At 30.9% G+C, this 72,089-nt stretch overlaps 2 protein-coding genes across 4 annotated transcripts; both read left to right on the forward strand.

Moving 5' to 3' along the window:
- Positions 1 to 13,585: 13,585 nt before the first annotated feature.
- Positions 13,586 to 15,258, forward strand: LOC123302902 (THAP domain-containing protein 1-like). The gene is made up of 4 exons (XM_044885997.1): positions 13,586 to 13,653; positions 14,095 to 14,275; positions 14,360 to 14,503; positions 14,653 to 15,258. Exons 1-4 carry the CDS (start codon positions 13,586 to 13,588, stop codon positions 15,256 to 15,258), a joined length of 999 nt encoding a protein of 332 aa, XP_044741932.1.
- Positions 15,259 to 25,623: 10,365 nt separating this feature from the next.
- Positions 25,624 to 36,716, forward strand: LOC123302341 (MFS-type transporter clz9-like). 3 transcript variants are annotated; one of them, XM_044885232.1, is made up of 4 exons: positions 26,046 to 26,678; positions 26,770 to 28,708; positions 28,957 to 31,276; positions 36,705 to 36,716. In XM_044885232.1, the coding sequence occupies exons 2-3, from the start codon at positions 28,612 to 28,614 to the stop codon at positions 30,810 to 30,812; spliced, it is 1,953 nt and encodes a 650-aa protein (XP_044741167.1). In that variant the 5' UTR covers positions 26,046 to 26,678; positions 26,770 to 28,611; the 3' UTR covers positions 30,813 to 31,276; positions 36,705 to 36,716. The 3 variants fall into 3 exon arrangements, with proteins under 3 accessions (XP_044741168.1, XP_044741167.1, XP_044741169.1); XM_044885234.1 differs by having other exon boundaries at positions 26,046 to 28,708; XM_044885233.1 differs by lacking the exons at positions 28,957 to 31,276; positions 36,705 to 36,716 and adding an exon at positions 25,624 to 25,861 and having other exon boundaries at positions 26,110 to 28,722.
- Positions 36,717 to 72,089: the final 35,373 nt, after the last annotated feature.

Below are 72,089 nucleotides of genomic sequence, written 5' to 3' on the forward strand. Positions count from 1 at the left end.
ACCAATATTTAATAGACCACCCCAACAATCGAATAACAATAATCAAAATCGACCCACACCTATGGACATAAGTTCAGGAAATACAAGACAAGTAATACATAGACAGCTAAATAATCAAGAAACAAACAATGTAGACAATCACGATAACTATAACGAATACGAATATGAAGAGAATTACGAAGACGAAACTTATAATGAATTACACTTAGAACAGGACGAAAATTTTTCGGAAACAGCCTCGACCTACGATCCTCCGGATTTGTCGAATTAAATTTTTCAAAAACTAATAATACATTACCCTACATAAAAATTAACAATTTAAAATTACTAATAGATACAGGAGCCGATGAAAACTTCTTAGATCCAAAATATTTACCCAACTTTTCAAAATTTTACCCAACCAATGTTAAACTAAAAACCGCCTTAAAAACTTATAACATAACGCAAAAAGTCAAAATAGATCATTTAGAAAATTTAAATAACACACAACCAATTTATTTCTTAATATTCAAATTTCATCATTTCTTCGATGGACTAATCGGTACAAAAACGTTACAAGATCTTAACGCCCAAATCGATTATACAAATCAAATTATTCAACTTAACGGAATAAAAAATAAATTACATTTTAAAAAATTAAATGAAACGCAAATTCATAACATAGAACCTAACAAAACTAAATTAATAAAAATTACAACTAATGTAAAAAATGGCGACATTTTTATACCAGATATAAAATTAAATAATCATGTTAATATCTTATCAGGAATTTATAAAACAAAAGATCATATTACAAATGCACTCATTCAAAATGACTCGTGCATTCAACAAAAAGTAATAATACCAAAACAAATAAGAGCGGAAGTAATCAACCAAACTAAGTAGTTAAATAATATACAACGCGACTACTCAAATTACGACTATGATTTTGCAGTACAACATCTACGTACAAGCCACTTGAACGTAGAAGAAAAACAAGCATTACTAACTTTATGTGCTGAATATAGAGATATATTCTACACACCCGATCAAAATATGACATTTACCTCCGACTTAAAATATTCCATTAAAACAACTGACGACGTACCGATATACGCTAAATCATATAGATACCCCCATATACATAAAGAAGAGGTCACGCGACAAATAAATGAAATGTTAGAGAAAAATATTATTAGACCATCCAATTCTCCCTGGTCTTCACCAATATGGATCGTCAGCAAAAAGGCCGATGCCTCTGGCAAAAAGAAGTGGAGACTAGTAATCGACTATAGAAAATTAAATGAGAAAACAGTAGATGACAAATACCCTCTACCTAATATCTCAGACATATTGGATAAACTCGGTAAATGCCAATACTTTACCACTCTCGACCTCGCTTCGGGGTTCCACCAAATTGAAATGGATCCCAAAGATATACCTAAGACAGCCTTCTCAGTAGACCACGGACACTATGAGTTCACTAGAATGACTTTTGGACTCAAGAACGCCCCTGCAACGTTCCAACGCGTAATGGATAATATGCTTCGCGAACACATAGGAAAAAACGTTCTCGTATACATGGACGATATTATAATTTACTCTTCATCACTTCAGGAACACATTCAAACACTCAAGTTAGTATTTGAAAAACTTAGATCATCTAACTTTAAAACACAATTAGACAAGTGCGAGTTTTTAAGAAAAGAAATCGAATTTCTAGGGCATATAGTTACAACAGACGGTATCAAACCCAACCCTAGAAAAATCGAAGCCATCAAAAATTTTCCAATCCCGAAAACAGTAACCGAAATAAAATCATTTTTGGGACTAATAGGTTACTACCGAAAATTTATTAATAACTTTGCCAAAATCACCAAACCAATGACTGAAAAATTGAAAAAGGATTCAGTAATAAACATTAAAGAACCTCGATATGTAGATTGTTTTGAGTATTGTAAACAATTGCTAACCAATGACCCTATACTGCAATATCCAGATTTTACCAAACCATTCGTCCTAACAACCGATGCCAGTAACTTTGCGATAGGCGCCGTGCTATCACAAGGACCTATTGGGCAAGATAAACCGATATGTTACGCCTCACGTACATTAAACAAAGCAGAGTGTAACTATTCAACCATCGAAAAAGAACTTCTCGCTATTGTTTGGGCTTGCCAACAATTTAGGCCCTATCTTTTCTGGCAAAAGTTTAATATCCTTACGGACCACAAGCCTGTAAAATGGATATTCTCACTAAAGGACTGTAACTCCCGCCTTTTACGCTGGAGAATAAAACTAGCAGATTATAACTTCAACATAGACTATAAACCAGGAAAACAAAACGTAAACGCCGATGCACTCTCTAGAGTACAATTAAACAACAACGAATCACAACAAGTAGAAATACACACACAACACTCAGCTGATGAAAATCTTTCCGACGGCATTAGAATAGCCGAAAGACCCTTAAACGAATTTCATAACCAAATAATCTTAGAACGAACCATAGGAAAAAAATACGAAAATTTGACACTATTTAAAACTAAGAAAAGACAAATATTTGAACTAGTAACATTTAACGAAAACGACTTAATAAAAATAATTAAAGAGTATTTTTCTCCTAACAAACTTAATGCAGTGCTCACTAACGACGAAAAAACATTCAAAACATTATCAGACGTACATGAACAATACTTCCAAAACTATAAAATTATACGATGTACAAAAGTATTAGAAGACATAGAAAATACAGACGAGCAATCAAATTTAATAAAACAGTATCACGAACTGACTATACATAGAGGTATAGAAGAGACGTGGCAACACTTAAAACGAAAATATTACTTTGATAATATGAAACCAAAAATAACTTCATTCATAAACTCATGTGATATTTGCAATCAAGGCAAATACGAACGACACCCATTAAACATTAAACAAACACAAACAGAACAAGGTACCAGACCTTTTGAAATACTTCACATAGACGTACTCTTAATAGAAAAATCAAATTTCTTAACTATAGTAGATAAATTCTCAAAATACGCCGAAATAATACCTATGAATTCAAGGAACGGCTTAGATATACTTAAGGGCTTACGACAATACTTATCACGACATGGGCTACCTACAAAAATATATCACGATCAAGGTACGGAATTCAATAACTACCAATTCAGAGAATATTTACATTTGTATAATATCAAAAACCATGAGACTTGCGCCCGTTCGTCTCAAGGAAATTCCCCCGTCGAACGATTACATTCAACAATATTAGAAACTTTAAGAATATTACGAGTAAAGAAATTACAAGCACCAGTGGACGAACTAATTGATATGGCTACCCTAGTCTATAATAATTCGATTCATACAAGCACTAAATTGACACCTTTCGAAATCATAAACGGTATACGTGAAAACCAAATTATCAAAAACGAAACTAATAATGCAATCAACAACTATAACTTGCATAGACTTTCAGAAAATAAAATTATTAAGGATATTATAGAACAAAATAACAAAAAACTATCTAACAAAATACAAAATTTAAATGAAAACCGCAACAACCCACCCGTATTAGAACCAAACCAAGATGTTTACATCAAAAATACACAAAGAAATACTAAATTATTACCCGCTTTCGACAAAGCCAATGTCCAGAGTAACAATAATATAACATTCAAAACTATCAAAAATCGTAAATATCATAAAAACAAAATAAAAATAAGGAAACACCCTGTTTCAGATTCGCGCTCACCTACAGCCAGCACGTCGAATACCACGACTTAACCCACACTAGAGGATTACTGGCACTTAATTTAGGAAAAACGTTAATCACAGAACATTATATTAACCTTATTCATATAATTAACGTAACTAGTTTAGAAAACACCTATTTAGAAATAGTTCATACTTTTAATACACTAGAAACGAATAATACTTACTTTTATAACCCTAGAATAATTACTAAAACATTAAACTCATTAGGAGACAAAGTAGATTCACTGAAATTCAATAAAAGAAATAAAAGAGGAGCTATCAACGCATTAGGTTCAATAAAAAAAGCAATATCAGGAAATATGGATAACGACGATGCAAAAGAAATAAATGAACAAATAAAAAACCTTCAGGATAATACACTACTCATTAACGATTCATTGAAAAATCAACATACTCTTAACAACCAAATGATTGAACGATTTGACAATATCACAAACTTTATTAATGCTGAACAAGAACACTTGCAAGTAGTCACTCTTTCATTAAAAAATTATGAAAATGTAGAAAAACAATTACTTACTACACAAGTATTCTTTTCTCTTCAAATGCAAATAAACTTACTAAATGATCACGTAGATAGCATTATAGAATCAATACAATTAGCCAAACTTGGATTACTATCAAAACATATTTTAACAAAAAAGGAACTCAATTTAATCCGCGATAAAGTACATTCAATGTTTAGAAACTTCAATGATGAACAAATTTATGAAATACTCGAGTTAAAAGCATATTTTAACGATACGAACATAATATTCACGGTACAAATCCCTCAGATACATACCAATGAAACATTCGTGACGTACAGACTAAGACCCTTACCTATCAACAATACTATAATCCTACCGAAAACAAATTATATCCTCTACAACCCCAAGCAAAATGCATTCATTGAGAAACCCTGCAAAAGAATAGATAACCTTTCATTATGTTCACGCATTCAACTGCAAAACAACGATGTAAATAACTGTGAAGTAAAAATAATCCAAAACGAACCAGCTAAATGTTTATTACACCACACAATGGAAAAGAACTTTATAGAAGAAATCGAAAATAATCACATCATAGCCTACACAGATAATGCAATTAACATCAACACGACCTGCGGAAAGAACATAACAAATTTTATTGGAAAATTATACATCACTTACAGTCAATGTAAAATCATCATTAATGGAATTACTTATGGAGAAATATCATCAACATTAAACAATTATAAGTTAGAACAAATTATTTACAACGAAATGAAGATCGAACAACTATCTAACGATACGACATTCGACACTCTCAAACTAGACAGCATACGAAACACAGAAGAAATCAACTTATTGAAGATTCAACATTTTTCACATATTGGAATAAATATTATCATCATTGTCGTAATAATCAAACCATAATAACCATTTTCATTTTTAGTAAACGGTACAGAAATAAAAGGGATCAACCGCTACCAACAGCCCCAGAAATGATTGCATTACAACCTGCAGCTAACCCTTTCATGGTTAGGCTTCCGTCTTAAGGAGGGAGGAGTTACGGAACCTGGAATATAGTAACACATGTAAAATATAAATTACTCAAGTCAACAGGATGTCCATTGACGACATCAAACTATCCACGTTTTGCATACGATGCTAAAATACTTTTCTATTATTTCCCAAATTGTATAAATAGCGATGTAAATGAAATGGCGTCATCTTTTAATTACCAACTTTTGACATACGTTCGATTTGTGTAATTACTGGTGGACAAAGTTTCATAATTAGTTAATTTCATAATTATTGTACTTAGAATAATCAAATTCAATACTAATACAACCGACCACGTCATCTTACACTCTGGAGTAAATGACAAAAAACTTACGTTTGATTCTAATCAATCAAAAGTAAAAAGTTTTAAATTTTTAATAGATACAGGAGCATCGACTTCTATCATTAAATTAAATGAAGAGTACAGGTGCAAAACTAGGAATGTCACCAAAAATCCAAAAGTTCTTTTATGGTGGCAACATTCTCGTTTTCCCGCGTATTTTTGAATAGCACTTTACAAAAAGTGTAAAAACTAACATTGTCAGATGTATTAATAAGAATTCTAAACTGCGTACAGGAACATAACGTGGAAGGTCCACAGTGTAACGGAACGTAACAAGGAATGTCCAACTGTCAAAATGTTTTATGTCAACTTTGAGGTTATCTCAAGTGTTTACGTTTGGAGCTGCTGCTTGTGTTACAAAAACTTATTAGTTTTTTTAATTTAAATACTGTAAAATGAGTACTAGTGAGGAAGAAATCAATAACAATATCGTGCGTAACACGAAAAAGCGGAAGAAAACAGGAAGAATGCGTGAAGTTATGAAGAAAATGAGAGTTTCTACGCACGAAGCAGGGGATGATTGCAAGTGTAAAAGATTAAAATGTTTTGATAGAATAACACCAGAGCAACGTTCTAAATTACTTAGAGACTTCAACAGCATGAAGTGTACTGATGAACAAAATATTTACTTATGCGGCTTGATTAATGTGTGTTCAATAAAAAGGCGACGAAGTAGAAAAGCAGATGAAATGGATGCTAATTTCCATCAAACCCATTTCACTTACAAAGTGAGAGTGATGGAAAATGAAGAAACGAAAGAAGAACCTGTATGCTACAAGGCATTTATATCCATCTTTGGTATTAGTAAAGGAAAACTTGAACATCTTCAAAAGTCATTAAAAATTTCAGGAACTGCACCAAGTGACAAGAGAGGCAAATCAAGTTCAAATAAAAGATTGGACAGCAGTGTTAGAGATTTGATATGTAATCATATAAAATCCTTCAAGGGACGGCTAAGTCATTACAGTTTGAATGATACAAAAAAAGAATATCTACCTGAGGACCTTAACATTAAGAAAATGTATAAGTTATACTTGGAGGCATATGAGTCAAAAAATCATGTTTCTTATGAAACTTACAGAACCATCTTTAACACAGAGTTTAATATTTCATTCGGCTATCCGAGAACTGATACCTGCAGTGCTTGTGATGAATTTACAATAAAAGCAAAGGCATTGAAAGCTGAAGAAAATGTTGAGGAACTGAATCGGTTAACTGTTCTGAATAATCTGCATAAGAAAAAGGCTCAAACATTTTATGATCGTAAGAAGAATGCAAGAATTAAGAGCAAAACAAATGTGGAATTTCAGGCCATTGCCATGGACTACCAAAAAAATGTGTCATTGCCAAACATTACAACAAATGATGTTTATTACAAGCGGCAATTATCAATGTATTCTTTTAACATCCATGCATTAGGTGATGCAAGCTCTTATTTTTATACATATCCAGAAACATGTGGACGAAAGGGTTCAGATGAAGTAGTTTCATTTCTACTTCATTATATAACACACTACATGGATAATCGTGTGAAGCATTTAGAAATATTTTGCGACTCCGCAGGCGGCCAAAATAAGAATTACACTGTAATAAGATTTATCCATTTCGTTGTTCATAGAATGAAACTTTTGGATTCAATCAAAATAACATATCCAATACGAGGACATTCTTACTTAGAGTGTGATAAAAATATGGGCCTGATTAATTTAAAAGCTCACATGGAAGTGCCATATCAATGGTATGATTTGCTGAGAGCTAGTCGCCAAAGACCCAAACCATTCGAGGTGATTGAGGTAAGAATAGGTGAACACATCAGAAAATTTACAGATTTTTTTCAAAACCAGTACTTGAAAAAGTGCTCGTTTCCAGTCCAATCCCAAAGAGAATTAATGTGTGTACGAGAACACCCTAGAGTTATTTTACACAGAAGTAACTATAATGGTATATGGGAGAAATCACCTATTGTGGCAAAAAAGGGAGCAGGACCAGATACTTCAAATGAATTTGAATTGCCAGAATTTGCTTACCAAAAGTTTTTGCCAATTAGTGCAGAAAAGTATAAGGACTTATCAGATTTAAAAAGATTTTGTTCAGCAGGGGCCCAAGCATACTTTGAAAGCATTCCACATGTCTAACAGTAGTACATTTAGTTAAACTTAACAAGGAATGGACATTCCTTGTATGTATGGGAAGCTCTGGACATTCCCAGTTTTATCAAATTACAAAGGTGACCTACTTATATTTTTCTTAATTTTTAGATTTTTTGATTTTCAAAAAAGTATGAATATTAGCATAAAATAAAACTTTAAAATGTAAACTTAAGTTCCTATAAGAGATTCATAAATATTAGTAGTACCTAAGAAAAATGTAGACTTTTAAAAATAAAAATGTTAATTACACATTTCTTTGTTTTTGTGACATTTCTTGTTTTGCCCCTGTACCCTTCAAATAATATAATCCAGGATGGTATCACGAGGTACTTTCCTGAACAAAAAACCACTTTAGCTGGAATTAATGGCGAAATAAGAACACTTGGTAAAATTGAAATATATTTAAACAAACCAAATAATGAATTTCGTTTTAATTTTCATTTAGTCGACAAAGACTATAACATTCCTTATGATGGGATAATAGGGCATGATTTTCTAACCGAATATCAGGCAGAAATTAGCTATAAAACTAACTCCATTACATTTAATAGCAGTTTCTATCTTAAACCAAATTCAACAAATCATGTTCCTGTACAATTTATTACAAAAAATAAAAATAATTGTGTTATTACTAACGATACAATTATACCTAAAATTGATGGAATCAGCATTCCACATAATATACTCATAACAGCTGATACAACTACGTATCCAGTAATAAATACACTAAGTACTGAAATTAAATTAAATCACCTAGATTTAAAAACAATACCAGCAGTACAACTCATTTACAATTTAAACAATAATAACAGAAAAAAGTGCTTACACGATAACTTAAGATTATCGCATTTGAATAGTGAAGAGAAAGAGGAAATTTTAAATATTTGTGAAGGTTACCAAGATCTATTCTTCTTACCGGGTGACACACTAACTTCTACTCCAACTATCAAACATGAAATAATCGTTACGGATCCAACACCTATTGCAGCAAAAAACTATAGATACCCCAAAGTACATGAAAAAGAGGTTGAAACTCAAATCAATAAAATGTTAGAACAGGGTAATATCGAGCCCTCAACTTCTCCTTGGTCATCTCCACTCTGGGCTATCGAAAAGAAAATGGATGCAAGCAAGGTGAAAAAATGGAGAATTGTGACTGATTATAGACGGCTAAATGACGTCACAGTAACAGATTCTTTCCCACTCCCTAACATAGAGGAAATTCTGGACCAACTAGGTGAAGCCGTATACTTTACTACGCTTGACCTCGCTTCAGGTTTCAACCAGGTGGAAATGAAAGAAGAAGACAAACCAAAAACAGCCTTCTCAACTCCTCGTGGACTCTATCAGTTTAATCGTATGAGTTTCGGGTTGAAAAATGCACCCAGTACCTTTCAAAGATTAATCAATACTGTACTCATTAATAATCTAGGACAAGACTGTTTCGTCTACCTAGACGATATAATAATTTTCGGAAAAAACCTGAAAGAAAATAATCAAAAATTGTGCAGAATATTCTATTCACTTAGGGCTCACAACCTCAAGTTACAACCAGATAAATGTGAATTCCTACGCACGGAAGTTTGCTATCTCGGGCATATAATAAGCGACCGCGGAGTCCGCCCAAATCCAGAAAAAATAAAGGCAGTAGTCGAACGTAAACAGCCACGAAATGCAAAAGAAATCAAATCTTTTCTAGACTTAACCGGTTATTACCGACGATTTATCCCGAATTACGCCCAAATTGCTAAACCTTTAACGTTGTTGTTAAAAAAAGATGTAAATTTTAATTTTAATGAAAAATTCATTGAAGCATTCAATAAATTAAAAACGATACTGACTACAGACCCTTTGCTACAGTATCCTAATTTTAACGAACCGTTCATTCTCACTACTGATGCATCAAATGATGCTATAGGAAGTGTTCTATCACAAGGACCTATAAATAAAGACAAACCTATAGCTTACTATTCGAGGACTCTTAACGCCGCAGAGAGAAACTATAGTACCACCGAAAAGGAACTTCTGGCTATAGTTCAATCGGTTAAAACATTCAGGCCCTACCTCTATGGGTCTGAGTTTACAATCATAAGCGATCATCGCCCCCTGCAATGGCTGATGAATTGTCGTGACCCATCGTCACGCTTGGTTCGATGGAGGCTTAAACTCCTAGAATATCAATATAAGATAATATACAAGGCGGGAAAAACACTAACAAGTAAATACTATACAAAAAAACTTCAATCTATTTAAGGAATTTCATCAAAAAAATCTAGAACCTAGACAATACGAAAAATTAAACATACCATTTGATGAATTAAAAAACCTTGCCATTCCGTACTCAACAAATATGTCATTGAATAACCCATATTCAATGTACATTACCACCCAGTGTAATCTACAAAACACTAGAGGTGTTAAATTAAATGAAATAATAAAACTTAACACAACAAAGCAAGATCAGCAAATATATTTATTATTTTTAAAACAAACACCTAATGAGAATATCGAATATGAAAATCTCTATAAAACGCTAAACAACCTTGCGAGTTTATTAACCTACAATAATCAGAATAATATCAATATTATTAATATTCCAAATATATCGCGAAATATCAAGCAGGAAACTTTCGAATCTATGCTTGATTACATAATGCCTGACGAAATAAAAATCAAACTAATTACAGGAGATTTGATACATCCTAATAGAGATCAAATCCCTCAAATTCTAAACGATTACCATACCAATATACTATCAGGTCACCCCGGCATATCTAGAATGCATCAAGAAATAAAAAAGAAATACTTTTGGAAAGGAATCAAACAAGACATCGAAAAATATGTTAAAAGTTGCAAAACTTGCCAAATGACTAAAGAACCTAACATTACTAAAACACCTTTAGTTATTAGCACTAGATATCATGGGACCATACAATATCACACAAAACGGAAATCGTTATATCCTCACTATACAGGATGAGCTAACAAAATTTGTGCAAGCTTATCCAATTCCAGAAGCAACTTCTGAAGTGTGTGCTATACACTTTTTAAAATATTGCTCTATATTCGGATTCCCAAACGCTATACTGACTGACCGAGGAACCGAATTTTTAAACAAACTGTTTAAAGAATTAACTAAATTGTTGCAGATTAAGCATAAAATAACTACCCCATATCATCCGATGTCCAATGGTTCAATCGAGCGTAGCCACTCCACAATCAAAAATTTCCTACGGTCTTACATAGATAATAGTCCAGAAACTTGGGACGAACTAGTGTACTTGGCAGTTCATAGCCATAACACTCACACCAATCGTTCTACTAATGAAACACCCTATACACTTGTTTTTGGTAAAGCTCCCCAAATTCCTAGAGCTATCGAAAAACCAAAGGAAAAACCAACCTATCAAAATCTTACGCAAGATTTGATGAAAAGGGCAAAAGATATTAGGGACGCAGCAAAAAAGAATCTATTACAATCAAAAACTCAGAATAAGCAATACTATGATAAAAAGACTAGAATAAAATTCTTTCAAAACAATCAATTGGTGTTATTGCAAAATGCAGTCAGGAAATCACGCCACGATAAAAAGCTTGACCCAAGCTACAGTGGACCGTATAAAATAGTCCAAATTCATAATAATAATACGGCTACTTTACGAATAAAAAATAAATTAAAAACATATCACTATAATTTACTGAAACCATATGTTTCAGATGCTAACCATACAAATGGTAATAATTCTAATGATGATGCTGATATCATCAATTCAGACGAAGGAGTTGAATTACAAAATAATTAAGATAAATAAAACATCTGGTCTGTTTTATTTAAATCTAGGCAATGCAAAAATTGCTAATCAATATATTTCCTTAATTCACTATTACAATCTCACTTCCTTACATAACATGCTAGACATATCAACAAAATACTTCTCGGAGTCTATTTCATTTTGTAAATTAGTCACCGAAAATGACGGTAGTACTTGTAAAATGACGCTAACCATGTTAGAATCACAAATATTAGATCTAAGAAATCAATTAGAAGAAATTGATAATCACCACTTTTCATTAAATAGCAGAAACAAAAGAGGTTTAGCCAACGTTGTAAGCTATCCTATTAAATGGTTATTTGGGATACCCGATAGTTCTGATGCTGAATTTTATCAAAGCTCCATTGAATCATTAATAAAAGATCAAAAGCAAACTCACGTGTTGATGCAAAGTCAAATTCGCGTAATCTCTGACACTATTAAAAATATAAACCAAACTATACTTGTTCTCGATACAGTCGAGGCAAAATTTAATACTAATATAAAAATTTTTAATAGTTTCATGTCCGAATCAAAGAGAATAATAAATGGACAATCTATGCAAATAGCTTTAATTGATCATTTATTACTAATTAAACAAATTAATGATATGGTTCAAAAAGAAATAACGAAATATTCAATGTCAATATCTTTAGCACGCCATGGCATAATAGACTACAATATTATCTCACCTAAAACTTTGTTTGATGAACTTCAAGCAACCATCAAGTATCATCTACCCTTAGATGTAAGTTGGCAAAATTTAGAGTACTATTACAAAATTATTAAACCCAAAGCATTTATGACGGGCGACAAATTAATAATAGTAATTAAAGTTCCTGTAACTTCCATAGATAACTTTGATCTTTACAAAATATATCCCTACCTTCTCAACATAAAATAAATCCCGAAATCCTCACCTACGTAAAGAACGATTTCGATTATATGCTAGTTTCTCGCAGTAGAACACAGTATGCTTTAATAAAGAATTTAGATAATTGTCAAGAATACAAACCAACGGAATTTCTATGCAATCAAATAAGTATTTCCAGACAACGAGCGGAAGACACATGCGAAACAGCCTTATTCGTTATCACCACACACTGAAATATAGAGATACTGGAACGCTCACTGCCTATAGCGCCCTGCGAGTGGTAAGCGAGGACGGTGCAGCATGATTCGGGCGGGTATACATGTTTCTATCTAACTCTTCTGCTCATGCGCATTGATAAAGAAAGCATGTGACATACAGTCAACTAAGAAATGATTTCACAAAATACCGTATACGAGAAATGATATATATATGCGAATCAGAGATTTTCTCTGATGCGAATATTTAGATGAAACAAAATATTTGCATTGAAAATTGTAAATAAATAAATGTTTAATTTACTCTAAAAATTTACTCTAAAAATTGGATGTGAATAATATTTTTAATTAATTCAAAATATGATTGCGACGATGATCATTGCAAAATTTATTGATGGATATTCGCGAGTTCAGATTTATTCTGATTTTAAGAAACAATTTGAAATTTGAAATAAAAACCAAATTAATTATCAACCGAATAAATGTATGTATTCCAACAATTGATTAAAACACCCACAATTATTTTTATTTTTTGGTTTGTATATGTGGACATTTCACCTATGTTATAATAAAACAATAGACATTAACATGATTTTTGTTGTTAATTTTTATCTGTGATTTCCTTAGTAATAATGAATTTTTTACACTCAAAGCAACAGGATTCTGTTATATGCTTTCGAGCACATAAAAATGAATTCTTCGTAAAAAAATCTGGTATATTTTTTCATGAAATAAAGAAATTCCCTTCCCTCAAACGTTTTTATCCTTCGTGGATTTTGTATTTTGTTTTAAGATCTGGAAAATAGTAGTCTTATTGTGAACGTGATCCAAGAAAGATGTCTCATTCGTACAGACGAGACATTTTTATTAGTGTTTGAGTGAAAATTCGTTTGTAAATTGAATATGGTAAAACATTGTTGTGTGATTGAATGCAAAAGTTTTTGGTATCCAGGGGGTCCTTCATTTCACAAGTAAGTTAACAATTATTATTCAAAAATTATTGTCAGATATTGAATGAGAATAAGTCCATGACATTGTGGAATTGCGACGAAACTGAGTTACGTACACTTTTTCCGCGAAACACTTGAGTTCGTGCACACTAAACGCGCTCGATTCTCGGCGCCACGGAAATGATCTAAAAATAAAAAACCGAATAAAAGAATTAAAAATATTAACGAAATAGAAAAATTAATTAAACTAAGATTTTGCAATGTAGTTTTGTTAGTGACTTGTTCCGGAAAAAGATTAAACAGAACCGTGAAGGCGGCCGGGAAAAGAGGAGACAAATTTTTTTCATAATTTTCTTTGAATTTTTACAAATGAAATGTTACAATATGAAATATCAAAATTTATATTAGTGAGTATTTTTGAATTTATAAGTTTGATTAATTCCTTACTTGTTTTTTATTTAGGTTTCCATGTAAACAAGAGATTTATGAAAAATGGAAAAATAAAATACCTGTTAAAGGAAACATCAGTAAATTTACTTATGTGTGCAGTAACCATTTTACTGACAATGATTATACGAGTCAATCTCCAACCCGACAGTTAAAAAGAGATGCAGTACCAAGTATTTTTGGCCAAAATAAAGAAGTATACAATTTTTTCAATATAAATAAAAAAACGTATTTAAATGTTGCTAACTTTTTTTTAATAATTTGGTTAACAAATTTCCAGGCAAATCAAGCAGTCAATCATGCACACTCATCAGGAGGTCCCGATATTAACACTAACCGACATGAACATCTTAATAAGGCAAATGAAAACGTACAAAACAATGACTCGGTTGAAAATTGTCAGACTAATATTTTATCCAATTCGGTATGTTTACTACTCACTCTCGTTTACTTTAGCCTCGTTCACTCTTGTTCACTCTCGTTTACTTGTTCAATTTTCTGTACTCTGTTGCCCTGTTCGAAATAAACCAGGTTGGATTGAGATTGGAATAATGTTACTTTTGTTAATTTCAGAGTTGTAAAAAGAACAATCAAGTGAAAAAAAGGGTTGCGCTATCAGACTTGGACCTTTCGACAATCCATTGGCCATGCCAAAAGAAAATTAAAATTTTGCAGAACAAAATTTATCGCCGAGAACAGAAATTGCGAAAAATTGAAGACGTACTTTCTGTATTGAAACACCAAAAAGATGATTGGACCGATCAATTGGAAAATATCCTTTTAAATAAGTTCGGTACTGAAAATTTCCGTAAAGAACTTATTGAAAACGAAATTGGCAATGCCTCTTGCTCTAAAACTAAAAAACACTATAGTGAACAAATGATTCAATTTGCATCTACAATTTGTTTTTATTCACCAAAAGCATACCGTTATTTACGCACAAAAATGACATTACCACATGAAAGTACACTTCGCAAAAAAATAGCTGAAACTAGTTGTGAGCCGGGATTCCTTGATAGAGTTTTTACATTTTTGCAAGTTGAATCACTAAAGTCACATTATGTGAAAGATGTTGCTCTGATAATTGATGGAATGTCTATCAGGTCGAATTTGTCTGTAGATAACAAAGAAAATATAGAAGCAAGTGACTGCATTCGTGGATATGTTGATTACGGTTAAGTGGGAGATGAGTTAAACTTAAGATACGATAAAACTAAAGTAGCCACTAAAATGTTAGCTTTTCAGATTGTTTCATATTCCAAAAAGTTTAAAATACCAATCGCACATTTTTTTATCGACGGTATCAGTGCAAATAATCAATTTCTTCTTGTCAATGAAGCGATAAAAAAACTGTATGAAGTTGGGGTTACAGTCAGATCTGTAACATGTGATGCAACTAAGACGAACATTAGCACTATAAAAAGTCTTGGTTGTCAATTCAACTTTGATACTACACCAATAACACACTTTAAGCACCCTGTTTGTGAAAGTAATATTTATGCAATATTAGATCCTTGTCACATGTTGAAATTGTGCCGAAACACTTTCGCTGAAAAAATAATTATGTCACCTGACGGACAAATTAATTTCGATTTTATTTGCAAATTACACAAATTGCAAGAAGATGAAGGCTTCAAATTCGCTAATAAATTATCAAAAGTTCACATACGTTATGTCAATAAAATTATGAAAGTTTCAATTGCCGCGCAAACTTTAAGCAGTAGAGTTGCAGATGCAATTGATTATTTGCGAAATGTAGGGTGTTCTGAATTTGCAGGTAGCGAGGCTACATGTAAATTCATTCGAGTTTTTGATATGCTTTTTGATATGCTCAATAGTCGCAGTGCTTTCGCCACTGGATTCAAGTCTCCCATTTTTCTGACAAACATCAGTTATTGGACGACAAGAGCTGAGGAATGCTATGATTATATAATGAACCTAACAGTTGATGATAATAAACCAATCTATCGTTCTGCAAGAAAATTTGGGCTCGGTTTTTTGGTCGATATACTTAGTTTTCGTGGATTAGCTCATGATTTATTAACGAACATTTCTACACCGTTAAAGTACTTTCTCACATACAAATGCTCACAAGATCATATCGAGTTATATTTTTGCTGTATTAGATCTCGAGGTGGATGGAATAATAATCCTACTGTAATGCAAGCACTGTGGACAATACGCCGGTTACTTTTCCGCAATTCAGTGACAGCATCTCCTAACGGTAACTGTTTACCTGATGGGGATGAATCTACGTTATTCATTGATTTTCGTTCACAAAACCGTAATATAAATGTCAATGAAGGAAGAACTGAGTTCACGGAAAACGAAGTATAAGATATGATGGATAGACTTGAAAGTCAGAATCTGTCCTGTTATCAGGAAAACATACTATTTTATATCACTGGTTATATACTGGATCAATTTTTTAAACATTCAACATGTTTTCATTGCAGAGAAATTTTAGCAGAAACGAAAAAAGATCACAATAGTTATTCCAAACCCAATATTTATAATCGTTCTGATTTTGTCAACTCTGTTAATCGCGGAAAATTGCATTTGCCTTCTGACGTTGCTCTTGAAATTATTTCGTGCTGTGAAAAAGCATTCAAATCTGAGATAAATATTGGATACAAGGGTTCAATTAATTTGAGACAAAGAATTCAATCAATCGTTTTGCGAAAATTTATGCCACTCATTGCTGAAAAATTTACTCCTTCACACCCAGTAACTGAAACCATCAATGTTTGCGAAGAAAGACACGAAATAAAAATAATAAAGTTTTTGTCTGCGAAGTATATGAAAATTCGTTTGAATGCTTATTCGAAAGCAAAAACTTTAGAATACTTAGGTGAAAAAGCAGCTTTGCGCCAAAAACTGACCAAAGTTATTTTACAAAGCAATGTTTAATGTATTAGTTTAAACATAAGTTACTATTCTAAACATAAGAATTTTAATTTTAACTTTTGACCAAAGTTATGTTTAATGTATTAGTTTAAACATAAGTTACTATTTTAAACATAAGTTATAAGTATATGTTATATTTTATCATGATTTTTAATTCCGTTATAAAGTGTATCAAATAAATTTTATTTATGAAGTATACATTAAAAATTATCATTTCATTGCTCACATTTTTCATTACCGTTTTATAATAACAAAATATCAGATGTGTTACGATGTAACCGTTCATTAGTGTGAAGTTGTCTTTATATTCAACCATTTTGTGGTTAACACTAGCCTTCATATATCTATTGGTCAGTTAAACGTCAAAAATGTTAGGGTTTTTTGTTTTTTTTAATAAATGTAGTGGGGAGAAAAATTTCGTTAGATAGTTAAAAAATGAGATACGGCTCGCTCTTCTCTGGTGGACCGCCTCAGCGAACATATCACTGACATGCTAGGGGGATAATACAATATGGCCTAGCAGATCACAACGTGGTTTTGTGTGTTAAAAAAATAAAATAAATGGATTTTATATACTGTGGTAAAACGTACGGTAAAATGAATATGAATACGATGTCTTGAAGGTACTGTAAATCTTTTCTTTAATTTGGCTGTGCTTGCATTGTTTATCGATCAATCCACGCTATGTCGAGGTAAAATTAAATAATTTTTAAGTCGATACATACGTATCCATCGGTCCAAGGATGTTGCGAAATTGTTGTTTTTAGATTCACAGCGTGAAAAGACGCTTAAATTATTTGTAATAATTACTTAAAAACATTTTCAAGAAAAATCTAACACGTTTCATTTAATGATGTTTTGTATGTTTATGTCACGGTTTTGCAACGACAAACGTGTTAATCGTTTCGTTATTATACACTCTAGATTTTGTTAATAAATTTAGGCCGATATATATTTTTTTAGTAAATTGTTAAAGTTTAATATATGGTTAATATTGTCGTAACTTACAGTAAACGTAACATGTCGAGTCAGACCCATTAGTGGAGTTTATTAAAACAGTTTTGAAAACGTGTGTTTGTAGCGCAGTTTATTATAACGCTTTTATTTTAAGTTTATGTAAAACGTATTAAACGTTTCATTATTATACGCTCTAGATTTTGTTAATAGATTTTAGGTCGATATATATATTTTAGTAAATTCCTAAAGTTTAATTTTTGGTTAAGGTTGCGATTAATTTACAGTAAATGTAATACGTCACGTCGAACTCATTTGTTAAGTTTTTTTTGGATAGTTTTGGAAAATTATGTTAGTATCGTAGTTCATTATAACGTCGTTATTTTTAAGCTAATGTTAAACGTGTCGAACGTTTCACTATTATACACTCTAGATTTTGTGATAAACTTTATGTCGATATATATATTTTATTAGATTGTTAAGGTTTAATATTTGGTTGAGATTGTCTCTAAATTATAGTAAACGCAACATTTTGAGTGGAATTCATTTTGTTGAATTTTATTTAAATAGTTTTGAAGATTATGTTATTAGAGTAGTTGATTATAACTTTGTACTTTAAGTTCGTGTTAAAATTGTTAATGCTTCATTATTATACACGTTTCGATGTTGTTAATAAATTGTTATCGATCAAAATTAGTGGTACTTTATGATACCTTTTTCAGATGTTGGCGATGTTGAGGTTGGCCTACATTGATGCATATTGGGGTTCCTTGACAAGGAATTAGATCAGCGAATAAATCCTCTGGGGATGGTTTTGAGTTCTATTACTCAATACCCTGCTTTGGGCCCGTTTTAACATCTGGTACTCGCTTATAATGTCACTCAAACTCTGATTAATTAATTAATTAGTAATCATTTTCACCGTCTACAACACTTAATCAAATATAGTTTTATATCTTACAATTTCTTATATCATAACCCCCTGCCCAAGTTTATTTTCATTACATTTGGTAGCAAGCAGAAATAAATATGCATCAGTGGGTGCAACGTTGTCTCGTGTAGATTTTCTTTAATAATTTGCTATATATATATGTTTTGAGTTTATTTTGCTTTTACTTAACGCTTTGTTTATTTTTTTTTTTTATGAGAAAAAATTGCATGGGTGGAGAATAGTACATAAAAAAATTCGTTAGATAAGTCAACCAAAGTGAATCAAGATGCCGGAATCAGCAAATGTTAGTATCGATGGAGAAACACGGAGATCTGTCACAGCAGCAACATTATTATTGGTTACTCAAAAGTTAAACACTCTAGTGGATTGCGTAAACCAGCTGACAGAAAATGTATCACAACAAACCAGCAATGTTTCTAAGATGAGTATTAAACATAGTTGTTCTTCTAACCTCGAAAATTCTTTAATTCGTGACTTATCTACTCGCGTGCCAGTATTAAATATTCTTATTTCTACTTCCATAGTAGATTTCTGTATGGAAGTCGAGGATTTAATGACATTAAATGTTCTTAAACAAGATATGATTTTAAAGTTTCTTACCTCAAAAATGTCGCCTGACTCTAGACAACTATGGGCTTCATTTATCATACAAGATTTGTCGTGGGTCGTTATTAAGCAGAGACTTTTGGCGTTGTTGTCCTCATCTGAGCTTCACCAATTGGTGGAGAAAAATATTCGTAGAAAACAGAGTGTAAACGAAAAGTTTTTTACTTTCGCTTCCGATATTCGGAGGTACTCAAGGATTCTCTGTCCTAAGCTTAGTCCCGTTGAAGTTATTGAAATCATATTTTCACATTTGAATCATTCAACCTTTGATCTCTTAAAGCTGTACCCTCAACCTAATAGCTATGATGAGTTAGAGAAACTCTGCGTTAAGGTTGAAGAAATTCAATCTCGCGTCAGAGATTTGTCTCAAAATTCTGAGCAGCCAAGTTTAAGTCCGTCCGTCTCTAATCCGTTAGGTCACACCCAGTTTGAATCGAATGGTGTGCCAAAGGTCGAAGCTTTATTACGGTCGACTACAGATTCGTCTGCTTTACATGCCCAACCGGCCACGTGTAATTCTCATGAATGCACCTTTACTAATTTAAATTCATATTCGTCTCCGAACAGAAATTCGGTTCTCGACGGTAACGCCCCTCAGGCTATGTGTAGTTTTGAATGCTGCACCTTAAAGGGACATAATCGCCCAAATAGGGTTCCGAACATGGTTTCGGCCCATACTTCAAACGCAAATTCGGTCTGTAAATCTGGCAACGGTTATTCTTGCGATCAAGGTAACTCACAATTTTCGACTTCAGGTATCAATAAATCCAATTCATATGCTAATTGTAATCATAATTCTAATAATGCATATTCAAGTAATCGTCGGGTACTCACTTGTAGCTACTGTAAATTTAGAGGTCATCATATTTCAGAATGCCGTAGAAGAAGGTATAATAATTCGCGTTTTTCGAATTCTAGGGTATCTAACCAGAATTCTTCCGTCGCAAATCAGAATCGTGAGCCCTTGAATCGCGATGTTTCTTTTGCCAGCTCCAATACACCGAATCCAAAAAACTAATTACTGAACCTCGACATGTTCAAACAAAACTTCCGTTGGTCTATCTCTCATTTTACAATTATCCAATTCTCACGTTGCTCGATTCAGGTAGCACTTTAAATTTAATCACTGCAAGATGTCTTCAAAATATTTTTGATCCCCGTAGAATAAAAATTCAAGTAGCTGAAATCGAAGCGTATTTGCCTGGTGCTTTATCTTTAAAGCTGAACAAATTTTGTCTTTTACATTTTAAATTAGATTCGTATTCATGGACTGCTAAATTCTTTATTACCGAATTTTTACCATACGACGTAATTATTGGGTCCAATACACGGTCTACATGCGGTATTTTGTTAGATTTTTCAATTTCACGGGTCAAATTCTCATTTAATCTTGCGGTATCCATTCCTTTCGAAAAACAAAAGTTTCTTCAAAACTCAATCGCGGTCATTACGGAATTTAAGACTGAATTAAACGAGTTACAAAGAAAGCGGCTTAAAAATATTATAAGTAGTTATCCTATGGTACTTACCAAAACTCCCGGACGAGCTAGAAATTATGAGTACAAAATTATCCTAAAAGATTTTGAACCCGTCAGGAAGGGTCCATACTATTTGCCTCCGGACAAGCTACCTTTATTAGAAGAACATATTAATGAATTAGTAGAATCGGGTATATTATTCCCGTGTCAGAGTCCATAGGCCTCACCAGTGTTTTTCGTAGCTAAGCAGTCGGGTGGTGTTAGGTTATGCGCAGATTATCGTTTTTTAAATACCAAAATTCAGTTTGATCCGTTTAGTGCATGTAAAATGAACACAATCTTTAATAGTCTAGGATCCACAAAGTACTTTTCTATATTTGATTTAAATCAATCGTTTTACCAAATTCCGTTAAGCCAGGACTCGCGCCATATTACAGCAATCATTAGGTGGGTCAGTATGCCTTTTCAGTGTTGCCTTTTGGTTTAGTAAATTCCGCTCAAGGTTTAAATAGATACCTAGTCAGAGAATTCGCTCAGTTTAGAAAAGAGCAATTTATCAACATTTATCTCAAATTAATAGAGTTTTGTCAAAGTTCAAAGAATTGAACTTAACAGTGAACCCGGATAAGGTTAAGCTGTGTATGACTCGTTTAAAACTTTTGGGCCATGTCGTTTCAAATCAAGGTCGAGTTCCCGATCCGGATAAATGTGCAGCGATTATAAATTTATCATTTCCTAGAAAGCTAAAAGATTTACAAAAATTTATTGGTATGTTTGCCTTCTACTCAAAATTTATCCCAAATTTTAGTACAATAGTCGCACCCTTGAACGCTCTTAAAAAGAAAAACGCAAAATTCATTATAGAATCTGTACATTATGAATCCTTTGAAAAGTTAAAAAAGGCATTAATTTCGCCCCCATTATTAAGATTTCCTGACTTTAAAAGAAAGTTTATTTTGACCACGGACGCTAGTTCCAAAGGTATTGCTGGCACATTAAGCCAAGATTTTGACGATGGCAGGCATCCCATAGAATTTTTTTCTAGAAGACTCCAAAACGCTGAGTTTAGATATTGTGCTCATGAACTTGAATTGTTGGCAGTCGTAAAATCTTTAGCTCATTTCAAAGATTATCTTTTGGAGAGAGAATTCGTCCTTGAAACTGACGCAAGGTCATTAATTTGGATTTTCAAGCAACCACAAGCTTTCAATAAACTTTCGCGCTGGATTCTCCAGATGTCGCGTTTTAACTTTACCCCGATTCACGTTCGCGGACAAGACAATTTTGTGAGTGACGCTCTGTCACGCTTGTTTGATGTTAATGATAAAAATGTTAAAGAGGAAAGTATTTCAGAATCTGACCCAGTGGCTTTATTGAATACGTTAGTTCATTCTACTCCGCAAGGGTATTTATCAGTACGTGAAGCTCAAAGGCTTTCAGAATATTGTAGTTCCGTTTACGCTGACATAAAGTCAGGCAAAAATGTTAAAAACTTCTTTATTCGTGATGGTTTACTTTGTCGTTTCGTCGGAAAAAATCGTAACAAAAGAATCGTGTTACCGAATACCATGTTGAGTTTTGTTCTGGAATATTTTCACTCTACTATGCACCATGGTACGTTAAAAACCTACCGGGACATCGCAAAAAGATTTTGGTCTCCTGAATTGTTTAAAACTGTAAAAACTTTTGTGAGTGAGTGTAGGGTATGTGCGTCTTCAAAATCGTCGAACTTAAATAGTGCTCCAAATCTGGCCTTAATACCTCCAAATGAAGTGTGGTCCCATTTGTATATAGACTATATTGGTCCCCTAATTACATCTACTGATTCTTCCCGTTTTATTTTAGTGGTTGTTGATGGATTTTCCAAATATGTCGTAGCAAAAGCTACACGAAGATCAACTGCGGATGTTACTACCGCTGTCTTAAGAGAAATTTTCTTACAATATGGTTTTCCTAAGTTATTAACATCCGACAACGGATCGGCTTTTAGAGCACAGAAGCTTGCAGATTTTTTAATGGCTCATGGAGTAAAAGCAATTTTTACATCAAATTATAATCCCAAAAGCAATATGAGTGAACGTAATAACCAAAATATTAAAACGAATTTAACAGCTATAATGAAGGAGTATGGCCTACAACATAAAATGTGGAGTAATATGCTTCCATACGTCGTATATAATTATAATCGTACATTCCACAACACGATTCAATGTACGCCGGCGGTTGTGTTTTTTGGCAGAGAATTGTACACTTCAATGGATCTCGCACTCAATATTGATTTATGTGACGAAAAGCCAGACTTAAATTTTGTAAGAAAAAACCTTAAAGAGTATTTTGTAAAAAAAATCAAAGCCAACCCTCGATTACGCATCCAAGTTTAAATTAAACCAATTAGTTATGTTGAAGAATCATGCCTTGACATCTACAACGGAACGGGATAAGAAATTCATGGATAAATACAGTGGTCCTTATAAAATCGTTAGATTCACAACACCAGTTTCTGTGGAACTTCAAGAAATCGGCTCGGAAAATGTTAAAAAGTCGCACATCCAATATATCAAGCCCTACGGAAGTGGTAGCTAATAAACATAAGTTATTTAACTAAGTAAGCTCCTTCAGAGACATTATCAGTTAATTTTCTTTACCTAATAAGTTTAAATATAAATTTTTGTATTTTGATTGTATTTTGTATTAATTAATTAGTAATCATTTTCACCGTCTACAACACTTAATCAAATATAGTTTTATATCTTACAATTTCTTATATCATAACCCCCTGCCCAAGTTTATTTTCATTACAGATGCAAAAAAAAACGTAAAATTGCGTTGTATCTGAACTTGAATTATTTCTCATCTGTCACATATCTGTACGATACATACAACATACAACTTTATAGTCAGTCACTTTTAAACCAGACTGTACGAGAAAGACATGTATACCCGTCATTTCCTTTCTCTGTCTCCTCGCTCCTAGCGAGCTAGAGAGCGTTCCAGTATCTCTATATTTCAGTGTCACCACAAAAGAAATACCACCAACATGTCAAACAAATACGTTACACGCTACCACCGAAATTTGGCAACCAATTTCAAACAATCAGAGGTTGTTCATTTTAACAAATCCAACACAATGTACCATACTTTGCATGAACGACGAAGACGACGATATCATCCTACAAAATACTGGAATTTTAACAATTAATGGCATCTGCAAAGCTCATTCGAATTTCTATACTATGGAACCGCAGTTATCATTATTCAATCATACGCTGAAACTGTTCATACCGAAAATCGACATCACTGAAGATGATTGTTGTGTAAAGAAAGACATCAATAAAACCACTTTACATTTAATAAAATTGGAACCAATCAAAATAACTCATGTGGACCTCTCAGAATTAAAGTATGCACAACATAGACTCAATCAATTTGACGAACAGCTACAACAGCAATTAAATAAACCGTTCTTTATACAACATGAAGACTCAATATTACATCATGCAAAAATACTGTTGTCATCATTTGTATCACTCATGGGCATGTATTTAATTTATAAATTCAAACTATTCCAACTTCTATGGTTCTTCATCGGAAAATGTTTTCGATGCTTTAAACGAAAACGTCCAAATAACGACAATGGTACTGGTACTAAATTAAAATTTATCAACTGTTGTTTTGGAGATGGAAATGCTGTTAAAAATCAAATTCATCCCTCAGCAAACATTGACGCTGTAAAATATCTCAACGATTCTACTTCAGAAGAAGAAGGAAGAATAATAATTGCAAATACAACGCCATCAACATCTTACAGTTCCGATTACATACCATCCAGACGAATAACCCGCAGCATCACTAGCAGCGAAGCCAGACAAAAACAAAGATCGATTTCATTCAACAAAACCTAATCAATCTTTTATTAAGGGGGGAAGGATGTAGTATCCTGAATTATCCTATATTTCCCAAATTATTTCTTACAGAGCATGATCAATAGATCATGGCGACATATTGCTGAATAAGCAATAATAATTATATTGTTCCGTAATTTATGTCGGTTAGAGTACATAAATTACGAACAAACATATTACATAAATTTATAGATCTACTTTCTTATGCGCAGTTGGTCGCTACGCGGAGGAATTTTACTAACCTACTGGTTGGAGTATGATTATGAACTCTCTTCTCTTTGGGATCTCTGACAGGATGGTTGAAAAGAAATATTAACAAGAATGGATCCTAGATCCAATACAATTTAAATTATTTGCATGCGGCATACTTAAAATAATATGTGAGCAAACAGTGAAATTTTTATTAAAGATCTGGTATGTGTTGATTTATTATAAATATTGGGTTTTTGGAGATAGTTTGAAATGTTTTCATTTCAATATATTATGCATCCGTTTAAACTTTGATATAAGTTTATTTAAGGTTTCTAGTTTAAAAATGACTTAGAATTGTTAATCGTTATTCATAAAGCACATTTGAATTTGTGTATTTATTAAATACTTGTATTTTGTTATTCAGTAAACTCTTGATGTATTAAATTTTGTATACGTTGTAAATTTCTATTATTGATTATGATTTACATAAAATATCTTTCAAGTTTATATAGGGTCAGTTGGGGTAACATTGGCCCTTTGAGGTTAACTTTGGCCCAAAACTAGAAAAAGTTTAAATGTTCTGTATTTTGACATCTAGGTTGATTTACTCACTAAGTTCTAGCATTTCCCGATAGATAGCAACACTGGCCAGACTTCTGAGCCAACCTGGGTATAGTTACACGTTTCACCACCAATGCAGTGCTGCTCCATCTTGGTGTTGTCAAAGTGCTGGATTTTGTTGTCTTCCAACTTTTGTTTCCTCAAGCTTATTTTTAAGCTGTTGAGAGCTGGTAAGTGAATTTTCTTTTACTGTAATCCTTTGTTTAACTTAATATCAATACAACTATTTGTTTATGTTTATAGTTTACAAACTGAGATGAGTTTTGTAGGTTGGTCTAACTTTGTCCCAGATTTAGGGTAACTTTGGCCCAACATGGCCCAAAATTTTTTTGCTGTTATTTATCCATTTAAGATGCTAAATCATTGCAGTATATCCCTGTTAAACTGTATATAATAACAATTGTGTGTTTTGTTGCAGGGAAAATGCCAAGAAACCGGATAAAACCACTAGGGACTAGAAATTACGGTAACTACAAACCAGAAATATTGGATGAATGTCTTGAGGCCATACGATCAGGTGAGTTAACACAAAGAGCTGCAGAAACAAGGTATGGCATTCCTCGTTCTACAATTAAGAATAAATTGAAAGGCAGGCATATGAATACAGTTGGTCGAGCAAGAACATTTAGCGATGAAGAAGAGCTGGCTTTTGAAAAGCACTTGATAACACTATCTGACTATGGATTTCCAGTTGTTGAGACTGATTTCAGATATGCAGTAAAATGCTATTTAGATAAGAAAGGTGTCAAGATAGATAGGTTTCAAAACAACCTCCCTGGCTACGAATGGACCAAATCGTTTTTGAAAAGGCATGAGAAGCTGACAAGTCGTCTCAGCTCTAACATAAAAAAAGTAAGAGCTGAAGTTGGTGCTAAAGATATTGAAAATTACATGGAAAACCTGAAAGAAGTTATCGAAAACGTTCCTGCCACTCATATTTGGAACTACGATGAAACAAATCTTTCAGATGACCCTGGAAACAAAAAGGTAATTTGTAAGAGGGGAGCTAAATATGTGGAAAACATATGCAATCATAGTAAAAGTGCAACCTCTCTCATGTTTTCTGGAAATGCTGCAGGGACTCTTCTCCCCCCCTATGTAGTGTACAAGGCAGATAACATGTGGACAACTTGGACTGAGAATGGACCAGCAGGGGCTCGTTATAATCGTTCTAAAAGTGGCTGGTTTGACGCTATATGTTTCGAAGATTGGTTTGAGTCGTTGTTCTTACCTCATGTGAGAACTCAAAATGGGCCAAAAGTTATTATCGGGGATAACTTGTCTTCACACATTAGTTTAAACGTACTTAGGCTTTGTGAAGAAAACAATGTTAAATTTGTCTGCTTACCACCGAACTCCACCCATCTTACACAACCTCTAGATGTGGCCTTCTTTTCCCCCATGAAAAAGTCATGGCGAGCAATCTTAAGCAAATGGAAAGAGTCCGCTTCTGGCTCTAAGTTCACAACCATTCCAAAGGACGCATTTCCGACTCTATTAAAAGAGTTAATGGCTAGTTTGGCAGAAAATCAAGAAAGAAACCTGATGGCTGGATTTGAAAAGTGTGGAATCCATCCTTTTAACAAACAGAAACTACTAGACAGGCTGCCAGAAAACCAACCGGTTGACAACACAGTAATAGGAGAAGCCTTTCTTGAGCAACTGGAGAAAAAGAGAGCTGAATACTTGACGAAAGATGGCCCCAAAAAGAGAAAGAAGAAGCTGCAAGTGCCCGCAGGAAAGAGTGTTTCGGTTAAGGATGTAGAAGAAGCTACCGGTATCTTAGAAGCAACCAATAAACCCTCTTCGTCAAAGCAGACTTCGTCAAAATCTGAGAAAGAAAAAGTTCCCAAGAAGAAGCATAAACAGACTTACAATTCTTCTTCGGATGAAGACGATGTGGAAATGGTATTAGAGTCAGATGGAGTGAGTGAATCATTTTCAGACCTAGAAGACCTTCAGGAAGAATCTAAGAAAGCCGAACCTACTGCTGAAACAAAAAAACAAAAATGGAAAGCAGAAGATTTTGCCGTTGATAACTTTGTAATTGTGATCTACAATGGTCAAAAGTACCCTGGCAAAATAGTAAGCATTTTTGATCATGGCCCAGTAGTTGAGTGCATGGAGAAGAAAATAAAATTCTGGCGCTGGCCTGAGAAGCAAGACCGCATGGCCTATGACTGGGATGACGTTTGGGAAAAAATAAATCCTCCTAAAATAGCATCAAAGAGGAACCAGTTCACAGTCCCAGAACTAGACAATTTCGTGGAATAACTTGAAATATTTTTACTTCCTTTTGTAACAATAAAGTGTGATTTTTACTTCGTTTTGTAACAATAAAGTGTGGTTTTCTTAGCAGTTTGTTTTCCTTTTCCACTTTTTTGTCCAAATCATAAAGTTTAAAAGTAAAAATCTAATAAACTTGAAAACTGAATACTTGAAAAGAATCTTGTATAGGGTAACTTTGCTCCACTTATGATATGGTACTAAATTTCAAAGGTTTTAATGGATGGGACAAAGTTACCCCAATCCCAGGTAACTTTGTCCCAATTTTTAAAAATTTTTTATCTAGGTTAGGAAAATTATTAGGGACTTATACTAATGCTTAAATTTGTGGCACATAATCGAATAATAACTGGAAAAACTTAAAACACAATCTTCATCACAAATAGATTGGTAAAAACTGGTTTGTTTCACAAAAAACTGGGAAAGTTGGGCCAAAGTTACCCCAGTTGACGGGTCAGTTGGGGTAACATTGGCCCTTTGAGGTTAACTTTGGCCCAAAACTAGAAAAAGTTTAAATGTTCTGTATTTTGACATCTAGGTTGATTTACTCACTAAGTTCTAGCATTTCCCGATAGATAGCAACACTGGCCAGACTTCTGAGCCAACCTGGGTATAGTTACACGTTTCACCACCAATGCAGTGCTGCTCCATCTTGGTGTTGTCAAAGTGCTGGATTTTGTTGTCTTCCAACTTTTGTTTCCTCAAGCTTATTTTTAAGCTGTTGAGAGCTGGTAAGTGAATTTTCTTTTACTGTAATCCTTTGTTTAACTTAATATCAATACAACTATTTGTTTATGTTTATAGTTTACAAACTGAGATGAGTTTTGTAGGTTGGTCTAACTTTGTCCCAGATTTAGGGTAACTTTGGCCCAACATGGCCCAAAATTTTTTTGCTGTTATTTATCCATTTAAGATGCTAAATCATTGCAGTATATCCCTGTTAAACTGTATATAATAACAATTGTGTGTTTTGTTGCAGGGAAAATGCCAAGAAACCGGATAAAACCACTAGGGACTAGAAATTACGGTAACTACAAACCAGAAATATTGGATGAATGTCTTGAGGCCATACGATCAGGTGAGTTAACACAAAGAGCTGCAGAAACAAGGTATGGCATTCCTCGTTCTACAATTAAGAATAAATTGAAAGGCAGGCATATGAATACAGTTGGTCGAGCAAGAACATTTAGCGATGAAGAAGAGCTGGCTTTTGAAAAGCACTTGATAACACTATCTGACTATGGATTTCCAGTTGTTGAGACTGATTTCAGATATGCAGTAAAATGCTATTTAGATAAGAAAGGTGTCAAGATAGATAGGTTTCAAAACAACCTCCCTGGCTACGAATGGACCAAATCGTTTTTGAAAAGGCATGAGAAGCTGACAAGTCGTCTCAGCTCTAACATAAAAAAAGTAAGAGCTGAAGTTGGTGCTAAAGATATTGAAAATTACATGGAAAACCTGAAAGAAGTTATCGAAAACGTTCCTGCCACTCATATTTGGAACTACGATGAAACAAATCTTTCAGATGACCCTGGAAACAAAAAGGTAATTTGTAAGAGGGGAGCTAAATATGTGGAAAACATATGCAATCATAGTAAAAGTGCAACCTCTCTCATGTTTTCTGGAAATGCTGCAGGGACTCTTCTCCCCCCCTATGTAGTGTACAAGGCAGATAACATGTGGACAACTTGGACTGAGAATGGACCAGCAGGGGCTCGTTATAATCGTTCTAAAAGTGGCTGGTTTGACGCTATATGTTTCGAAGATTGGTTTGAGTCGTTGTTCTTACCTCATGTGAGAACTCAAAATGGGCCAAAAGTTATTATCGGGGATAACTTGTCTTCACACATTAGTTTAAACGTACTTAGGCTTTGTGAAGAAAACAATGTTAAATTTGTCTGCTTACCACCGAACTCCACCCATCTTACACAACCTCTAGATGTGGCCTTCTTTTCCCCCATGAAAAAGTCATGGCGAGCAATCTTAAGCAAATGGAAAGAGTCCGCTTCTGGCTCTAAGTTCACAACCATTCCAAAGGACGCATTTCCGACTCTATTAAAAGAGTTAATGGCTAGTTTGGCAGAAAATCAAGAAAGAAACCTGATGGCTGGATTTGAAAAGTGTGGAATCCATCCTTTTAACAAACAGAAACTACTAGACAGGCTGCCAGAAAACCAACCGGTTGACAACACAGTAATAGGAGAAGCCTTTCTTGAGCAACTGGAGAAAAAGAGAGCTGAATACTTGACGAAAGATGGCCCCAAAAAGAGAAAGAAGAAGCTGCAAGTGCCCGCAGGAAAGAGTGTTTCGGTTAAGGATGTAGAAGAAGCTACCGGTATCTTAGAAGCAACCAATAAACCCTCTTCGTCAAAGCAGACTTCGTCAAAATCTGAGAAAGAAAAAGTTCCCAAGAAGAAGCATAAACAGACTTACAATTCTTCTTCGGATGAAGACGATGTGGAAATGGTATTAGAGTCAGATGGAGTGAGTGAATCATTTTCAGACCTAGAAGACCTTCAGGAAGAATCTAAGAAAGCCGAACCTACTGCTGAAACAAAAAAACAAAAATGGAAAGCAGAAGATTTTGCCGTTGATAACTTTGTAATTGTGATCTACAATGGTCAAAAGTACCCTGGCAAAATAGTAAGCATTTTTGATCATGGCCCAGTAGTTGAGTGCATGGAGAAGAAAATAAAATTCTGGCGCTGGCCTGAGAAGCAAGACCGCATGGCCTATGACTGGGATGACGTTTGGGAAAAAATAAATCCTCCTAAAATAGCATCAAAGAGGAACCAGTTCACAGTCCCAGAACTAGACAATTTCGTGGAATAACTTGAAATATTTTTACTTCCTTTTGTAACAATAAAGTGTGATTTTTACTTCGTTTTGTAACAATAAAGTGTGGTTTTCTTAGCAGTTTGTTTTCCTTTTCCACTTTTTTGTCCAAATCATAAAGTTTAAAAGTAAAAATCTAATAAACTTGAAAACTGAATACTTGAAAAGAATCTTGTATAGGGTAACTTTGCTCCACTTATGATATGGTACTAAATTTCAAAGGTTTTAATGGATGGGACAAAGTTACCCCAATCCCAGGTAACTTTGTCCCAATTTTTAAAAATTTTTTATCTAGGTTAGGAAAATTATTAGGGACTTATACTAATGCTTAAATTTGTGGCACATAATCGAATAATAACTGGAAAAACTTAAAACACAATCTTCATCACAAATAGATTGGTAAAAACTGGTTTGTTTCACAAAAAACTGGGAAAGTTGGGCCAAAGTTACCCCAGTTGACGGTAGGTATTATCTTTGATATTGTTTAAATCTTTCCTTTTTGACATTTTGTTTTGTATATGTGAAATTCAAATCCATACGGTAACTTTTGGAAAGTAAAGAAATGAAGCCTTTGCTTTGAACGCTAAACATCACTTCCAAGTTCTGATCTTAACCTCTGGACCTGTCAGTTTAAATATCAGGGTGGCTCTAAATAGTACAATTATCCCGGAAAACTGTATGGGTGGGCCCTTTAGCACACTTATTCACTTCGTAACTCGTATTCACTTCTTAACTCGTAACTTGTTAATTTAACTTTGATATTCTCATTTTCTGATACCCCCATCAAGGGTTATTTAAAGCTTTTTGCTTCAATATAAATTGAGAAACAAAATCCAATGTAAATCAGATTAGTATTTTTATTCAAATTGTAATATTATTTAATAAATAAATAATTAATTAAATACAGTCTCCGGTATATTTTTAATTACAATACAAAAAAAGTCAACAAGTGTTAAATTGCAAAAAGGAAGGAAGTTTCATATAACATTAAAATCAATATAAAAATTGATTTAAGTAATAAACTGAATTCTGCATAAGTCAACAATAAGTTTTGACTTTAGTAAATTATAATAATTTACTTGTGATTGAAAGTAACCGTTCGTTTTGGGATCTACGTACAAGGATCAACCTGGTGACAGCAAGCCCTGCCCTTGGTAATACCAAGTAAAATTAATTAAAAGGTTCAACCGTTTCCTGGAACAACTCCTGGGATACGACAATATATATATATATATGTGGAGTACCGGAAATGGCACATCCTGTTGAAATAAAAAATCACAAATTTGCAAAAATATTATAAAATTATTTTTTATTCTTGTGTGAATTTCATTACTTAAGCAAAAATAACCAATATAATTTTTGTATAAATAAAGTAAATCGAAACCATTTTTTTTCAGTTCTAAGAAAGTTCTAATCAAGTTCTAATTAAAATATTGTAAAGTTCTAATAAAGTTATAATCGAGTTCTAATTAAGATTTTGAAAAGTTCTAATTAAAATATTGTAAAGTTCTAATAAAGTTATAATCAAGTTCTAACAAAAATTGCGAAAAGTTCTATTCAAAATTTCGTAAAGTTCTAATAAAATTTTTGTCAGTCAAGTTCAAATTATGTCATTGTATTTTTATTGTATAATTTTAATAATCGGTTTAATTTTGTTTTAATAAATTAAAGATTTAATATTGTGTAAAATAAATTATTCATTATTTCAACAAAACCTTCAGTCGTTTTTAAATAGAATAATTATAAATAAATCGACGCACAGTTAAATCAAAACACCGAAATAAATTATCGACGTTAAAAACAGTAATCGAACGCGACCGGAACTAACGATTAAATTAGAGCTCCGTTTCTTATGTTTCTCGAAAAAACTAAGTGGCGATCCTCCTCATCTTTTTAACAAGATTGCCAAGTCGTTCTCGAGCATTATAATTCGGTCAAAAGTGATTGGAAATTAATCATCGAAGTAAAATATATTTGGGACACGACATATATATATATATATATATAGATGGAGAATAATCCAACGAATAAAATATATATATATATCTATCCATCTATGTATATATATATATATATATATATATATATATATATATATATATATATATATATATATATATATATATATATAGATGGAGAATAATTCAACGAATAAACGTTATGCTGTTGTGGGATTCTTACCAAAAAATACTGATGGCACAAATCAAATTGACTTGGTACCATCGAGCTGGATCACACAAGATGGTGAAGAATTATACTCGTATTACCCACCTGCTGATGATTATCACAAACTTAACAAGTATGTACGAGAGTTGCGGGATGCAAAAGACAGTTGGCTGAAATATCCAGTGGAAATTATATCTTATGCAGGTAACTATATATTTATCATTTTATTAGAAGAATAATTAATGATTCGATTAGAACCATATTATGAAGCTCGGTTAATAATTATGCTTGAATAGAAAACTACTCGCAAGGAAACAGGCGTTTAAATCGTGCCTTTACAACTATCGATATTAGAAGCACTGATGATGATTCCAACAGAACCATTGTAAAGCCACCCGTAATATCTCAATCAAGTGTTCTTGAAGAAATGGGTGAAATATCACCAATGCACGAGGAAGATTCTTCAACTGATTCGATTGAGAAAAAAAAAATAAAAAAAAAAAAGCAAACAAAAAAATAGTGGTAAAGTATTTTCAGTTGTTTTAAAAAAATCTAGGTTCAAGACATGTTTAATGATTTGAAAAAACTTAATTTCATAAGTAATAAATTAATTTTACAGAAGTGATATCATCTAATCCATTAAGACCGATTGCTGAAGAAACAGGAGGAGTAATTGACTTAGGTAAATTGATATTTATTTGATTTGTAATTATATTTGCTGCATTCGAATTGATTTAAATAAATTGATTTTTTTACAGAATCTTTAAAAGAGTTTATAACTTCTAAAATTAATGAACAAACTGCGTTACTTCAGCGTTCTCTACTTAATGAGAAGAAAAGCTTGCAGTATGATCTGAAAAAATATGTAGATGAGATAAAAAATACTTTAATAGCCAACAAAGTAGCCACAGATCCTCAACAAAGTGCTTCAAATGCGATCGAAACGTTAAATGTAGAACTGCCATTAAAAAATCTTGAGGAATTTCAAGAGTTTCATGCTGATTTAAAAAACACATCATCGAGAAGAGAGGCATTGGTAAATATTATTCTATATTACTATTTTAACTATGAAATTAAATTTGCATTGATTAAATATCATAATTATTTTTAGCTAACGTTTTTCCGGATAAAAATTTTTGGAGAAAAAACGGCTAAGGGTTGTATCAGTAAAATGGCATCTGCATTGATGACGAAGAATATCGAAAAACACTACTCTGGAACTGGCAAAAAAATAAAAAGCGTGGGAAAACTTCAGCGCAACCGAAACATTTAAGTGTATGGAAGGTATAACAAATGATATTTACACTAATACTTCAATAAAACTTTTTTTATAATTGTGTTTTTTAACTCATTAAATTATTTTTTTGTTATATTGCAGATGTAGTAAAAGAAAAATTAGGTGATTGCGAAGACTGTAAAAATTTTGCTGGAAAAGTCGGGCGGTGGTTATCAGGACAAGGAGACCGGGAACATGGTCGAAAAGAAAGATCGTCATCTGTATAACATATAATAATTATTATTAATAACTAACTCTAAATGTATTAGTGTGTTATAACCTATGAAAAATTAATAAAAATTATAAGAATTTCTAACAAAAATATTAAGTGTAATATAAATTAATTAATTATAATTATTATTACTGCAATCAGCCATTGAAGGGCCAACGATTTAAAACAATTGGCTTACAACAGCTGACCGTTGGTAAGGCGATAATTAAAATAATGTCTGGCCCATTGTTGTTTGCCATGAATGGGCCCATAGTAAAATATCATTAATGGACCGAGGTTATCATTTGGACTATAAGCCGTTTATCGGCCAGTAACAATTGCCATTGCTGAGCCATTTATCGACATTCTTGGCCTATCAATGGCCCAATCTAGGGCCGCTTTCTAAACTTTGTATGGGTATTTTTATTAAATTTTATAATGAAATTATTATATTTCGGACTATTAATATCTTTATAATAAGATTTTGATCAAAGAATCCCTTTCTTGAATTTTTTTTTAGGTAAATACTCATTCTTGAAATTTGAATTCGGTTTCGGGAATTTCCGTACACTGTACGGTATTACCCGCAATGAAGCATTGCATGAAATTATTTCTCCAGAAGCATCAGAAAATGCAGAATCAGAGATATCACATGAACTTATTTCACCAGTAGAAGCAGTAAATTTAGAATCAGAAATATGAGAAGTCATGAATTGTGTGTAATATGTAATGAATTTGGTAAGGATATAGAATTATGGTACAGATGTGTGTCATGTGACAAATGGGCACATGCTTTGTGTAGTGGCGCAAATTCTGCGGACGATTATATCTGTGTATTTTGTGAATAAATAAAAGATTACCCACAGTTAATCAAAAATTTTTTTTTTATTTGAGAAAAAATACCTTTTTTTAGGCTTTTTAGGTTCTTAAAATTATGTACGGAATTAGACGCAAGTCTCGGGTAATTCCGTACTAATAACTTTATAGAATAATTTGATTTTGACACTGTCATATTGGACACTGGCAATTATGGATTATTTATATAAAACTAGACTAAATTTATGATGGCTTGATACATAAAGCATTGTATTCTATTAAGTAGGTTCGAAGAAATACACGTTTAAAGTTAGGTGTACGGCATTACCCTCCGCTCCCCTAATAATAAAACTAAAATTAATGATGTAATCAAAATTGATTCAAATAATAGTTCAAAAATACAACAAAAAGAGAACATTAGATAATGATAATAAAAAAATGTTAAAAATAATACAAAATTTATATGATGATGTCAAAAATCTAAAAACGTATTTAGAAGATGAACATATTAATTTATTCCAAGGTATTATGAATATGAATCTAACATCGGAATTTTTAAAAAACAATGAGGTCTTCAATAAACAAAAACTCATCCCACCTTTTTTCAGATCTAAATAAAAAATGTCGATCCTAAAAAAAATTGATGAAATAAAAATTAAAAGAAATTTAATTCCTACCAACTTTAGTAACAGCTATTTTTAGCGTAAAATTAAAAATAAACGAGCTATGCAACAAACTAAAATTCATGATAACATTTTTTAGGGTCTAAATCGAAAAATATCTATCCTAGGAAAAAATTGATAAGAACGAAAATTGTACGAAATTTAATTTCAAATAACTTGGAAAATATCCATTTTTTGTGTAAAATTGATAATAAGTGAGTTATGCAACAAACAAGAATTCACGACCACCTATTTTTAGGTCTAAATCGAAAAATATTGATCCTAGGAAAAACTGATTTGAACCAAAATTGTAGAAAATTTAATTTCTAATAACTTGTAATATAACCATTTTTCGTGTAAAATTAATAATAAGCGAGTTATGCAACAAACAAGAATTCACGACCACCTTTTAGTAGGTCTAAATCGAAAATTATCTTTCCTAGGAAAAATTGATATTAACCAAAAATGTAGAAAATTTAATTTTAAATAGCCTTGGTTCCGATCATTTTTCGTGTAAAATTGAAATAAACGAGTTATTCAATAAATAAAAATGCAAACTATGTAAAAACAATATTTGAATATATATCATTTTAACTAATAGACCTCACAGCCGCCATTCGTAAAACTTCGTGAATTTCCAGATCGTTTTCGCCAATTTGAATTTTAATGACTTTCATTGTTTGTCCTATGGCTAAAAAAAAAATCAGGGTAAAAAATTTGTCCGTTAATCAAGATATTTACTTTCATTTAAAAAGAAGAAACAAAAATTAGAAAAAGGTCTATTATTACTATATTATAAACTTTAAAAAATAATAAAAGAAAAATTGATAAAAAGTGTAAGTAATTAACTATAACCATAATTATCATTCCAGCGATCAGCCATTAACGGGTCGACAATATAAATAATAATCGGTATACAACAGCTGGCCATAAATAGGCCGATAGTTAGAATAATGTCTGGTCCATTCCTGTTTGCCATCAATGGTTCGTTAGTTTAAATAATTTCTGGCCCATTGCTGTTTGGCGCAAATGGGGCAATGGTTAAATGTCATTGCTGGATCGACGTTATCATTCCGGCTATAATCCGTTTATCGGCCAAAATTACCATTGCTGAGTAATTAATCGACATTCTTGGCCCAGTAATGGTCCGATGTAGGGATTTCTAAACTTTGTATGGGTGTTACCGCTTGTGAAATTCCGGCTGCTGTTAGAATATATATGTCAAGTAGAATTGTATAGAAGAGAAACCGCATATCCGTATGAAATATATGGAAATAATCCCGACCTGTTAATACGTTTGTTTAGTACATCAAAGACAACATCAAAGTTAAATGACCGACATTATGATGTCTGTGAACCGTTAAATAATAAGGAATTATGTGGAAATCTGAAGGAACAGTTTTTAAAGAAATACATTCAAATTATAAAATATATAAAGAAAAAGCAAAAAGAAAATAAAAATACGAATTCAAAAGCTAACAGCAAAATCCTAATCTTCACAATCAAAATTGAGAATTTTGAAAATGATCATAATTGCGAATCACTTTGTGCATCCAGACGACAATAGGCACATTGAAAATATTCAAATTTTTGATGAAAATACAGAAATTGTCGATGATGCGAGTGTTGAATATAATGATGCATCTGGTTATGATTATATAATTACGATGATAATGCCAAGAATTATGACAATAAAGACGAATAAAACGAGAATGATAAACGGCTTGGTCAACATCGATTCTATTATGATGCAAACTCAGATGAAGAATATTGTCAAAGTGAATGTGATTTGAATGACCGAAGTTGCGACGAAGCGGAAATTGAAGATCCTGATGCTTGCTGTGAAGAATTATCTGAATGTTGTTCAGAAGATTCAGATGGATGTGAAGCTAACGATGAAGACGCAGACGGTGATGTAGATAGTGAATTTTATGGTAATCATGCTGAAAATGTAGACGTCAATGATGATGAAAAATATAATAATTTTCCCGATAATAAAGAAAATAATGATGAAAAACATGCTCATAAGTGCTGTGGAGGAAAAACTTATGGAAGTAACAGTATAGCCAATGAAAAAAATAAATCTAAGAGGGACGATAAACTTTGCCGAAAAAACTTTTGATTTTGCTCGACGAAAAATTAATGAATGTAATGAAGACAATTACGAATTGTATCTACGTAAAGTAAAATCTGCACAATTCGCTCTACTTGCTAATGATGGCCGAGCACCAACTATGGTAAATGACTGCAAGGAATTGTTACGTTTTTATTAGTGATTCATATACCCACAGCTTTATATTTAGTACAACGTAAAAATCATAAAAGGAATTGGAAAACTCAACTTCTACTGAACTTGAACAGTTCAGTTCATTCAGTAGTACGGAAACTTATAAATGCATGAGAGGTATTGTAAAAATAATCAATGTTTATCAAAAGTGTTATCAAGTAAAGTATGTAGAATTAAATTCATAATTTTTTTTCTTTTATTACAGATGTAGTTACCGAAAAATTAAATTTGGATATTCCGAAGAATGCAAAAATTTAGCTGGAAAAGTTGGGAAATGGCATTCTGGTTGTAATGCCCGAGAGCATGGGAGAAAAGAAATCAATCTCGGTATAAATTTTTTTATATTTTTATATTTTTGATTTTTTTAATTGAAAACTTAACAAAAAACTTAAATTATTTTTAATTTGTGCAAATAAAGTCGTTGTTTATAATGTTTCGTTTTGATAAGAATTATCTAGAATAATAAAATTTTAAAAGTACCTACAGACAGACACTTAAATTTTTACACATTTATCAAACAACTATTCTAATTTAGTAATTAAATTATTATGCAAAAAGTTATTAATAATGTAGTTTATAAATAAATATAATAATATCATAATAAATAATTATAATAATAATAATAATAACAAAATATATATTAACAAATAAAAATATTCTAAGAAAAAACAATAATATAAAAATATTCTAAAAAAAAAAAAAAAATATTATTAATATTTTAATAATATTATTAATCAAATAATATTATTATTATTTTTTATGATTTTCTGTTCATTTAACGGGCCAATATTTTTTTGGAATAATCGGCGCATAATTAAATACTATTAATGGGCCATCTGATGATCAACTATCATTAATGGGTCGGGGTTATTATTTGTATAGTCAGCTGACGATGGACCATTAAAAGACGCCAATATCCGGCCATTAATTATCATCCTTCGCCCGTCGATAGGCCATCCGAGGGCCGGTTTTCAAACTTCGTATGGGTTATATACTAAGCTATGTATACTGATTTCTTTGAGTATCACTTTCTTAATGTTAGGTGGCAGCGTGATCACGCAAAAAACTTAGATTCTTACTTAAAATGAAGTGGTACGCTCTCTTATGTTTCACATTTCGAAGCGATAACACCTTTCGTTTTACTCGGTTCTAATATGGATCATTAAAGATCATTAAAGATTGCATGTGGAAATAAAATGGAAAGACCACATGGTTGTTTTTTTAGTAATAATATCAAAGAATTGCTAACAAATCGTTAAAAAAAAGGATGATTATAAATATAAAAGAATCGTAGCTAATGATCAAGAAAACGGAAGTAACTCTTCATTAAATTGTAATGTATTAATTTTTAATTTTAATCGAACGGAGTCTCTATTCAAGTAAAACAATTTCAAATATTTTAGTGTTAAATATTTAGCAGCCATATGTTTGTTCAATTTTGTTATCTCTGCTTTTGGTCCGTTTTAACACCAGCACGCACGCTGATTGCACACTCTGCTGATTTTATACTCCAATATACCCGGTATCAATTAACCGTCATTACTAAACTCTTGTACAAACACAATATTATGGGGATACTCTATCATTTGGTGTTTTGAGCCTGTGTTCCATCAATATTCTTAAAGTACCCATTTTCAATTCTTAATACTACCACCAGTATTGTTACAGAATATTCAATATATGCACCTGCACATAGCTCAGGCCCAAATGCAACTAGCGTAAATGCGAACCCTATCGTAATTACAAATGAAACAAATCAAAGTCAGGCGAATCAAATAGATCAAAATCAAAACTACTATGCACAAGTGTCAAAGACGGTTCAAGTAAGTAAATCACTTGAAAAAAAGATTTAAAGATTAATATTTTTTACAGATAAATGTTACCACTTCATTTACTAGGAAGTAAAACAGGAGAAACAAAAACCATGTTGCTGTTGTTTTTGTTCACCTCAGCAACCACCAGAACACGAGTGCTGTATTATAGAACAAGTAAGCTGTAATCAAGCCTATGTTTTGTTGCATGGATGCCCATCATTGAATTACCAAAACCTGATGGACACATCATTCACTTTGCTTCCGTAATATATACCATTGATCGATGTTCCAATGATTTATGTTACACCAACACTTTCAACATCCATCAAACAATCTACTCGAACCGCAAATACCATTGATCGATTTTCTAATGGTTTATACTGCACCATCAAGATTTTATGAAATGGCCCACTCACATACTTTCATTACTTCCCAATAAGTAATAAAGGCGGAGTAATGTAATAGTATTTATTGGCATCTAAGCATCTACAAACTAAATACAAATAAAAACTATCAACAGAAAAAGAGCAACAAGAGCAAATCTAAATTTTCCAATGATATCATAAATTTAAAAGTAGAAGACAGATATATTTCACATATCAAGATTAATATACCTAGAGATGGAAGCTGCTTGTTTCATTCAATTTCGTACAGCATATTTCAATTATACCCAAATTATATGTAAAGACGTTGTACGATATATTGCAGATATATCAGTTTTAGTGTTATACAGTTGCTTTATAGAAAAATAAAATATTTATTTACTATTACAAATATTAAATTGTTATTTCATTTTTTATAAAATAATAATTATCTTATTAAATAATAAATAATTTATATACATATTATTCAATAAACATTTTTCAGTGGGTTTTTTATTGAAAAAAAAAAAATTAAATTGAAAATATTCTATAACAATTGAAATTTTAAATTTGGTGTGTGTGTGACTTTTCTGAAAAAAATTTGAATAACCAGTGAGTAACTGTTAAGATATTATTATATTTATTTCATTCGTTCATAACGTAACTTTTTACTATAGAAATTAACTTATATAGTCTAGTTTCAAAATTTATTATAATGTGCTTGGCCCAGTTTTTTTATAATATTAAAGAAAATTTTTATTGTTAAAATCAATTGCTACTTTATTTATCATATATATATGGGCGTTAATTATATTTATTTAATTCGTAATAAATTTAGACGTAATTTTTAATGAATTTAGTTTTTATTTGTTTTAGTTTGTTCAAATTCCCATACAGTATGAAAGAAACCTTTTTTTATTACAAAATTTTACATTAACTCTTAATATCACGTAATTTGAAACCGCAAAGTCGTTTGATAGTTTGTATATACTAGTTTCGAAATTTATTATTATTTGCCCGGTCCAGTTTTTTTTTTATATAGGTACCTAGTAAAAGTATATTTTGATATTTGAAATTAACTTCAATTTTATTTATCATGTATATGAGTGCATTTGGTGTATTTCTGTTTACCGTTATATAATAAGGAATTAACTCGAAATCTGAAGGGACATTTTTAAAGAAATACATTCAAATTATAAAATATATAAAGCAAAATATTCAAGAAACAGGCGCAGATGAAGATGAACTTAAGGAAGGCTTTAATAACCTACAAAAAGAAAAGATAAATACGATTCACAATGCAAAGTGGGAATTCTGAATCAACAGAAAAAGAGCAACAAGAGATTTCATAAATTTAAAAGTAGAAGATAGATATATTTCACATATCAAGATTAATATACCTAGAGATGGAAGCTGCTTGTTTCATTCGATTTCTTGCAGCATTTATGGAGAAAAGAATATTTAAACTATACCCAAATTGTACGTAAAGACGTTGTACGATATATTGCAGATAACTGGAATGAATATCAAAACTTTACGTGTAATCAAAATGGTAATCCTTATTCAACCAAACAAGAATATGTTCAAGAAATGTTAAAACATGGTACTTATGGTTCACTTATCGAGGTTAAAATCGCTGCTTTGCTTTATAAACGGCACATCGAAGTTTATTTGAACGAAGACAACGTACAATCATTTGGAGAAAAAAACAAACCCTCTTACAATAATATATTTTTCGGGAGAAAATATTTTGTCTGGCCATTTGACGTTTTCGAGCCTTGTGACTATAACTCAAATTATACAGAAAATGAAAACGGATTGAACGAAACGAATCAATTAAGAAACAGTAAATTAAGTCAACTGGAAATTTCCAAGAATATTATAAATTTAATGGTAGAAGATAAATACGTCCCACATACAAAAATTATTATGCACTTTGATGGAAATTGCTCGTTTAACGCCATTTCATACATACTTTATGGAAAAACAAAGTTTTTAGAATACACTCAAATCATCCGTAATAATGCTATAGAATATATTTCAGATCACTACGATGAATTCAATTTTGCAACGTGTAATGAATATGGCAATCCTTATACAACCAAAAAAGAATACGCCACAGCTATGTCTTAACCAGGGACATTTGGTTCAGTTATTGAAATTAAAATAGCTGCTTTGATTTATCACCGTCGAAAAGTTTATTGGACCCAGAACCAAGTGCATCAATTTGGAAAAAAAAACTGACCCTCTTATACGGATATATTTTTCGAGAGAAAATTCTCTGTCTGGCCATTTCGACGTATGCGAACCACTAAACTTTGATAGTAGTTTAAGTAATGAAGATTATACAATATAAACTAATGAAGTTGAATTAGGAAAAAATAAACGTGGCCAGCCAAACTTATCAGGAAAATCTTTAAAAGAATTACGTGTTGATGCCGATCGACGATATCGTATGAAAAAACCTGAAGTTCATAGAAAAGCTGTTTCTGTATATACAAATAAAACTATGGATATTAATAAAAACTTCATGAAATATTATCGGTTAAAAAAATTTTATGGAAATACCGAAAAAATAATTAGCGAATTAACGAAAATCATTGGCGATAGAGTTGAAGCTGAAAGAATTATTAAATGGACCCTTGTAAACCGCAAATACATTCACAAAATTTCAATCGTTACTTGGCCAAAGCTTACATCGTTCTACACAAGAACCATATTGTGCAGAAACATCTTATAAACCATTAGAGCATGATAAAACGATCACTATAAACGATGGTGGAAAAGCTTCTCTTCTATATCATTTTCCACAGAAAAGCATAAATATTATTGAAGAGAATAAGTGCTGCTGCAATTCAAACACTTGTTTACTTACTGAAAATTAATTTAAAATATTTAAATCGAGATGTATGGATATGTCAAATTGGTGTTCCAAAACAACACTAACACTCATTTTTATATCAGAAAACGAAGAATCATTTGACAATAATATTGTGTTCCTTAATAGTCTCAAGGCACATTTTCCTAAAATGAGAACTTTGTTTTGACAGTTAAATATTGTTCAATAACAGCTTTATTAGATTTGACAGTTATATGAAATGAAAGCCAATTATAATAAAATCCGTGAAATTGATAGTTTAGACATTGTTAATGAAGACAAACTTTCAGTGTTCGGGAATCCGGAAAATTTCCAAACAAATAAGCAGGCATGCTTAGTAGATTTTGATGATATAACACACGGAGAAAACGAGTCTCGGAAATATTGTTAAAATTTCAATATTTAAGTAAAATTTCCAAACAAAAAGGAACAAATACATTTCATATAGTAAATATTCTGAAACGTTTAGTAAAATTTACTGTTCAGTAAATATTACTATACAGAGATTTTAAAGATTCCTATAAGTAATAGATTTTTTACTTTCACGATCGGATTTTTTATTAATAAACTTTTAAACTTTATTAAATTAGTTTTAATAAATACAACATAACAGAAAGGAATCTTTATAAAATAGTATAGTAATTATTATATGTTTGAGTTATGATAAATTATTAACCGGAATATAAATTTTGACATTCATAAAATAAAATTTACTAAGCTGATAGTAATTTCTTAAATGACTCTTATAATATTTCCTATACATATTACATATTTTATTATGTGCAAAAGAAATATTGCTTCCTAGCATACAAAAATTACTATACGTCTAGTATACAAAAATTACTAAACGTCTGGTATACAAAAATTACTAAACGTATGGCAATTTTTGTAAACTATACAGTAATATTTCTTTTGCACATAACAAAATATGTAATATGTATAGTAAATATTATAAGAGTCACTTAAGAAAATACTACCCGCTTAGTAAATTTTATTTTTGAATGTCAAAATATATATTCCGGTTAATAATTAATCATACATAAACAGAATTTTATAAATCGCATTGTGAATTTTATTATGCTTATTTTTTAATTATTACAGTACAACACAAAATAAAATCTATAATGTAGCATGAAAATTATTGTATTGTCACGATTTCAAAAATTACAAAATATAATATAAATTTTCAGTCATAAAGAAAAATTTACTAAACGAGTAGTGATTATTATACCGGATTCGAAATATTTACTAAATTGGTAGCGATTATTACAATTGATTTGTAAAATTTAATGAAAATTACTATATGTTTGATTCACTATTATAGTTCAATAAATGTATATTATATAAGATTTTCTCTAAAGCGTTTAGTAAAATTTATTGTCAAACAATTATCTTAATAGTCATCGAGTACAAGTTACTAAATGGCTAGCAATTTTTACAGTAGCCATGTGAAATTCACTCTATATATTAGGGATTTTGTTATGAAGAATGCATAAGTTACTAAACGTTTAGTAATTTGATCCTTTGTTCCGAATGCTTTTGACTCGGACTGACGCGCAACCATACCTCAGTTCGACAACAACCTTAACGTGATAAAGTGCTCGTCAGTGGTATTAAAATATAACCATAAAATTTATATCATTTAAAATAAAAATTTTAAGTTTTTGTTTTAAAAAAAAACTTAATTTTAAACTCAGTGACTTGATGTGAATGATAAAAATCAAAATAAATGACCAACCAGTTGCGCCTGTGATGGATGAGAATTCATCAACTACTTTATCTACGATAGTACAAACTATTGTTTCACCATAGGTTACGACTGAAAATCTAAACGATCCAGGTAAAATTATACTTTTTTTGGTAATTGTACTATAAGCAAAGATTGTAAAAATATTTGATCATTTTAAAAGAATTTTTGATTTTTTTTTCCAGTAATAAGCGAAAAGTTACAAAATTTACAAACTGAAATTCGAGAAATTAATTTACTTCGAGACTATTGGAGCAGTACTTATAAAAAAAAGGCGTGGATTATTAATTAAAGATCGTTCATCAGTGTATGAATATTTTCATAAATTCCCGTATTTATCTAACGAGAAATTTGCAATTGAACTAGTAAGAAAATTGAATGTGAATCAAATTGAATTGCTAAAGTATACAATAATTCAATACTTTTAATGTTTTAGTTGAGCAACGATTTTAAAGAACTCTTCCAGAATAAAGCTCAAGATTTCTTTAAAAATTGGTCAAAGCAGAAAGAAAAGTTAATTACTTTAATTAGTGAACTCGAAAATATTAAAAATCTTGATGATTTAACATTGAGAAATCTACTTCCAAGTGTTCTAGTATGTTTGCATATTTTACTTAGCATACAGTTCACATGGATTATCCTCCATCGATCTTACAATCATTAAAATTATTTTATAGGTACTCAAGATGCAATTATTTTACATTTGATGCCCTATTTGACTGGAAATCCCTACATTCGAATCCCTAAAGATCAACAAGTTGAGAAAGTTGGAGTGAAGCGTAAAAGAAAATGGACAAAACATCGAGCAACAATTTTACAAAATCGTGAATTTTTTTTTATACTATCTGCAGTAAGTTTATTTGACTTATTTGATTAAAAATTGATTAATGTTAATGAGTTATATTTGATTTAATTTATTTTTTTTAGACCGTTGGACATATAGATGAAATAGTTCGGACGCAAAAAGCCAAGCTTTTGGAGCTTAAACTTCCTCTTCAGCCTTTGCCGATTTTTATTGGGACGTTATCAAACATTATAGATGCGTATGTAATTGTTGATAACTTGAAGTATCGATTGGGAAATCCAATTGCAGCGATTGACTTTGCATTCAAGACCATTCACACCGTTGACTGCCAATATCCAGAAGCTTCCTTGTATTCCTGGTTGATTATTCAACAATTTGGCTACGACATTAGTATCAACGAAACTGATCTTTCTATGGCCATGAAAATATTGCTGGGTGATTTAAAAAAATAACTTTTCTATATGTAATCTTAACCTAACTTTACTGTTTTTTTTATATCTTATTTTAGCATTAATAAGAATCTTTATGACCGCTTTTTATAATTTTATCCATGTATGTTATATTTTATTAGTTGACAAACATATGTTTATAATAAAATATGCTTAATAACAATCACAGTAAAGTAAATTATTTGATAAACCTTCTATATAATTAATGTTTTATATACAAGTTAATAATAAATAAAAATATTGTTATTTATAATGCGTCAATTTAAATTTTTGCTTTACGGAGTATACAAAGGTTTGCAGTAATCGCTAATTGAATTTTTAACATTTCTTAATTAAAATATAATTTTTCCTGAATAACATAGTAAATATAACTATATTCATTTCTTAAAAATCAATATTTGGTTTGCAGTACACAGAAAAAAAAGATTGATAATAATTGTAGTTCAACTTCTAATTATTTATGGTATGTTCGATAATTTATGTCATTTCAATCAGTAAAATTATGATTTTAATGTTTAAAGTGTTATTATTAATAATTAATCGTTGAAATATGCTGCTTGACTGTTGAAAATTACTATCTACTTAAACCTTTAAAAACCCTTCTTTTTTTTTAAATCAATCATTCAGTTAATCCAGTTCCAATTTTTGATAACTCATTTAATTTATTAAAGTATTTAAATGATGATGACTATGATCAGAACCAGGTTTGCTAAAATTTGTCAAAAATTTCTTCGATGTAATTTAGTTTTAATTTTTTTTTTTAAATTACCAAAATTTTTCAGGAACCAAAATTGTTGAAAAAGCTTAAATCTCACCCACACGGATTAAATATTTTAAATTGTTACAAGCTTAATAAAACGCTAACAAAACCTACTCGAAATTTGTTGGGACGACTAATTATTCAAAAAGAGCATGAAGGTGAAAAATCTCCCATCACGTCGATACCAAGAATTAGCTAAACAAATAAGTGAATTGTTTAGTAGTGAACTACCAAACACCTTTTTTACACCACATGCAACAGTTGGTGGTGGAGTAGTCCAACCGGCACGTGGTATATTGCTATCCTTTAATAATTTCCTGCGAAAACAGTACTTAAAACAAAGTACTTCAAAGACTGTATTCTTAGAAACATCTACAGGTTAGAATTTAAATTTATTATAATTATATAATGATTTAAAATATTATTATGGCTGTCATTATTTATATAGATGTTACGAACAACGGCCCTTCTGAAAGCATACAATTTTTGAAATCCTATATTGAACCTTGGAAAAGTGTAACTGATCACTGGATTACAAGTTATGATGAAAGACAAAAAGAACTTTTGAATTGTTCAATCAACAGTTACTTCACTAAATTTCCTTGTTTAAAACTAACCAATGAATATACTTTGGTAAATAATTTATTTTTTTATCTTATAGTAATCAATTTTAACCTGATAAATTTTTATTTTATTAGCTTCACTGTAAAAATTTTTGTAAAATTTCAAAAGTTTTACAAAGCAAATGATAAGCAAAATTACAAATCATTGTGTGGTAAGACAAATTTCAAAACATTTTTAGCGATTTTCTAAGGCATGTGAGGAAATGTAGTAAAATAAGTTGTGTGGTTTAACTAAGATCTGAACTAGTTGCGCACAAAAGGGGTCGCGAGTGTGCTTTAAAAGATACTTACATATAAGCGTGTGTGACAAGAGAGTCAGTCAATCATCACATCATCATCATTCGTGTTCGATACAAGCAAGTGACAACAACTACCTGTGTTTAACAAGTGTTTTTAAAATTAAGTGGTAAATGGTTCAACCAACCATAAAAATTCAAATAAGAGTAAATATTCTTAAAATATCCTGTGTGGGTATTTTAAAAGAAGAGTAAAATTAAATTTAATTTATAAGTGCTAGTGATAAATTCATAAACTCCTCCTAATGGAGGGAATAGAATCCACTTCCCAAGGAAGTGATTCTAACCAATGGATCACCGTTCAAAACGAAAATAATACCAACAGAACCAGGCTCAACAGCGCCTCTAAGCGTCCAAGACCGGATTCGCCAGAATTTGTTTCTGGGAACAAATTTGCTGCACTTCTCACAACAGATGGCAATGAAGAAAATTATAAATCAACAAACAAAAAATCAGCAACCTGCTACAAAAATTATTAACGCGCAACAAGTGACTGTTACCAAAAAACCACCTAGACCACCACCGATCATTTTACACAAAACGGTCCCAAATCCGAAAAAATTTGTGGACTATATAAAAACATTGTGTCCAGGAGGGTTCCATTTAAAAAATGTTGGACCCACAACACAAATTCATACCTACATCAAAGACGATTACTTAAAAGTGAAAAACCAATTAATAGCTGAAGAACTGCCATTCCACACGTTCACAGCCAAAGAAGACAAAGTTTTATCGTGTGTACTTCATGGGTTGTACAACGCTTCCATTGACGATATCGCCGCCGAATTGGCTGAAAAAAACCTACCAGTGTCAAACATCTACTTAATGAACACCAAAACAAGAGGTAGACACTTATTTAAAGTGGATTTTCCAATCACGACAACGTATCAACAAGTACGCAAAGTGTACGGGATATTAAATATCAGAGTATACTGGTCCAAATACCGAAAGGGTAATGGCCCAACGCAATGTTTTCGGTGTCAGTCATTTGGACATAGTGCTACAAATTGTTATTTAGAACCAAAGTGTGTTAAATGTCTTGAAAAACACACAACAAAAGAATGCCAAAAGGTGGCTGAAACAGCTCCAAAATGTACAAACTGTAAAGGCGAACACCCAGCCAACTACAAAAAGTGCCCAGCATATATAAACTACATTGAAAAATTAGAAGAAAGGAAAGCGAGAAATTCGAAACCAAAATTTATTGCTGCACCGGCACCTAAATCAAATGTTTGGCAACAAAGATTACTACAACAAGAACGTGAAAAAACGCAAGAAGGAAATAGACAACAAACCAATTATAACGTTGACAGTAGCGACTTCTCAACCTTAATAAAAGAGCTAAGTGAGTTAAACAAATTAGTCGACATCAAAAAAATGATCAGTGCCGTACGTGAATTAAACAGCATAATGAAAAAAAATACAGATCCAATGGCGCAAATACAAGCCTTCGCCATTTTTGCTGCTAAATACGAAAAATGAAGATAATCAACTTTAATGCGAGAAGTGTATTAAATAAATCAAACTCAATTAAAAAAATGTTAATGTGCGAAAATGTAGACATTCTAGTGATAACTGAAACGTGGTTAAAACCAAATCATAAGTTCGGTGTCCAAGGATACAAGACATACAGAAACGACAGAACAACAGGAAATGGTGGAGGAGTAGCCATTTTGATAAAAAGGAACATACAACACCACCATCTCTTGGTACCAGAAGTCAACACAATTGAATGCGTCGCCATCTACATCAACAGCTTAGAAGCAAACCTATACGCTGTCTACACACCAAAACAGGTACTTGATAAAACCGATCTTTACATAATAACACAAAATATTCCAAGATTCATTATGATGGGGGACCTTAATGCCCATCATAAGAATTTTACAAACTCAAAAATAACAAATCATAATGGTAAAGCATTGGGTGATTGGCTTGAGGAAAACCTTGATTTTTCCATCAACATACCTGATGACTTTACACGCTTAAATCCGGACGTTATACTCGACATAACTCTCCACAACACATTATATCCGATTACTTGCTCGGTAATCGATGGTCCTGCATCCGATCACCTACCGGTGCTTAATAATATAAAACTTGCGTTACCAAAAATTCAAAAAAGAATGGTGGACGATTTAGCAAATGCGGATTGGAAGGCCTTCAAAAAATATATATCAATTAACCTTCCCTTCACTCCCCAAATCAATAACACGACAGACGTTGACAACCTAATTGACTTACTTACAGTAACAATAGCTGAAGCCGACAAACTTTTCATACCTAAAAACCTTTTTTCAATAAACTCAATATCCAAATAAATAACGAAATCCGTCACCTACAAAAACTCATTAAATATTGTAGGCACAGATACCAAAAAACATCAGAAAAATCATACTTAAACACAAGACAATTACTACAAAAAACGCTTGAAGCTAAACTCGCGGATCTTAACATTCAAGCCCAAAACGAAAAATTAAAAAATGTTAATCACTTGACAATCTGGAAAGAACTAAAAAAGTACAAAACATGCTATAACGAAATCCCCACACTACATAAACAAAACGCTGATCCTGCATCTACCAACCAAGAAAAAGCAAATCTTTTGTCTGAAGCCTTCCAAAACGCATTTCTACTCAGCTCCAATCTTGCGCCACTAGATATTCAAAACAAAATCAAATTACTAGCTAATAAAATATTACAATTAAAATCAACGCAGGACGAAATTGACAAAATTTCTACTACAGAAATCAAAACCATTATTAAATATTTAAAAAACAAAAAATCACCGGTCGACGATCGGATACAGAACCATCACCTAAAAAATCTACCAAACAAAGCACTGGGTATGTTGAGGGAAATATTCAATTTTTTCCTCTCCAATAATTATTTTCCAACTAAATGGAAAGTAGCACAGTCATCGCCTTGCCTAAACCAGGCAAACCATCACATCTTCCGACCAACTACAGACCTATTAGCTTGTTATCTACATTGGCTAAAGTTTTTGAGAAATTAATTCATCATCGTCTTCAACGCCACCTAGATATGAATAAAATCATTATTAACGAACAGTTTGGTTTTAAAAGAAATCACGCAACGACTCAACAACTACACAGACTGACACATGACATAATAAACAATTTCAAACGAAAAAGGTCTACACTGATGGTCTGCCTGGATATTGAAAAGGCGTTTGACTCCGTGTGGCATGACAAATTAATAACAAAACTTCATAAGCTTAAATTACCATCCTATCTAACAAATATTATAAACAATTATATTAGAGACAGGTGTTATTATGTAAAGATCGGTGATACCAAATCCAACCTTAAATCAATCCCTGCTGGTGTCCCACAAGGATCAGTTTTGGGCCCCACACTATTTAACATATTTGTAAATGACATACCTAAAACAAAAAATACCAAAATCAGTATGTTTGCTGATGACACTGCCATTTATACAAGTTTTTATAGAGCACGTGAACATCTCGCAATTTCCACAATTGAAAAAGCCCTTAACAATGTAAACATTTATTTCAAAAATAATAATATTCAAGTAAATGCAACCAAAACCGAAGCAATCATTTTCTCCAAACAAAGCAGCTTGCAAAAATCTACAATAAAATTCAATAATCAAAAAGTAATTACGAAAAACTACATAAAATACCTAGGAATTGAAATGGACGCTAAACTAAATTATAACATCGCGGCTAAAAATCGTCTCGCTAAATCCAAGGCGATTGCAAATCAAATCAAACCTCTCCTTATAAATAAATATCTCCCCATTGAGAGGAAAATTCAGCTCTATAAAGCTTGTATACTTGGCACATTAACTTATGCTATAGACGTGTGGGGTCCCCTTGTGGCCAAAACACATACCAAAAAAATACAAAGCTATCAAAACAGATGGCTCAAGTTGATGTTGGATGACGACGCATCCAATTACAGTGAAATTAATCACCAACGTACCAACATGGACAAAATCAAGAAAATTATCAAAAAGCGGACTTTAAACAGCAAAACCAAAGTATTAAATCACACAAATCCGCTCCTTAATGAAATTCTCTTAACAAAAAAAAGAGTGTGTGTACTTATGTACACGCGTTAGAAGTTATACTTCTTTGGCGTATGAAAAAAATTTAAAATAACTCAAATGCAGTAGTAATCGACAATAAATATTAAAATCAATCAAAAAGATTTTGTTAAAGATTTGTCAAGTAATCTGTAATATAAATTAAAAAGAGATGATTAAAATTATTCGATTCGATTCACAAAATGATAAAATATTATTATCTAAAGTAATAAATAATAAATAATAAATAATTAAATTTTATTATTATTTGATTATTTGTTAGAAAAATTCTTTAGAAATATATCTATATATTATACTTACAAAATTAACCTCTAATATTTGAAAACACTGTAACTATACACTGTACTGTAACTATATTCAGTGTTGATATATTTTTTTATTATTTCAATTCTGTGGCTAACTTCATCATGTCGTTCGTGCGCGCGCAGCTCACAAATTCACTCTCATCCAAACGCGCCAAAAGAAGTATAACTTCAAAAATCTTTCAAAACGTTCTAAAAATATTAAATTACCATTTGAAATTTGTTAGCAAACAAGAAGGCCAATAAAGGATTTTATCCACACTTAAACCTTCTTTGTATTGTTGTTATTGTTTTTTAAATTTTTATTTATATTGTTATTGTTAATTAGTTTGTAAGTTAGTATGTAAGTTAGTCTGTAAGTTATAAAACATGTAATTGAGGTTTTTGGAAATTTTGTCCTCTAAAATTATTATTTTCACTATCATTATTAACTACATTATTACCTTATTTTAAAAAATTGTTATTGTTATGTATATATTAAGGTTTCAAGGTACTTAAAATACTCTATATTATTTTACTTAAGCAACAATGTAATAATTATTGTATTTCTTATCATTTAATAAATTTGAATTTGAATTTTAGAGAGTCAGTCAGTCTGAGTTTGGTTACAAGCGTTAAGGTACCTATTTAGTGAGTGCAAGTACTATTGTTGAAGGTTTTGAACAAGCAGGCTGCGGTGAGTTGTGAGTCAGTGTGTTGCCTGGTGTGGTGTTGTGTACGATTGCTTGGTTTGTTTGGGTGTGGTCATTGGAGCCTGATAGCAAGCAAGTGTTACTGTGGTTGTTGAATAGCAGGTGAAAGATAGAACTGAAAAGGCGGACTTAAGTGGCCGTTAAAAAAACACCGTGTTAAGCTATATGTACAGAAAGTGATGAGTGTATTTTGATTTTGCTGCGTATAGTAATCTATTGAGTTTATTGCGTATCTGAACTGTATTACATACATTAATTTAATTTGTGCAAGAATATTGACGAACTTTAATATGAACATTGATGTGATTTATTTGAGAATATAAACGAACATTTTTTTTTATGTATATTAATTTTAATTAAATTTCCAAATTTTCTTGAACGTTATTTCGTCGTGTTTTATTTGTCTCTGCGCAACCCCTATTTATTACAAGTTGTAATTTTGCTCAATCTTTGGTCTATTTCCAAGAAAAAATTTCTGAAAATTACAAGCTTTGTTTGTGATGTGAGTTACTATAGTTTTTTTGTAAAATTACAAGAAACTTTTGGAACAAAAATGAGCATGCTGTCATCGAAATTTAATAAATATTTTTAATATTTTCACAAATATTTATTGAAAATTACATGTTGCTTTGTAATTTTACTAAACACTTTTATTTATCTTACGCGTGTTGTATTCGTACAAAATTGTCGGACAATTTCTGATGAAAAGTTTTTGAAAATTACAAACTTTATTTGCGATGTGAGTTATTAAAACTTTTAGTAAAATTACAAAAAAATTTTGGAAATAAAATGAGCATGCTGTTATCGAAATTCAATATATATTTTTAACATTTTCACAAATATTCATTGAAAGTTACATGTTGCTTTGTAAGTTTACTAAACACTTTTATTTATCTTACGCGTGTTGTATGTGTACAAAATTGTCGGACAATTTCTGATGAAAATTTTTTGAAAATTACAAACTTTATTTGCGATGTGATAAATTATTATTTTTAGTAAAATTACAAAAAAAAATATTTTTACCGATTAATTAGTCAATCTCAAAAACAATGCTTTTAAAAATTACAAATATTGTTTGTAATTCAATTTATTGTAGTTTTTTTAGTTACAAAAAAATGTTTAAATTTGAATTACCATGAATTTATTCTAAGTTAACAAAACTTTTCAGTTTTTTTACACTTTCGACTTTTATTTTGTATTATAATTTCATCAAAAGTTTCATGAAAAATTGACATTTTTGAAAATTTTTTTTTTTTTTCAATTATTTTATTTTTTATAAATTTCTAGAATAAAAATATTTGACATATCAAAAAGAAAATTTGTTGTATTGATTTTACATTCAAAAAAAATGGAGCCGTGATTGTAAACAACTACTTTATTTTGATTTATATATCAAAAAATTTAAAAATTTTCCGCACAGAGAAATTAATGGCGCAGGTTACAATTATTTTCAAGTATTTGTACCCGTGGTGTGTGATAATCTTAAAGTATATTTTTATGCTTGTGAAAGGTAAATTTTTTGTTCATGACACTCATGAGTGTCAAATTGATCAACACCTACAATATTATTTATTTCATAGATTAAATGATTGTAATTATATTGGTTATTATATGATAGGGGCCGTTCAAGTATTACGTAAGCACCAAGGGGGGGGGGGGGGTGGGGGGGGTCTCTGTTTTGCTTATTTTGGATGACATGGGGGGTGGGGGGGTCTAGATGATGATTACGTCATCGTTAGTTATTTAAGTTTTTTCGGAGATTCCCGCAAATAATACATATACGTAGGCACTCGCTTTGAGAACTGATTAGGGGAATTACCGCGCACACGGAAAAAAAATACATAACAGTAACAAATAAAAATCTGTAGTAGTAACAGTCTCGTTGCTCTGTTACAGTAACAAAAAAAATCTGTTGTGGCTACAGATTTTAGTCTGTTAATGCTACAGTCTCGATATTCTGTTACAGTTACAGAAAAAATCTGTTGTGGCTACAGATTTTAGTTTGTAAATGCTACAGTCTTGATACTCTGTTAGATTTACAGACAAAATTTATTTTAGTTACAGACTTTAAGTTTTTAAATGCAACAGTCTTAGTTTTCTGTTGTATTTACAAACTAAAATTTACAATAATGACAAACAAAGTTCTCTTTTCATTTTTAGGTGCTAAAAAGCAAATAAGTAATTTGCACATTTACATAAATATACATTTGTTGTGTCTGTCTGTCTGTACCGTCTAATCTCCAAAACGGATTAACCGATTGCAATTAAATGTTGCATACACATGAAGGCCATTGTCCGGGAAGACATGGGCTACTTTTTTTTCCAAGTTAATTGTTTATAACAATGGAATTTGTTATGAACAATTAAAAACGAGATCTATGCAATAAATTTAAGTTTTTTTAACGGGAACTTTTTTATTTGATTGAAAAAATGTTACCAACGATATGACATAGAAGTTAATTAACTCCAGTTGTTTGTAGCAATTGAATTTGTTATAAACAATTGAAAACGGGATCTATGCAATGAATTTGAGTTTTTTTAACGGGAATTTTTTTATTTGGCTAAAATAATGTTACCAACGATGTGACAGAGAAGTAAACAAACTCTGTTTGTTTATAACATTTAGAATTGTTATAAACAATTAAAAATGGGATATATGCAATGAATTTGAGTTTTTCACATAATTGTAAAAATCGTCAAGACTTCTGATTTTTTTTTCTTGTGCGTATCAAACTGTACCAGAAGGTTTTGACGATTATCTAAAGTCTAAAAAAATCGTCAAAAACTCAAAAATCAGTAAAAAAAAACAATTAGAAAATGTAACAGTGATTTTTGAAATGTTTTACGTCAAAATCTTCGAAACATTAATTCTAAGTTCACAAACACACTTGAAATTATTAAAATACTAAAAAGATTATTTTTAAAACCCTTTTAACATGTCCATACGCAGTAAAAAGAAAAAGTGTTGGCAAATTTCGAATTTTTTATTCAAATACTACACAAAATAAATTTTAATATGAGCCCGCGGTTATCAGAATCCAATTATTTTTCACAAAAATACAGAAATTCAAAAGTAAAAGAAAAAACCATGGTTAATTTGCATGATAATCAATGAAAAAATGATCCTTATTTTTATCAAATTTTAACAGTCATGGACACAAAGAAACAAAAATTGCAGCACCTTGGAATTAAAGGCCGTTTTTAGTGATACTCTTATGAGAAGAAATACGTAATAACATTAATAATAACGCTATTTTAAACAAAATGACGGTCTGATAACAACAAAATAAAAAAAAAAATGTTTTAATGACATTTTAAAACAATAATTAAGTAACAAAAAATTTTGTAGAGACAAATTAAATAAAGCACTATAAAGATGACATTTTCAGCTTTCTAATGCATTTTGGCAAATTGTTGTAGGATTATTCCTTCAACAAGATGTGAATTTCCAGACATTAAATGGTACTCAGAACATGTGCGTGAAAGCCAATACTTGCTTCAAATTGTAAAATGTAAAAATACAGAATGCTGTCGTCCAAGAAGTGGCCTATTCAGATTACTAGACAACAGGTTTCTTCCACCACCTGCAAAAGTAAAACAAACAGTTGATGACTTGGTTTTGGATGAAGGAGGACAATTTCTTGATCTTCCAGTCAATTTAGCTCTACGCTTGAGTACTACCCTCAAAGATTTTTTGCAAATGCCCTACGATTATTTTGGTCCGACGGTAAAATTGAGGCTCTCAAGCCGAACATGCAAAACGTGTGGTCTTTATCATGCTTCCGTCAAATCATTAAATCGTCACATCGAGAAGATCCATAAAAAAGTAAACACGCCCACAGAGGGAAAAGTTAGACCTGTAAGAGTCGCTGCTCGTCGTGCTAATGAACTGATGTGCATTATTCAAAATTTAGAGCACCAAGATGTTGAATGGCTCGATGAGAGTGACGTAGACATTCCAAAATCGGATGAAAGTGAGCAGACTCACAACACTGAGCAGCAATCCAATGTCATCGATAACTTAGAATCATGGATTCAGGTTTCATGGACTGAAGACTGTTAATGTGTTCCGAAAATATTCTTTATGTTAGTTATGTTCTTTATTTCTGATTATATTTTTTTGTCATTTACTCTATGTGTATCAGTTAAATCTAATATTTTCATGAATTTTCCTATTTTAAAAATAACAATATAAAAAAACATTTATTACTAAAAATGTTTACGTAAGCATAGGGGGAGGGGGTAAGTGCTTTGCTTACTTTTGATGACAAGGGGGGGGGGGGGGGGGGGTAAAAAATGGTAAGAAATCTGCTCACGTAATACTTGAACGGCCCCATACTCGCAGATTGGTATTTTATTGCTTATAACTTATTCGATTTATTTGTACGAAAGATAATATAAAATAATATCGTTGTTGTATACATACCTCATTGATATGTATACGTCATCAAATAAAGGATCTTTTTTTAGTTTAACATAGGTGGCGGCGGTGCACGGCCGGAGAATTAATTAGCAACTGACATGACATTGTAAAACATTAGTGTAATTTCTAATAATGTAAACTGTTCTAATAAATCATATAATAACTAAAATATAATTCATAATTAAAAAAATAAAACATGGCGCAGTCGTAACCGATGTGAACCAACATAAAAAGTTAGAAAAAAAAAAAAAAATTAATCAATTTAAAGGTTAGAAAGTGACATTAAAAATGGAGGTATTCAACAAACCGAACGAGTTAGAAATGATGGGAAATGTTAAGAAAAATTTTGAACGGTTCAGCCAAGAAATTGGTATATATTTCAGTGCTACAGAAACTGACCTTAAGCCAAAGAAGGTCCAAGTCGCGCGTTTGCTGAATCTTATGGGTCAAGAAGCACTTAAGGTGTATAATGTGCTGGATATCAGCAAAGATGCAGAAGCCACAGTGGCGCAAATTTTAGAGGCATTCCAAACATACTGTTCTCCAAAGAAAAATTTAACAATGGAGCATTTTAAGTTTTTTAAGTATGTTCAAAGTGAAAACCAGACATTTAATGAGTACTACACCGAACTAAAATTTCGTGCGAATTCGGGGAGGTAGAAAATTCAATTCTACGTTCACAAATTATATAAGGGCTTAAAAATAAGGATCTCCAAGAAAAGCTATTGAGAGATGATCCTCAACTTGCAAAGGTTATAGAGTGTTGTCAATCAGCAGAGATTGCGGAAAAGGCTAGACGGGAGCTGGAGCTCACTTCGATAGGTGAAAAACCAGAAATAAATGTAATTCAACAAAGGCAGATCACCCGAAGAGGGCCAAATGTTCAAAAGCCCTCATCTTCGAATTCTGAGTCAGCTAGGAAATACAAATATAATCAGTATAGGTAATAAGACTCATGCGAATGTTGAAATGGAAGGTCGTAGGTGCTGGAAGTGTGACCGTAATCACAAATTTGGAGAATGTCCTGCCTTTGGGAACGTGTGTAGATCCTGTGGAGGAAAAAACCACTTTGCAGTTTGTTGTGGAAAATCTCAAAGACAATTGAACAGTAAAAACCATTCCGTGTATACACTTCGTGAAGATAATGACGAGCTTGCAGACGAATTTAACGTAAGTAATAAAGTAAGTAAGGTAGTTGCTAGTGTGCAAAAGGAATGGATTAAAGTTATAAAAATAAATGGAACAAATGTTAAACTAAAATTAGATACTGGCGCGCATACGAATGTTATTAACTTAAACATTTATCGGAGTTTAAAAACTCAGCCAAAATTGGAAAAGACAAATCTAACACTAGAATCATATGGGGGGTACAAAATTTGTCCGGTTGGAATTTGTTCCCTAAATTGTGAAGCCAACGGGATGATGTTAATGATTGAGTTCGTAATTGTGCAAGAATCCCAATGTCAAGCCATATTAGGACTAGAAGCATGTGTAGGGCTTAAGCTAGTTAAGCGCATTGATAATATAGCTCAATCTATGTTAAAAGATAAAAAGGATTTCATCAATTTGAATAGGCATCAATTTTCAGGTGTGGGATGTTTTCCAGATAAGTATAAAATTAGCTTGAAACCAAATGCCATCCCAAAGGCAAATCCTTGTCGTAGGGTACCCCTGGCCTTAATGGGTCGACTTAAAACAGCACTTCAGAAAATGGTAGATAATCAAATAATTGAACCTGTTCCTGACAATAAACTGAATGAATGGGTTAGTAATATTGTGATCGTTGAAAAATCTGATTCGTCTCTCCGAATTTGTTTGGATCCTCAGAATTTAAATAAGTATATTCTAAGGAACTACTATCATATCCCAACTTTAGACGAAATTAAAGCTCAATTAGCCCACAAAAACTATTACACTGTCTTAGACCTGAAAAACGGATTTTATCATGTCCAACTAGACGATGAATCGAGTAAGTTGTGCACCTTTAGCACTCCGTATGGATTATATAGTTTTAAAAGACTTCCGTTTGGAATAAGTTCGGCTCCAGAAATATTTCAGAAAATAAACATGAAATACTTTGGAGATATTGAGGGGCTCATAATATATTTTGACGATTTCTTTATATTTCACGAAACAAAGGAGGGTCATGATCAAATTTTAGCTGAGGTCCTAAGAAGAGCCAATATTTATAATGTGAAATTCAATCATGAAAAAGTCCAACTTTGTCAGCAAGAGGTAAAGTTTCTGGGTATAAATTTCAATAAGGATGGAGTGTCGGTTGACAAAACTAGAATTGAATCGATTATGAATTTAAATATTCCCAAAAATCGGAAAGAATTAATGCAAATAATGGCTATGGTAAACTATTTACGAGACTTTATACCAAACCTTTCGGAGTTACAGGGACCTTTGAGAACATTATTAAAAAAGGATAGTGACTGGAATTGGTTCGAAACTCACTCAGAGGTTTTAAATAAAATTAAAAAGTTGATATGCGGTGCTCCCATCCTTGCTAATTTTGACCCCACCAAGGAGGTTGTGATACAATGTGATAGTAGTAAAGATGCATTAGGCTACTGTTTGCTTCAAAACAAAAAACCAGTTGCGTTCGGCTTTAGGTCGCTTACAGAGACCGAAAAAATTATGCGCAAATAGAGAAAGAACTGCTTGCTGTATCTTTTGCATGTGAGAAAAATCGTATATATATTTATGGTAGACATGTAATGGTCCATTCTGATCATTAACCTTTAGTATCTCTGATGCGGAAAAATTTATCAGATATAAAGAACAACCGACTTAAGCGATTAAAATTGAAACTCTTAGAGTATGATATAGATGTCCAATATTTGCCAGGTAAATTTATGTACATAGCCGATCTTCTCTCCCGCAATTTTATACCAAAACGAGTAAACGATGACCCAGCCATGAAAGATGTCATTCATACAATAAACTATACAATCTCGTTTACGGACCCTAATTTGAAAGAATGTCAAGAAAAAACTCGCGTAGATCAAATCCTGCAACAAATTATCGAATTCTACAGAGTTGGGTGGCCAGTTAAAATGACTGAAGGTAATGAGCTCAGTCATTATTTTAAGTTAAGGAATGAAATAAGTGTTGATCAGGGGTTAGTTTACCTTAACAATAGACTTGTTGTTCCAAAATCATTAAGAATAAAATATCTAGGCTTGCTGCATGAAACACACTTAGGAATTACTAAAACTAAACTTAAAGCAAGCAAATTCCTATATTGGCCGGGAATGATGTCAGACATCCAAAATAAAATTTCATCCTGCCTCACCTGTCTTCGATTTAGTACTTTTAATAAAAAAGATACGTTAATTCAACGTGAAATACCTGAATATCCATTCCAAAGGATTGCCATTGATATAGCAACACTAGGTAACTCAGACTATCTTATTATAGAAGATTACTTTTCAAAATGGCTAGAAGTAGAAAAAATTAAGGACAAAACTAGCTTGACCGTCGTTAATGTTTTAAAGAGTTTTTTCTGTAAGTTTGGCATTCCAGAAATCATTTTCTCTGATAATATGCCATTTAATAGTTTTCAATATAAAGCCTTTGCCAATAATTGGAATTTTCAAATAATAACGAGCAGTCCTCACTATGCTCAAAGCAATGGCTTAGCCGAGAAAGGTGTGGGTATAGCAAAGCAAATGCTTAAAAAATGCATCTATGCACAAGCAGATTACGAATTATATCTACTAAATTATAGAACTTCCCCAATCCCAAGTCTTGGTGTCTCTCCAGCTCAAATAGTCTTTAATAGAGAAATTAGGACAAAAGTTCCGACTATGCCTAAATCATTTCAACCAAATATCCCGGAATTTACTGAACGAGCTGATATCGCCCGCAGCAAGCAGAAACATTATTATTATAGATCAGCTAAAATAAATGAACAGTTATTTATCCCTGGGGAAAAAATTATGTCATGGAACTTGTTAGAAAAAATTTGGGAAAAAGCAGTTATAGTACGAAAATTAAATGAATATCCAAGGTCCTATCTTATCAGAAGTCAGGCTGGGAGAAATCTGCGCAGAAACATAAAGTTTTTAAAAAAATGTGGGGCTGATTTTGACACTAACTTTAATGCTTTTAGATATGATGAAGTTGCAACAAGGGAAGAAGGCATTGAGCAAATAGTTAGAGAACAACCCAACTAGATAGAACCAGTAGAAACCACAGCACTCAGCACTTCCGTTACACAACCCAACCAGATAGAACCAGGAGAAACCGCAGCACCCAACATTTCCCTTACAATACCCGAGCAAGTAGTTCTTCCAAATGTAAATAATTCTGACTCTAATGCAAAAGTCTCCAGTAGGGGAAGAACTATCAAACAACCAACAAGGTTAAACTTATAAGGGGGCGTGTTGTATACATACCTCATTGATATGTATACGTCATCAAATAAAGGATCTTTTTTTAGTTTAACATAGGTGGCGGCGGTGCACGGCCGGAGAATTAATTAGCAACTGACATGACATTGTAAAACATTAGTGTAATTTCTAATAATGTAAACTCTTCTAATAAATCATATACAGTGCAACCTCGATATAACGAATCTGAAGGGAACCAGTAAATATTCGTTATATCAAGTAATTCGTTGAACTGAGGTTCGTTATGTTGAGGTTAGATTGGTCTAAAATTCGTTATAAAGAGGTAAAAGAATAGTTTTATTCACCTCAATATGTATTACGTACTTATACTAATAAATGATAACACATTTTTATCAAATTACTACATATGTATATGTATTTGCTATGTATTTATACTATTTCTTGATAGTTGAAAATTCGTTATATAGAGGTTGTACGCAAAGAATATTCGTAATGTAGAGGTATATTTTATATTGACTCTTATGGACAATTCAAGGGGATTACGAAAAATTCGTTAAATCGAGGAAATCGTTATATTGAGGTTCGTTATATTAAGGTTGCACTGTAATAACTAAAATATAATTCATAATTAAAAAAATAAAACAATCGTAATATAATCTGGAGATTTAAAACAAATGGTCCTATTAATATTATTTTTAACGGCAACTGAATTGAAAATCCTACACTCGAATGCCCATCAGCTTTTTCATCGTTGTCGAATTCGTTGGCGACGATCTGTAAACAGTGGGCTTTTGTTTCCTGTATTTTCGTGAACCCAGTTTTATGGTTCTCAGAAAAAGTCGTTGGAATTTGAGTACTTCGAGTACTTTGTCAGCACATATTTACATGACAACTCTGACTCGTACTCTCTCACAATAATAATTATAAGTTATAATCATAAGAATTATTATAGTTAAAATCATTTTTATTTTCATTATTATACTAATCAATATTATTTTTTTAACGGCCTTATTTAATAAAAAAAGAGCGTGTGTGTCGAGCACACGTGTCAGAATTCTTAAGTTGTTTCACTTAAGTGAAACTTTTTTGGCAAGATTGATTGAAATCTGTTCAATTGTCAAATAAGTAGTCAAAGATAAAAATTAAAGACTGAAATTAGAAATAAATACTTCAATATATAAAATTCACTTCAATATATAAAATATATATAGTACCATGTGTAGTAACCGCATCGAGTATTGGGTATTATGACAAACGTTATAAGTTCAAAGGTGTTAGAACTGTGTATTTTGTTTTCGGGACATTCCGAGACAGTCAGCCTCGACGCTTACAAGTGCATGCAGCGGTTTCATTAGCCCTTGGAAACTAGCAGCTCCGCTGTAGGTATTATTCGTGTTAAAAGTTTATGAGTATCGATATTATCTTTTGTTTTGGCGGCATCGCTAGCTGAGTGACCGGTTACATTAGTAATAAGTCAAACGCTCACGGTTATTGGGCATTAATACATGTATAGTGTCATGTGTGAATGCATCGAGTGTTAGTAGTTATGACAAGCGTTGCAAGTTCAAACGTGTTAGAACTGTATCTTTTGTTTTTGGGAGATTCCGAGACAGTCGGCGTTGACACCTACAAGTGAACGCAACACAATCATTAACCCTTATTATTTAGTGTCACAGTGAGTCAGTGAAATTTATATTAATTATATTTTTATAATTGTGATTGTTTGAAAGTAAATTGAGGAAACAAAATTATTGGTTAATTACTGATTACAAATGATTGATTATTCATATTTAATACCAGTCATTATTCACGATATCGAATCCACAAACATATGAATTTTTTTTTTTTGTTATATTTATAAATTTGAAGCAAAAATTCAAAAAGTCTTTTTAAAAATTTAGTATTCATTGCTTCTAAAATTTCTACAAATTATATTTTATTTTTGAATTGCTTACGATGAATTATTTATTACAACATTTAAAAAAATATCAGATAAGTGTTTACGGATTTCGGTATCTGAATTATTTTTATTATTTTATAACTTTTTATGATTAAAAAAAATATGATTTTTTTTTTGTAAAAATTATTAAAGTAGTCATTATTTTTTTGGTTATTATAATTTAATAAATCAATAAATTATTATATAATATAATTTAATGAATTTAAATGGTTATTAATTTCTTTAAAGATTTATTTTTTTTATGATTAAAAAAAAAATTAATATGCACGTGGGAACATTAGAAAAATATAAATGTAAATTTTCTTAAACATTATTTAACTCAAATTTTTGTTGGAAAGAAAAAAAAGAAAATACTCAAAAGTGTTCAAATAATTATTATTTTTTCACTATAATAGCATTGTTGTTGAATTTAATATTAATTAAAATAATGATCCATTTTTTAATTGTCGATAGTCATTCAGGAAAAATCCATAGAATTAATTCTCAAATTTTTGTTTTTATATAAAATTAAAAAACAAATTCAAGAGATAAACTTTAAATTTTTCTTCCACAAATATAATTTATTTTTAAATATTTTCATAATTAAAAAATATATTTTTTTTCAATCAACACAATTCAACAATTTAAATTGAGGGTTTTCAATGCTATAATTAAATTTTATTTCGAATAATTACTAAATTGTACTTTCAAATTAAAAAAATATCGATTATATTTGTAACAATAAGTATTAAATGTTATATTTTTATAACAAATAATGGAATCTAACTAATTAAGTAAATTTTTATGTTTATCCGTTTAACAAAAATGTGTGTAAATGAATACAACCCAAAGTCAAATTCTCTTAACGAATAAAATTGAGAAGTTGCGGTATCAATAATGATTCGAAGGTCGCATAATGATTAGTTTTTTAATTGAAAACTGGTATGAATTAATTAGTGAAATGTAATGTTTTATTTGATTCACTATATTTTTTTTTTCAATAAAATTTTTTTTAAATAATATAAGAACTAGAAGATCGAACAAAATTTATTCTATTTCTCTTTTATAAAATTTTAATTCACGAAATTTATAAATCCCAATAATCTTTAATTAAATTATAACAATAATTTTTCTTAATTCATATTCAATGAATAGTAAGAGCCATAGTTTATAGTTTGAATTGATTGCGAAAACAATTATTGTCTTTCGAAAGCAAAGTAATTTCTCTCCAAGTAATATATTCCTATATATATTAAATTGTTTTATAGACATATCGTCCGAAAAATTTGAAGTGTTGACGAAGTCAGAACTTTCTTTTGAATTACAATACATTTAAGAATATTGCTGGTACAAATTTTTAATTCTTGTTCGATAATTTTGTGTTATGATAATTATTTTAAAATAAATATTACTTTAAATTTAAGTTATAATTTTTCATGCTTCGAAACTTTCAAGAGAACAATAATCATTTAAATATACAAACTTATTTTTATAGTTATTATTTTAAAGTTATTTTAATTATTACTTATTATTTTAAAGTTTAATTTAAAATTTAATTGTCTCAAGCTAATCATTATTTAAGTATGAATAAACAATATTTCAGTAGCTATCGGTTTGAAGCAAAATGTTTAATAAATATTTTAATGATTTATCAAATGTTTCTATAAAATTAGGCAGTATTGATTAGCTTTATTTTTGTCGGAATTCTGAAGTTTGTAGATTTATAAATTTACTATTAAAACATGGCATTACAGTCCATTGGAACTGAAAATTTTTATTTTATTTTCAAAAATAAATTATGAGTTTTGCATTATAATTTCATTGATTTTAAATATAAAAGAACAAAGTATTTTTATTTTAAATTTCTTTATGGTTTTATAAACAGGTGAAAGGTTTTAAAGCAGTACGAGATTATAAGATCATAAAGATCTATAACAATAAATATTTCATAACTGTAGTAAGTCATATAAAGAACTATAGTAATATATCAAATTTGTATAATATTTTGTTTAAACAGTCAGTCGGGAACGATACTCGTTTGGTGTACTGATTATATCTAAATTATATTTTAGATTTCGAATGTATAAAAAAATATACTTTATTTAATTTAACAACAATACAATGTTAAAACTTATTTTAATTTAAATTCAATAACAATTGACATATTTTATATAAGTATACTAATTAATAATATAGGTGAACTAGGATATATAACTTCTATATATATACATAAGTGATATTTTCTTTCATGAAATATTTACATTGAGTGGTTAGAAATCCTTAAATGAATAATTATATTTAAATGTGTTTCAGATTTTTAAAACATCAGTCAGTTTTTAATTTCTAATTAATTTCTTATTTTATTTGCAAAAACCAATGTAAATAATTTCGTTTTCATTTTATACATATAATTAAAAATTATAGTTAAAAATATTAGGTAATTAAAATGTTTTATTGTAAATTTTGTACATTTGTACATTCTAAATTAACTTTTTATCTCAAACATCTCAAAGAACACTGAAGCTTGACTGATAAGTTGATTTGTGGATCGCTGCAATAAAACTTATACTGTTTTAATGTCATTACAAAGCCATCTACATCGCTGTAACAACATAAAAGCCCTTAATAAGGCCCCTCAAACTGATACCATTCGGAATCTCATTTCTGAAAGCTGTACCATAGAATTTTGTACTCAAAAATTTATTGATGAGAAGCAAATGAAAACACATTTAAAGATGCATATTAATGACGGCATTTCAATACAGTGTGGTTATTTAGATTGTTGTAAAACTTATGATAAAGTTGATTCATTTTCATCACACATACCAAAATATCATTAAAAAAAACAGTTGCACTACAATCGTGTGATTCAAATAATAGCAATGACCATGTTGGTTTTCCCAATACTATTATTGAGAATAATGATGGTGATTGGATAGACAAAACATTATCTCTAGAAGAACATGATCATTACTTCGAAGAAAATAGCTCAGATGTTTTTTTAATGAACCTAGCACATTTCTTTCTTAAATTAGAATTTAAACTCTCTTTACCAGCTTCCACGGTGCAGTATATTGCAACTGAAATTTGTAACAAGAGTCGAAAAAATGATGAAGCTTTACAGCACAATTTATCAAAACATTTAAATCAATGTAATAATATACCAGCTGATATGGTCAAAGATATTATTGATGCTTCTATAGAAAATGATTTATTCCACAACATTGAAGATTCATTAGGAACTAGTTTCAAGCGCAGAAAGTTTTATGAAAAAAAATTTCCTCACGTGAACCCTGTTCAAATTCCATTGCCTTCTGAAAATGGTAAAAAACGTTTCTTTCACTACGTTCCATTAAAAGAAACTTTAAAAAATTTGTTCAACAATAAATCTCTAACTCATGAATTGAAATTTAATCTTCCAGAAAATGATAGCGAAGTCTTAAAAGATTTTACAGATGGAAGCGTTTTTAAAAACAATAAATTTTTTCAAAAAAATCCTGGCGCGCTTCAGTTAATTCTGTACCAGGACGCTTTTGAAACAGTCAACCCGTTAGTTGGCCGTTTATTTGAGTATCGGAAATTTCCCGGATAAAATTAGGTCACATGTTAACTCAATGTATTTGGTAGCATTGTGCAAATATTTAATCACGAAAAAGTTTTCGGAAAAATTGTAGATGATTTAAAAGAAATCGAAACTGTTGGGATTGAATTTGCACCGAATCAACTTATAAAAGGATCATTAGTATTTATCACTGGTGATAATCTTGGTTCCCATGCTTTAGGAGGATTTGCGGAAAATTTTAGCAAAGTTCAGTCTTTTTGGCGGTATTGCTTGGTCACTAAATATTCATTTGAATCAGATGATGGAGTATTTAAAGTTTATCCTGATAGAACCATTGAATCTTATAATGAAGTATTAGATCGTTTGGATAAAAAAAAAAGATGTGTTAGTAAAATAAAAAAGTCAACCACAAAAAAGTCAATTGTCATTGAAGGAATTCAATTTAATTCTGTATTCAACAAACTACAATTCTATCATGTTTGTCTTCCTGGCTTACCTCCTTGTCTAGGACACGACATATTTGAGGGTGTACTCGCTTACGATATGAAACTGTTTCTCGATGATCTTGTGGGACAGGGTTGGTTTTCATATAAACTGTTGAACCGAAGAATAGAGAATTTCAAATATTCTGTTGAGGATCAACGTCACAAATTATGTTCTGTTTCACCAACTTCTAAGAGATTATCTGGCGGTGCTTGTCAAATGTGGTCCTTCCTTCGATTATTACCGTTACTAATTCATGACAAAATTTATGACATAGATAATGATACTTGGAAATGCATTTTATTGCTATCAGAAATTGTTGAGATAATATGTGCTCCGGCTATTCATAAAACTTGTATTATTTATTTAAATGGGCTCATTCGCGATTATATTGATTTACGGCGATCATTATTCACTGTTTCTCTTCGTCGAAAACATCACTATTTCTTACACTATGGAGCCCTTATCCTTCTCTTTGAGTAGTATGAAAATGCTAATTAAAGAATATTTTGGACTTTGGACCTAGAAGGTCATTGAACTGCATTGTCTGGTAAGAGAGAGAGAGGTCATTGAACTGCATTGTCTGGTGAATGTCTAGTAAGAGAGAGGTCATCGAACTGCATTGGATGCATTTTTTGGGAAAGTGCACTGCCTTATATTACGTATTCATTTTCATATACTTTAATTTATACCTACTCCTAATTTTTACATACTAGATGCTAGGTATAAAATCGAAAAAATCATCTTCTCTCATTTATCAATCCATAATTAAAGTGTTAAAAACGTTAAGTGTTAAAAGCGTTAAGTATAAAAAAAAATGAATAAAAAAATAATTTCATTGCTAATAATAATAATATTGCTTCATAGTTTGGGGCTATATTTCCAAACGTAAGTAGAAATTATTCATTTAATTATTTTTAACATACTATTTTTTTTTTAATATTCTTATTTTTATTTATAGAATGAAACATGAAAAAAAAAGTGAAGTTATTTATCATCATCATCATAATGACATTCACAATTTATCGTAAGTAAATCCAATTTATTCAATTCTTTAATAAAAAAATCAAATCTATTTCTTTTATTTAATAGCGACATCGTGCATATGGAAAACGAGCCTCTCCTATCCATGGGAGAGGAAATTTTAAGGAGTATGGACTTTCTCCCATACTCGATTCTAAATAGACTCCTGAAAAAAGCGAAGCCTATTTTGAAATTTAAATGTTTTTTAATTTTTTTAACTTATCAATTTTTTAATGTTTTTCATCAATTTTATAAATGTTTTAAAATTTTTAGATGTTTTTCATCAATATTAAAAATGTTTTTTAATTTTTTTAACTAATCAATTTTTTGTGATGTTTTTCATCAATTTTATAAATGTTTTAAATTTTTTTAAACTTATCAATTTTTTGATGTTTTTCATCAATTTTAAAAATGCTTTAAATTTTTCATCAATTTTATCAATTTTTTTTTATGTTTAAAAATTTTTTTTGATGGTTTTTATCAATTTTATAAATGTTTAAAAATTTTTTAAACTAATCAATTTTTGATGTTTTTCATCAAGTTTTGTTATCTTTAACAACATTTTTAAATATTTTTTATAATATTGTTTGTATGTTCAAAATTTTTTAAAATGAATTCATCAATTTTTGATATCTTTTAATATGTTTTTTTTAAATACTTACTAAAATTTTCTGTATGTTTATAAACTTTTGATATCCTTTTAAAATAAAATAAAAATATTGATATCCAAATAAGAATTTTTTTATTTAATTAGAAAAAAAAACATTTTTTTTTATGTTTTTTCCAGATTATCTTTATTTACAATAACAATACATTAAAAAAATTAATAATCAATATAATAATTTAAGGTAAGAGGAGAAATTTGTAAATTTTTTTCTATAACGTCAGGATATTCCATTAACAATTCCAATAAAAATTTCTTCAATAGTAGATTTTTTTCTTGTGCAATCACTGATGAAATATTTAGATACCAATTCCCAAATTGTGCTTGTGAGTTTTCCTCTGCCTGGAATTTGTTTCTCACCATTTGCATATAACCAGGAATATTTAATGCTTCCAATATTGAAAATTGAACGTCAATAATTTTTTCTACCTTAAACATTTATTTAACTGTTTCATCACCCCGAAAGATAGTAGAATTACCCGATGAAAACTTAATTATTTTCTTGTTATAACAATCATGAGGAGAAATAGTAACATCACCAATTACAATATCCACCAGAAAGTTATTCATATTATTTATATAATCCAAAATAATTTGTTGATTATTTAAGAGTTGTATCCATTGCGATTTAGTAAAATTTATAAATTGACCACTATGTGTTTGAATTTGCAATATATTTGATAAATCAAAAGGTGAAATTTCAATAATAATAAATTTTGTTTCACATTTATTCAACTGAATTAAAGATTTTAATAATACATCATTTTTCATATTTAGATAATATTGATCAACCTGCTTCTGAGTCATTGTTAACGTTTTACAGTTTCGCGATGGTTACTTATTCATAATTTTTGAATTAAAAAGATGTAAATATATAGTGAACATGAGATCCCTCTCCACCATCTATTGAAATAATTTATTAATATGCAAAGGGATCTAGCTAAGCAACTACTTAGAGATTTATTTACTCAACTAGAGCCATCACATAGATAGAAATTAAAGCATTTTAATTATTTGTGTTAAAAATATGGAAAATATTTCTTGTTTAAAAATGTAAGTTGATTTGTAATATAACTTTATATTTTATAAATTAAAAAAATATTTTTTCTAGAGTTGAAGAAAATGATAGGAAATTTAAAGATTATGAAGTGGAATTTGTGAAATTATTAAAAAAATCAGAAGTTTTGATTCAATATATGATTATGTTTTAACTCATCATCCTTATTTATTTTCAATATTAAGAAGAAATGGAACGTTTAAATATTATTTTAACTTAATTAAAAAATATAATCTAATACTGAAAACAATGAAACATACAGATTTGGAAGATTTAATGATGCTATATGCAGATTCTTATCCTCAAAATAATGATAAAGAAGAAATCTTGCTTTTAGAACCTATACAAAGACGATCACCTCTATTTTAAAAAAAATATCGTGTTGAGAAATTGTTTTCAAATAAAAAGAAAAAACACACTCTCAATAGGAAACGCAAATTGTTTACAACTATACCACCTATAAATATTGAATACAGTTGTTCACCGGAGTGGGACTGAGGATGAATAAGGTTTTATTAAAAAAAAAATTGTTAAAAAATTTTTTATAAATTAATAAAATGTATACCATTATTTATGTAAAAATGTTAACAAATAAAATTATTATAAACTAAAAGTTTTTTTATTATGGAATAATTTTTAACTTGTTTAGAAAAGCTATACCAGACACTTCTTCATGCAGATTTCTGTTTTTTTCTGAGAAATCTTTAGCAGCTATTTTTTGTAGTTCTTGAAGATTTTTAATTGTTTCTTCCAAATTTATACACTTTTTTTGTAAAATAGTCACACTACTCTTTAGGACATCAATCTCTCTTGTTTGTAAATTGCTTATATTAGTATTTAACGATTCGACATCTTTTTTTGAATGAGATACAAGATCTTTAAATTCTTTCATGGATTTCAAGAGGATACTTTTCTCTCTAAGTAAATCTTTCTGCATATTTCCATTTATTTCACTTATTGTTTTAAAAATGCTTTCCTTCACATTCCCAATCAATTTACTTAAAGTTGAAAGGATACTATCTCGCTCATTATTTAATTGATATTTTAGATGTTTGATATTTTTTCTTTCTTCTTCAAATTGCTCCTTCACATTCTTATCTAGTTCTTTGATATTTGCTTTATGTCTATCAATTTCCATTTTTATATCATTCATTCGAGTGCTTAATCCCAAAAATTTTTTATCAGATTTTCCATCTAGCTTGCGATAGCCAAACTTATGCATGCTCATTGTAAAAATGATAGTTTGTAACTGTATAACAAACTATTTATATTATTCTCTTAATATCTCCTGCCTGCATTTTAAATTCGAAAAGTGAATCAGAAATGAATAACACATAAGCAGTTGTTTTAGCAGGTATTGGTTTCTTGTATTCAAAAACAATGCGAATATCCACAGAGTTTGTTGTAATAATTTCATTTTGTCGTGAACAATCAAAGCATACAATTGGTGAATAATCCATAAACTTTTCGATATAAAATAACGGTTTTTCATAAGTTAATTCCTGGTTATTGTAAGATGATTTA

Source organism: Chrysoperla carnea, chromosome X (genome assembly GCF_905475395.1).
Source record: "Chrysoperla carnea chromosome X, inChrCarn1.1, whole genome shotgun sequence".
NCBI classification, from domain to species: domain Eukaryota; kingdom Metazoa; phylum Arthropoda; class Insecta; order Neuroptera; family Chrysopidae; genus Chrysoperla; species Chrysoperla carnea.

What these genes read in the sequence shown, in the direction of transcription:
- LOC123302902 (XM_044885997.1), top strand. Translation starts at nt 13,586, where the DNA reads ATGGTAAAACATTGTTGTGTGATTGAATGCAAAAGTTTTTGGTATCCA. An exon ending in GGGGGTCCTTCATTTCACAA is followed by an intron (nt 13,654 to 14,094) that starts GTAAGTTAACAA and finishes TTTTTTATTTAG; the next exon opens with GTTTCCATGTAAACAAGAGA. An exon ending in TTTTTGGCCAAAATAAAGAA is followed by an intron (nt 14,276 to 14,359) that starts GTATACAATTTT and finishes ACAAATTTCCAG; the next exon opens with GCAAATCAAGCAGTCAATCA.
- LOC123302341 (XM_044885233.1), top strand. Translation starts at nt 25,765, where the DNA reads ATGCAGTGCTGCTCCATCTTGGTGTTGTCAAAGTGCTGGATTTTGTTG. An exon ending in TTTTAAGCTGTTGAGAGCTG is followed by an intron (nt 25,862 to 26,109) that starts GTAAGTGAATTT and finishes GTTTTGTTGCAG; the next exon opens with GGAAAATGCCAAGAAACCGG.